Genomic DNA, 72,089 nt, shown 5'->3' with positions numbered 1-72,089 from the left:
AATAGTAAACATATTACTCTGTATATACCATAATAAACAACAAAAATGAAGTTTGGTATATATATATATATATTAGAAAGGAGAAGTGCAATATCTTTCATTGGCGAGACCACACTTGGAGTATTGGCGCTTGGTTTTGGTCACCCTGTTACAGGAAAGATATTGGTAAATTGAAAAGCTGGAAAGGGCGCAGAGACGGTTTACGAGGATGTCGCCAGGACTCGAGGGCCCGAGCTACGGGGAGAGGTTGAGCAGGCTAGGACTTTATTCCTTGGAGCGCAGGAGGATGAGGGGTGATTTTATAGAGGTGTGTAAGGTCATGAAAGGAATAGATTGGGTCTATAGAATCGAGAACCAGAGGACGTAGGTTTAAGGTGATGGGGAACGATTTAATTTAACTGAGGGGCAACTTTTTTTACACAAAGGGGGGTGGGTATGTGGAAAGAGCTACCAGAGTAGGTCTTTGAGGCAGATACTATCATAAAGTTTTAAAATCATTTGGACAGGTACATGGATAGGGTAGGTTGAGAAGTATATGGGCCAAACGCTGGCAGGTGGGACTAGTGTAGAAGGATGTAGACTATGTGTAGTGTTCAAGAAGGAACTGCAGATGCTGGAAAATCGAAGGTACACAAAAATGCTGGAGAAACTCAGCGGGTGCAGCAGCATCTATGGAGCGAAGGAAATAGGTAACGTTTCGGGCCGAAACCCTTCTTCAGACTCGATGTTGGCAAATTGGTCGGTGTGGGCAAATTGGGCCACGCTGTATGACTCCATGATGCTCTGACCCCATGACCTTTCTCTTCCACCCTGGTAACCCGCACCATCTCGATGACAAAGTGAACACAAGAGATCGGTGTCAGTTAACGGGCCCGAGAGAATTAGAGAGCGATTATACCACGGCGAATACGCAACAGTTGTAGTAGGCACAACATCAGTTACCAAAAGCAGGCTATCACTGCGTAGACTGTGCGTGAACGGGCTCATGATCACTGGGACAGTTGCATCAGAGTCGAGGATAATGTAACACAACTCATCGACAAACAAGAAAACAAATTACTGCTATGAATGCAGAACAACCTTACATCAGAAGCACTTCTCTAGACAGTTACAAGGCTCATAGAAATATAGAAACATAGAAACATAGAAACATAGGTGCAGGAGTTAGAGTTCGAGCCAGCACTGCCATTCGATATGGCTGGTCATCCAAAATCAGTACCCTGTTCTTTTGAGACCCTTGTGAGTCTGAAGAAGGGTCTCGACCCAAAGCACCATCTATTCCTATTCCTTTTCTCCAGAGAGGCTGCCCGACCCACTGAGCTACTCCAGCATTTTGTGCCTATCTTTGGTATAAACCAGCATCTGCAGTTCCATCCTACACACATCTGTCTGAAATACAGAACAGATGGAATTCTGTGGCAATCATGGAGCCCCAGGCATGTTGAATACTTCACCGCATTCCTGAAAACATGTGTAAAAACATCCTGAACCGCAGAATTGCATAAAAAAATAACCTGGTTATTAAATGATAAAGTTTGATCTATCATCTTTGCTTTCCACTCAAGCATGCATTTTAAAATGGTGGTAGGAAGCTTAACATTCTTATACAGAAATATTTAAGAAGGAATTGCAGATGCTGGAAAAATCGAAGGTTGTCAAAAAATGCTGGAGAAATTCAGCGGGTGAGGCAGCATCTATGGAGAGAAGGAATAGGCGATGTTTCGGGTCGAGACCCTTTGGGCCTCAAAAGACCCAAACATCACCCCTTCCTTCTTTCCATAGATGCTGCCTCACCCGCTGAGTTTCTCCAGCATTTTGTGTCTACCTTGTTATACAGAAATATAGTAAGCAGAAGGATTATAACTTAATTGTTTCATTTTACTCGAAGCAAGATTCAATTAAATAAATCTCTTGTAAAAGTCAGTATCCATCTTATATTAAACGGCCGAAGGCAACATAGTTCCCGATCCATTCATCCATACACAACCTCACTTGAAGCATTCCGGGAGCTGACCTTGACAAAGGAAAGAAATGGTACTGGATAAACAGTGCCGTTGGCGGAAGTCCCTGTTTGAAATGCTGGTTTGATTTTTCTTATGTGGACACGAGGCAGGCAGTGTGGAAACTAGCTGGCTTAGTCAGACTGTGGCAGGATCGGGAGATCAGGAGGGCAGGATCCCGACAGTCCTGGCTCTGTGCAGTTACAGGGTGAAATGAGCAAATAACTAATCCCAGGGCAGGCAGGCAGGCAGGCAGATTAAAGAGGAGGGATTGGAAATGAATGGGGAGAGAGCAAGGTTATTTTTGCACTGAGATCTCAGTCGACAAGTAATCTGGACATTTTACAGTCCTACTCAGAACAATCGAAATGCACAATGTTTGCAATGTTTGGATATAAAGCCAGCCGCCATGACAGAATGAAACCCTCTATCAAAAAATTAAATAGCTGCCGACCCATTTCCTCTCTGTCCACCCGAGCACCGGCTCCCTCTCCAGCCCCAGTTGCATCCTCAGGCACAGTTGAGAGATACATTATGAAAAGAGGCCCCTTCGGCCAAACGAGTCGACACCAACCATCGATCATCTGTTCACACTGGTACTCTGTTATTCCACTTTCATGGCCACTGGCTTAAGTCCTCCCTCCACCACCTCCAGTTTAAAATCCATTTGGAATATTTTTGGAGGACCAAGAAACCAAGAACCAAGAACTCCCGACATGGCAGAAGCCAATCAACCCGCCAACCAGCACCTCTTTCGGAATGTGGGAGCACCCGGAGGAATCCCGCGCAGTCACTGGGAGCACCCGAGGTCAGGATTGAACCTGGTTCTCTTGCGGTGTGAGGCAGCGGCTGCACCAGCTGCACCAGCTGCACCAGCTGCACCGCTGTGCAAACCTGCTGCCACTGTGCAGCAAACTATTGGACGTCGGTGTCACCACTGCTGTCAGGCTTCCCTTACTCGCCTGGCAGACCGCGGCAACGGACGCCTCCCGGCGGGCCGCGGAGAAGCCGCGACCGACGGAGGCGACGGAGCCTTGGTCTGTGGAGCCCACGGCTGGGGCCTGGGTCGGTGCCACGGAGGCATCTGGAGGGGACCCGGCGGCGATAGTGGAGAGGTCGCGGTCGATAACGGCGCCGACCGACGGACGAGGACGGACCACGTGGGAGTGAGGGCGCCGCTGCCGGGGAAAGGAACGAAGGAGGACCAGGCGTGGGGGGACCACCGTGAGGGAGGGGGAAGGGGAGAACAAGGGTGGACCTGGCGCGGGGTACTCTGCAACTTTGCCAGCGCCCTTTATGTGGCAACTATTTGTATACCTTGGGTACGCAAGCAAAGAATTTCACCGTGACTAGTCACATGTAACAATAAAGTATAAAGTATTCATTCATTCATTCATTCATTCAATAGCCTGCATACCTATGCCCAGCATGAGTTTGGCAGCGTTACCCAACTCCAGAGTTGGTCCAAATACGGAGAAAAGAACTAACTGCAGTTCAGTTCCGTTTATTGTCACGTGTACCTAGGTACAGTGAAAAGCTTTTGTTGCGTGCTAACCAGTCAGTGGAAAGACAATATATGATTACAATCGGGATTACAAAGGAGAGTAACGTGAATGACGTTTAGTGCAAGATAGAGCCAGTAAAGTCCAAGCAAAGATAATCCGAGGGTCTCCAAAGAGGACCGCTCTCTGGTTGTGGTAGGATGGTTCAGTTGCCTGATAATAGCTGGGAACAAACTGCCCCAGAATCTGTAGTTGTGCATTTTCACACATTTTACATGATTAGAATCGAGCCATGTACAGTATATAGATACATGATGAGGGAATAATGTTTAGTGCAAGGTAAAGCCAGTGAGGTCCGATCAAAGATAGTCCGAGGGTCATAGTGAGGTGAGTGCCATTAACATCAACATAATGTTCAATTACATTCGCAACTTCTCAGCAAATGAAGTTGTCTCCATCCAACAAATCCAGGCAACATCCAACATCCATCCAGAGTCTGAAGAAGGGTTTCGGCCCAAAACGTCGCCTATTTCCTTCGCTCCATACTATTTCCTTCGCTGCACCCACTGAGTTTCTCCAGCTATGTTGTGTAACATCCAGACAATGACCATTTCCAGTATAACTACCCATCCTTGATATTTAATGAGATTATATTGTCAAATCTCCCACCACCAGGAACAATGGGAGTGTCACTGTGCCATAACTGGATTAGATGCTTCTTAGTTTGAAAGGCTCAGAACAAACACTACCATCCAAATACCAATGCTTAGTTGGAGCTGGGGGAGGAGTCCCGCAGAGTCTGAGCAAGGGTCCAAATGGAACCGTCACCCATCCATGTCCTCCATAGATGCTGCCTAACCCGCTGAGCAATCTCAGTATTTTGTGGGGGGTTTTCAACCAGTTTACCATTTTTTAAAAACTAATTTAGCAATGGTTCTTGGACCATGCTTGGCATTAATGAAGCACAGGGTTAGAAAATGAGCAATTTGGAAGGAAATCTTCTCATTGGCAGCACCGATTAACCTGCTGTAATTTTAGCAACCTAAATGCATTGACTAAAGATGGAAGCAAAGCGCGTTGCACTGCTTCCTCCAGCTTTCAGCCTCACTGCTGGCACTGAGCGGAGTTTTACACTAAACAAACCCTTGGCACTGAAGATAGGCACAAAAAAGCCGGAGTAACTCAGCGGGTCAGGCAGCATCTGCAGAGAAATCTCTGGAGACCCGCTGTGTTACTCCCACCTTTGGCATAAACCGCCATAAACCTATTATGATTTTTTCAGTTTAGTTTAGAAATACAGGCGGAAACAGGCCCTTCGGCCCACCGGGTCCCCTCCGACCAGCGATCCCCGCACATTAACACCATCCTACACCCACCAGGGACAATTTTTACATTTAACAAGCCAATTAACCTACAAACCTGTACGTCGTTAGAGTGTGGGAGGAAACCGAAGATCTCGGAGAAAGCCCACACAGGACACGGGAAAACGTACAAACTCCGTACAGACAGCACCCGTAGTCAGGATCGAACCTGGGTCTCCGGCGCTGCATTTGCTGTAAGGCAGCAACTCTACCGCTGCGCCACCGTGACCGCTGTGACTCTGGAGAACATGGATTCGACAGGACGAAGATGGGTCCCGACCCGAAACGTTGCTGATCCATGTTCTCCAGAGACGCTGCCTGACCTGCTGAGGTACCCCAGTACTTTGTGTCCTTTTGTGTATTAACCAGAATCGGCAGCGCTCTGGCTCCACAAGAAACTGGTGGCATTGGATTCAGTCTTGAAAGGGAAAGGAGAGAAAAAGGAAGTAGTGCTGCGGTAGAATTGCTGCCTTACCGCACCAGAGACCCCTGTTCGATCCTGACTACGGGTGCTGGCTGTACGGAGTTTGTACGCTCTCCCCGTGACCTTCATGAGAGGGGAGTTCTGCTAGATCCTGGTTAATGTTGAACCTAAATCAATGTTACTGAAGCCGCTGGGCATTAAATATTTGCTGTGTGTGACCTTGTGGTGTGTGTTTGCTGCCACTATTTCCACCAAATAATAGTGGCCACACATTTAAAAAAATGTTACTGGTGCAGTGAGACCAGGCAGGTTGAGCAAAGTGTTTTTTTATTGACAGAAAACAAACAGAAACTGGTAAAACAGCGTCCCTAGTCTAGCTAACGGAAACAGCTCCTGTTGATGGGGAGGAGCGCTAATATCCGACTAAAAACCCACGAACGAACCCCCGCGGTCACGTGACAGTGCCGACCAATGACGAGGGTTCTGACTTCCCAGCCCCACCATTAGGTGCCGCTACACTGGATACAAAACGCTACTTAACATCTTAAGGTCGTGAAAGGAGCTATATAACATAAAGAGTTTTAACATAGGCAACTTTAGGCAACTTTATTTATATAGCACATTTCATACACGAGGCAGACTCAAAGTGCTTCACATAAAAACATGTCATACAATAAATGAAATAATAAAATGAAATAAAATAGAAGAACTAAAAGAAAAGAAAAACAAAATTAAAAATGCATTATAAAAAGTGAAAAAGTTAAAAGTGCAATGTAGTTAAGATTTAGCTGAAAGCTAAAGTAAACATAAAAGTTTTCAGTCTTGTTTTAAAAGTGGTCAAAGTTGAGGCAAGTCTTAAATCTTCAGGAAGTTTATTCCAGCTATTTGTTGCATAGTAACTAAAAACATAGTAAAACTCCGTAGACTATTGCCATCCTACACACTAGGGACAATTTACAATTTTACTAAAGCCAATTAACCTACAAACCTGTACGTCTTTGGAGTGTGGGAGGAAACTGAAGATCTCGGAGAAAACCCACGCAGGGCACGGGGAGAACGTACAAACTCCGTACAGACAGCGCCCAGAGTCGGGATCGAACCCAGGTCTCTGGCGCAATAAGGCAGTAAGGCTGCCCCACCGTGCCACCAGGAAAGAAGTTAATTTAAATTGAGAAAGATAAAACTAGGTTTTCATAGCCTCTGGATGCCATACGTTGCACAGGCAATGAACTGTGTGGAAGTGTAACATTGTGGAGCAGCCATTTTGATTTCTGTATTTAGTTTAGTTTGGAGATGCCGTACGGAAACAGGCCCTTTGGCCCACCAAGTCTGCATCGACCAGCGATCCCCGTACACTGCTACTATCCTACACACCAGGCACAATTTACAATTTTTGCCGAAGCCAATTAACCTACAAACCTGTACGTCTTTGATGTGTGGGAGGAAACTGAAGATCTCGGAGAAATCCCGCACAGGGCACGGGAAGAACGTACAAACTCCGCACAGACAGCACCCATAGTGGGGATCGAACCTGGGTCTCCGGCGCTGTAAGGCAGCAACTCTACTGCTGTGCCATTGTGCTGCCAGGAGAGAAATTAATTTAAATTGAGAAAGAAAGAACTACGTGTGTTTTGAAGTGCTCTGGATGCCATAAGGAGCTGTTCTGGCAATGCAGCCATTTTGATTTCTGTGTGAATGATTTCTTTGAAGTAAATTAACAGGTAGGTTTAACTTGTAAGCAGACAGTGTGATTCTTGCAGCTCCTCTGCCAGTTATAATGACCATGTTCGGGCAGGGATGGCTGTGCTGTTGCATGTGTCGATAAATCTATGGTGTTTAACTGTGCAGTGACTGGGGAAAAGGAAATTGTGAGCAGTAAGATTACAATGCACTGATGCACATAGACAATAGCCCAGACATGGCTCCCCACCTACTGTATCATTCACCACATCTCCTCTCCCTACAAAGTACATAATAGGCAGCCTGCTCAAACAGCAACATAAAATATCTTAATGAATGGCTCATGGATAATCCTAAACAAATCACTTGGACAAATTTTATGTTATGGTGTTGCCAATGGAAACTGCTGTCCCACATCTTAAAACCTGTATCATAATAGATAAAAATTTATATTTTGACGGCAAACATGTGTAATCGATGGGCACTTGGGAATGAGCAACAGGCTAGTGCACGGGTCCAATTGGCACATCTTGAACTTGATAATTACAGCTTTCCACTCATTAACTGCTATGTAGTATCGTTTAGTTTTAGTCTGAAGAAGGGTCTCGCCGCGAAACGTCACTCATTCCTTCTCTCCAGAGATGCTGCCTGTCCCGCTGAGTCACTCCAGCTTTTTGTGTCTACCATCGTCTAGTTTTAGTTTAGTTTGGAGGCACAGTGCAGAAACAGGCCCTTCGGCCCACTGATTCCGTGCCGCACCAGCGATCCCCGCACATTGACACCATCCTGACACGCACTCGGGACAATTTTACATTTACACCGAAGCCAATGAACCTGCAAACCTGTACGTCTTTGGAGTGTGGGAGGAAACCAAAGCGCCCGGAGAAAACCCACACAGGTCACGGGGAGGACGTACAAACTCCCCACAGAGGGCACCCATAGTCAGAATCGAACCTGGGTCTCTGGCGCTATAAGGCAGCAACAGGCTGAAGGGCCTGTTTCAGCTCTGTATCTCTGAACTAAACTAAACTGACAGCTCCCCTTGCACTCCAACAGCCCTCCTCACTCCTTGACGCCCGTCCTCAGTTCCCGCAGTGCTTTGTGTTTTACTCAAGATTCCAGCACCTGCAGTCTCTTGTGTCACCAACGAGGTTATTTGAAAGCAAGCTAGATGTCGTGGGAAATATTTTTCCCCCTCAGCAAACACCACTTTATTGAACTAGTTAGTTTGAAATGTATTACCCTGTGGTTATTGAGGCCTAGATGCGAGTAAACCTGGCTGCCACTGTTCTTTAGAACAGTAATTCCACTTCAAAAGTGCTTTACAGGCTCAGGAGAGCTTTGAGATGCTCTGATGTTGTACAGTTACTTGTCGTTTTGCTTTAAATGGTTTCCTAACAGCTGCTTGTTGTTCCGACTAATGGAGAACGTTGGCAGCACAGTGCCCTAGGGGTAGATATTGTCCACTAAAAGCCCACTGCTGTTCTCTCTTGCTCCTGATTGTTCCCATAATCTTCCCTCCCACTCAAGGTGATTCGGACAAAGAGAAAATGGGCAACAATTGGCAGAGAAAAAAAATAAAACCACTACTGAACAAGTGGGATAAACCACGAGGCAATATGCTAATGGTTGGTGGCAACGCTGAGGAGGTGTTGGAGAGAACTTTAAATGAAGAGTCCTGACTCATGTTCTAGGTGCAGAATTAGGCCATTCGGCCTATCAAGTCCACTCCTCCATTCAATCATGGCTGATCTATCTCTCCCTATCAGCCCCATTCTCCTGCCTTCTCCCCATAACCCCTGACACCCGTACTAATCAAGAATCTTGCACTCTTAGCCGTAAAAATAACCAAATGGCTTGGCCTCCGCAGCCGTCTGTGGCAATAAATTCCACAGATTCACCACCCTCTGACGAAAGAAACATCTCCTCATCTCCTTTCCGGCAGCGGTAGAGTTCCTGCCTTACAGCGCCAGAGACTCAGGTTCGATCCTGACCCCGGGTGCTGCCTGGACGGAGTTTGTACGTTCTTCCCGTGACTGCGTGGGTTTTCTCCGGGTGCTCCGGTTTCCCACCACAGTTCAAACACGTGCAGCTTTGTAGGTTAATTGGCTCCGGTAAAAATTGTAAATTGTCCCTGGTGTGGGATAGTGCGAGTTTGCGGGGATCGCTAGTCGGCGCAGACTCGGTGGGCCGGGAGTTGTATCTCTCAACTAAACTAAACTACACCTGAAATAATAATCTATTTTACTGCTAATTTTGCAGATCTAGATAATTAATGCTACAAAATTAAAAAACAGAGGGCTCAGATACGTGTCAAGGAATAGAAAAAGAGGTTATGTTGCAGGAATGTGTTTATCTAGTATGTAATGCAGCAAATCGTGGCAAAGTGGTTCATTAGAGCATTATAAAACATCATTTGACAATAACTGCAAACACAAATATTGGCCTTGGATTTCCAGGAAGAGGTGAGCTGCCTGCACACACCACACACCTGCTTCCTGAACTAATTATCCTAAATGGATCACCTAGCAAAAATATCCTGAAGGAAACTGATTTTATGTATCAGGCAGCGCAATAATTACCCAAGAGAAACATGGGGGGGTGTAGTGGCGCAGCGGTAGAGTTGCTGCCTTACAGCGCCAGAGACCCGGGTTCCATCCTGACTACGGCTGCTGTCTGTATGGAGTTTGTACGCCCTCCCCGTGACCTGCGTGGGTTTTCTCCGGGTGCTCCGGTTTACTCTCACACTCCAAAGACGTGCAGGTTTGTATGTTAATTGGCTTGGTATAAATGTAAATTGTCCTGAGTGCGTGTAGGACAGTGTTAGTGTGCGGGGCTCACTGGTTGGCGCGTACTCGGTGGGCCGAAGGGCCTGTTTCCGCGCTGTATCTCTAAACTAAACTAAAAGATCGATGAACGAGAAGGTCATTCAGCCCCTCAAGCCTGCTCTACAAGGCCGATGTTCTAACTCATCTTTTTCCACTTTATCATCATAGATTCCTTTATTCCTCTATTATGTAGAAGTCTATCAATCTCATGCAATTTTTAAAAGCAATCATTGACCAAGCCTCCAGAGCTCTCCAGGGTAGAGAATTCTTAGGATTCACTGCATCTTAAGTGAAGAAACTGCTCATTTTCTCAGACCCAAATGGCCTCCCCATTATTACGATTGAGTTTAGTTTAGTTTAGTTTATTGTCACGTGTACTGAGGTACAGTTAAACGTTTTTTGGTGTGTGTTGTCCAGTCAGCAGAAAGATTATACATGATTACACAGTGTGCAATATACAGGAAAATGGGACTAATGATTAATACAATATAAGGTCCATTAAAGTCCAATTAAAAATAGTCCAAGGGTCTCGAATAAGGTAGATGGTAGCTCAGGGTCGCTCTCTGGTTGGTGATAGGATGGTTCAGTTGCCTGATAACAGCTGGGAAGAAACTCCCTGAATCTGGAGGTGTGCATTTTCACACTTCTGTACCTCTTGCCTGATGGGAGAGGGGAGAAGAGGGAGATCCTTGATTATGCTGGTGGCCTTGGCGAGGCAGAGTGAAGTGTAGATGGAGTCAATGGAAGGGAGGTTGGTTTGTGTGATGGTCTGGGCTGCGTCCACATGTAATGCCTTGTTTTAAACTCCTTAGCCAGGGGAAACACCCTCCCCAGATCGACTCTGTTGCATCCTAGAAGAAGTTTCTTCAATAAGATCATTTCTCATTCTTATAAACCATAGAATAGAGGTCGAATCCACTCAATCTCTGCTCACATGGCAGGCTTATCAACCAGAATACCATATAGTGAATCTTCTCTGCACCCCCTCAATAACAACTATATATTTTTAAAGGCTGACGAACAAAAGTGCAGACAATATTTTAGATGTGGACCGTGGACAGATATCTTTAACAATGCAATCAAATCCTCTTACAAAGGCCAGTTTATCTTTTGCTTTCCGAATTAACTACATGTAAACTTTCAGTGACTTATATTCAATGCCCTCTGAACAGGTTTAGAGGGATAGGGGCCAAACAGGGGCAAATGGGACTAGATTAGGCGGGGCATCTTGGTCAGCATGGATGAGTTGGGCTGAAGGGCCTACTTCTGTGCTGTTTGTCTACGACTCTATTAATAAATCCGTATCCTTCACCTCTACGTCCCTGTTTTCCACGACTGAAATGGATAACCTCATATGTTTCCGCACTGTACTCCATCTGCCATGTTGCTGCCCATTCACTGGTCCTGTCTGCATCCACCTTATCGCTATCCACATGTCCACTTAGTTTTAGTTTAGAGATACAACGCAGCAACAGACGCTTCGGCTCACCACGCGGGCCAGCGATCCCCGCGCACAAACACGATTCTACACTCACTAGGGCCAATTTACAATTATACCAAAGCCAATTAACCTCCAAACTTGTACGTCTTTGGAGTTTAGTTTAGTTTAGAGATGCAGCGCGGAAACAGGCCCTTCGGCCCATCGGGACCGCGCCGACCAGCCACCCCCGCACATTAACACCATCCTACACTCACTAGGGACAATTTTTACATTTACCAAGCCAATTAACCTACAAACCTGTACGTCTTTGGAGTGTGGGAGGAAACCAAAGATCTCGGAGAAAACCCACGCAGGTCACGGGGAGAACGTACAAACTCTGTGCAGACAGCACCCGTAGTCAGGATCGAACCCGGGTCTCTGGAGCTGCATTCGCTGTAAGGCAGCAACTCTACCGCTGCGCCACGGTGCCGCCCCTTTCTGTCAGCAGCGAACCTGAAAATATTACCTGTCACACGATCGATAGTTCCAGAGAGTCCCTATAGAGCGTTGGGCCTTTCATTTATAGAGCCCATGCAAACATTTGACAGCTCATTACCCAACTCCCCAAGCTGAGATGGCTGCCAAATCGCTAAACACCTTGAATATTTGTGAAACTCTCTGACATCCAAACTTCCACTTCAGAGAATTATTAAAAGCCATTAAAAATCAACATACTATTAAGAAAATTCAAAAAGTTTTTTTTTTTAAACTAAGAAGTAAATCACTTAAAATCAGCAGTGAATATACTGAAAACGATTCATTACACAGCTGATATCAGGCAACTGAACAAACCTACGAACAACTAGAGAGCAGTCCTGAACTACTATGTGACCTAGTTGGAGACCCTTGGACTATCTTTGATCGGTGGTAGACAAAAATGCTGGAGAAACCCAGCGGGTGCGGCAGCATCTATGGAGCGAAGGAAATAGGCAACGTTTCGGGCCGAGGTTTCGGCCCGAAACATTGCCTATTTCCTTCGCTCCATAGATGCTGCCGCACCTGCTGAGTTTCTCCAGCATTTTTGTCTACCTTCGATTTTCCAGCATCTGCAGTTCCTTCTTGAACATTTGATCAGACCTTACTGGCTTTATCTTGCACTAAACCTTATTCATGTTATTCCTTTAATTCAGTTTAGTTCAGTTTAGATTCATTTACTTTAGAGATGTGACATGGAAACAGACCCCTTCTGCACACCGTGGATGGCTCATTTGCAATCAATTATTATCTTTCCGCTGACTAGTTCGCACGCAACAAAAAGCTTTGGTACAGCTGACAATAAACTAATGACTAATGACCACAGTAATGGAGACATACAAAGAGAAACGGGCCCTGAGGCCCACCCTCCATCAATGACCCATCCAAACTAATCTCATTCCCTAGTCCTCAATGCTTTGGCTATTTGAGAGCACATCTGGATACCGTCTAAATGCTATGGGAACTTCTGCCTCCACTAAACCTGCATTAAAGAGTATTGCAGATTCCAACCACCTTCTGTGTGAAAAGATTCTTCCCCAAATCCCTTCTAAACCTCAAACCCCTTCCCCTCAACGTCTCGTTTTGGACACCTTTGCTGTGGAATAAGCTTCCAACTATCTATTCTACTTATGTTTCTCAATGTCTTTACTTTGTATACTCTACAAGGTTCCCCACAGCCCCCTCTGTGCCAAAGAAACATTTAAATCCAATTCAAGAAAGTTGGTCAATTATTTGAAACTCTCCGCCTCTCCCTCAAAACACATTCCCCTCCATCAATGTGCGTTAAAAATATGTATTTATACATTTTTCAGTTCGTGAGATCAGCGTTGAAGTCCCATCTCTAGTTACCACTAAACATAGTACCTTGGTCTGCTATTTCAGAGGCAGCCACATTATAGGCACAAAACTAAACTAAACTAAACTAAACTAATGTAACTACCATTTCCAGGATGGCCAACAGTCGGTGAGAGCGGTCTAAAGGAGGAAGACGGTGGGAGAGACAGAAAGTCACAAACATAATCTTCATCTCAGATGGGCAAGGAGGTGCCTCATGATGCTGAGCAGGACGGTAGTTGGTGAGGCCATGTGACCTTGCGCTAGTCATGCTGGGCTTCTCCATGCTCCCCATTGATGGGTCAAAGTTCCCAATGCCACCAAAGTGCTGCTTCTCCACTTTGAGAGTCATAGAGTCATCGAGCGGTAGAGTGTGGAAACAGGCCCGGTGGCTCAACTTGTCCCACCTACCTGCATTGGGTCCATATCCCTCTAAACCTTTCCTATCCATGGTACCTGTCTAACTGGTTCCTAAACGTTGCGATTGTACCAGCCCCCAACGACCTCCTTGTTCCACCTACCCACCACCCTATTGAGTGAAAAACACATACAAGATTCATGATTCAAGATACAAGAGAGTTTATTGTCATGTGTCCCAGATAGGACAATGAAATTCTTGCTTTGCTTCAGCACAACAGAATATTGTAGGCATAAGCTCACTGGTCATGCACCAATGATCTCCAAGTCAGTCAGGACGTTGCACTTTCTCAAGGAGGCTTTGACAACCTGGAATCTATTCCTCCGCCCGATAAACCGCTCCCCGTGTGAAAGTTTGGACGAGAGGGTTTGTTTAGAGAACAATGAGGTCATGGGCGGGCACGGTGGTGCAGCCGTGCTGTGTCTCTAAACTAAACCAAACAAACATGCAAATGACATGGTCCAATTCGGCACGTCCTCAGGCAGAGCGTTCTAGATTCCAACCATTCTCTAGACATGAATAAATACTCCTCTCATTAATTAGACAGGCACGTTGCTCTAAACACGAGTAAATCAAGAGTGTAAAACTCGAGATGCTGCATTGTCGTAGTGTATACCAGTCATGGGAGAAGGTTTGTTTGGTTCTGGGGTGCAATCCTTTGAAAGCAGCAACAATGTAGAAGGTCAAAAACACATCTCTGACTTCTATATACGGTAGTTGTTTAGTTTAAAATAAAAGTTAACTTCCCTTGGCAACAAATCATGACTTCTTCTTAAATCTTTATGCTTCTTGGGAAAGAGCAGTTTAGTTTAGTTTAGTTCTGTGATAGGGGTAGAATTGGGCCATTCGGCCCATCAAGTCCACTCCACCATTCAATCATGGCTGATCTGTCTCTCCCTCCTAACCCCATTCTCCTGCCTTCTTCCCATAAACCCCTGACACCCGTACCAATCACAAATCTATCTATCCCTGACTTTAAAATGTCCATTGAACAATGGTTTTTGTTATTATTTCAGATTTCTAATATCTGTAGGTTTTTATTTATCGTTTTTTAAGTATCCTTAACCTGATGGAAAGTTCTGTGTTCACTAAACAGAATTCATTGTCCGGACAGGAACAAGAATGCGCCAACCTGAATTAGTCGTGAGAGATACAATAACAATCACCCAGACAACAATGTAAACTCCAGACAGACAAGTGTTACGAATGCCAAATAAAGGCTCGTGTTTCAGTAGCTTGTAGGACGAAGGCCAAAGGCAAGGTGCAGCCGATGCTCACATTAATCTTCATTGTGTGCGGGGCTGAGAAACCTGGTGCGTTGCCAGTCAGGGTGGAAATGCCCAACACTAGAGGTCGTATTAGTAGCTATAAGGTGAGATTGGAACGTTGAATGGAGATGTGCGGGGCAAGTGTTTTTTTACACAGAGAGTGGTAGGGGTCTGGAACGCATTGCCAGGGGCTGTGGTGGAGGCAGATACGATAGTGGCGTTTAAGAGGCTTTCGGAAATTTACACGGATGTGCAGGGAATAGAGGGAAATGGATCATTTACAGGCAGATGAGGTCGGTTTAACTTGGCATCATGTTCGGCACAAACATTGTGGGCCGAAGGGCCTGTTCCTGTGCTGTACTGTTTCCATGTTCTATTTAGGAAAAATATGCTGTAATAGATAAAATTGGGAACCAGATATTGAAACATTTCAGACACAATTTGAATCATCAACAAGCGTATGTGGATGAATTTTGTCCCTGCTTCTTGTAACTTGGGAAAAATTGAATGTTTAGAGGAAAAATACTGAGCAATCTCATTTGGTGGACCAACTTTAATTGTAAAGGTTAATAGAGCTGGTGCCTCACAGCTCTGGAGACCCGGGTTCAATCCTGACGTTCATTGTGGTTTGTGTGGAGTTTGTGTGTGTTCTCACTGTGTCTGCTGGGCGCTCCTGACTGTCTGTACGGCGTTTGTACCTTCTCCCTGAGGGATTTCTCCGGGTTTCTTCCCACACTCCAAAGACGTACAAGCTAACTGGCGCCGGTAAAATTGTCCATAGTGTGTAGGGGTGATTGTTGGTCGGAGCGGAGTCAGCGGTCCAATGGGCCTGTTTCCACGCTGCATCTCCAAAGTCCAACGTTTAAAATAAATCTATCGAGGATCCAAACAACATCACTGTTCCATAAACAGCAAATAGGCTAGAAATCCTTTCCTAGCCTTCATCTGCACCAGCTGTGATAAGCTGCCGATTGGCAACCCAAACAATAGGCCATTCATCTGCTGGAACAACATACTGGACCTGTTCATAAAGGGAATTGAGTTAGCCAATATTAATCTGTTGCTGTTGGTTTCACACAGCTATTTGGAGGTACAAGCCACATCCATCACTCTCATTCAGCCATCAGTGGACTGGAGGGATCTCAGTGTCTCCACTCAGCAGGGACCATCTGGCGATTTCAAGTGGGTGGTTGGGAGTTCATTCAACGACAGCAATACGCTGAGCACTTATGCTGTAGAGGTACGTCAAATTTCATTAAAGAACAGCTTCATTTTAGGAATCTGGCTTCAACATAGATGGCAACAGCTCAGCCGACTGGTGGGGTACCACTGTCTCCCTGATATCCACTGTCATCTCAGAGTCAATGGGGCGAACTGGACAGAAGATGCAAGTGGTTGGAGGTGTCATCTTCAGGGAGTTGTTGAGATGCAGGAACGATAGAGTCATAGAGCGATACCGTGTGGAACCAGGCCCAACTTGCCCAACATGTCCCAGCTACACTTGTCCCACCTGCCAGCATTTGGTCCATATCCCTCCAAATCTGTCCTATCCATGTACCTGTCTAACTGTTTCTTAAACGTTGGGATAGTCCTTGCCTCAACTACCTCCTCTGGCAGCTTGTTCCACACACCCACCACCCTTTGTGTGAAAAGGTTACTCCTCAGATTCTTATTAAATCTCTTCCCCTTCACCTTGAACCCATGTCCTCTTTTCCCCTTCACCTTAAACCCATGCCATCTATTCCTCTCATGATCTTATACACCTCTATAAGATCACCCCTCATCTTCCTGCGCTTCAACGAATAGAGTCCCAGCCTACTCAACCTCTGCCAATAGCTCAGACCCTCCAGTCCTGGCAGCATCCTCGTAAATCTTCTCTGTACCCTTTCCAGCTTGACAACCCGGGTTCGATCCCAATTATGGAATGCTGTCTGTACGGAGTTTGTACCTTCTCCCTGTGTTCTGCGTGGGGTTTCTCCGAGATCTTTGCTTTCCTCCCACACTCCAAGGACGTACAGGTATGTAGGCAAATTGGCTTGGTGTATGTGTAAATTGTCCTGAGTGTGTGGAGGATAGTGTTAATGTGCGGGGATCGCTGGTCGGTGCGGTCTCGGTAAACAAAACATCTGTGTGCAAAGGGAGGGATTCCTGTCTGAATACTGGGCATAGCAGCCATGGGCTCACCATAGCCAGTGTAGCTCCAGCATTGGGCCAAGGGAGCTGAATGGCCTGAAGCCGTATTGTAAATTTCATGCAAACAAGAAAGGATGCAACATAAGGAAGCTCCATGGCCAACATCATCCTGAAGAAGGGTCTCGACCCGAAACGTCACCTACTCCCTTTCTCCAGAGTTGCTGCCTGACCCGCTGGGTTACTCCAGCATTTTGTGTTGAGCTCCGGAGACAGGTTGGTTCAAGTTGCTAATTGGCCTCATGTAGGTTGATGCAAAACGAAAATATGTAAATATGATAAAGCCTTTGCTGATTTTTTGCAACTTGCAAAGGGATGTTGGTTTCATTTTATTGGAGAAGGAATCACTGAAAACATGACACATGCAGAAGCTGAATTCAGTTTAGACTTCAGAGATACAGCACGGAAGCAGGCCCTTCTGTCCACCAAGTCCGCACTGATTAGTGATCGCCATACACTAACACTATCCTACACACATTAGGGACAATTTTACCAAAGCCAATTAACCTACAAACCCGTATGTCTTTGGAGTGTGGGAGGAAACCGAGGCACCCAGAGAAAACCCACGCAGGTCATGGGGAGAACGTACAATCTCTGTACAGACAGCACCCACAGTCAGGATCGAACCTGGGTCTCTGGCGCTGTGAGGCAGGAGCTCTACTGCTGCGCCACCATGCAGTGAAAGTTCTTCCATATAGCATAGCCAGTCAATAAAGTTTCCTCTGGTTTCCTCCCACACTCCACAGACGTGCTGGTTTGTGGGTTAATTGGCTTTGGTAAGTTGCCCCTGGTGTGTAAGATAGGACTAGTGTAAGGGGCATCGTTGATTGGTGTGGTCTCGGTGGGCCGAAGGCCCTGTTTCCATGCTGTATCTCTAAACGAAAATAAACTAAACTAAACCTATCAATAACCAGTGGTAGACAAAAATGCTGGAGAAACTCAGCGGGTGAGGCAGCATCTATGGAGCAACGGAATGGGCGACATTTCAGGTCGAGACCCTTCTTATCAATAACCAGTGGTCACTGTAACCCCAAGGAACTAAGAGCTGGGGAAAGGAGAGTGCATGGGAATAAAGTCAACATACTGCTTGAGATGCAATCACTGCGGTAAATTGAAATTGTGCATGCCATGAAACCTTTTATTAATATTCATAGACTTTTGGCATCGAAGTAAATTTCTGCTTGCGGTGATATTTTTTTTCTCCCTTGACGGATGTTCATTTGCACTACACTGGAATGCAGCGTGACAAGTAGTCCACTCCTTCATCTTCCCACAGAGCTCAAACACTCTCATAAATCCACAAGCACTGCCAGCAGCCCATAATTTGTCTAAGTACGGATGGCACAGGTGATATATTGACCAGTGAGCTGCTTGTATAAATTGCAGCTTTACCAATGGCCAGTGACAACCAATTGCAATTCAGGGACATCTTTAATACAGGAGAGTTGCAGAAAACTTTCTATGCACTGTAAATATGAAGGGCGGTAAAGGGAGCATAGTCCAATTCTGAGGCTAGATTTTCTGCCCCTCATTGTGCAGGATACCCAGTACAGTGACTGTGGCCGTGACCTGGAGGTCAAAGTCCTGTGGTGTTTATATCAATGAGGGGAATAGATAGGGTGAATGTACAGAGTCTTTTACACAGATTAGTGAAATCACGGACCAGAGGACATGGGTTTAAGGTGAATGGGGCGAGATTTAATAGGAACCTAAGATGGAACTATTTCACCCAGAGATTAGAGAAGTGGTGAAAGGAAAAAGCATCTCCTATAACCGCTCACCTTGCTAGAAATGCCCATCTGCCATGGGCAGGGACTGAGATGAGGAAAACCTTTTTCACCCAGGGAGTCGTGAATCTGTGGAATTCTCTGCCACAGAAGGCAGTGGAGGTCAATTCACTGGATCTTTTCAAGCGAGAGTTAGATATAGGCCTTAGGGCTATCGGAGTCAAGGAATATGGAGAGAAAGCAGGAACGGGGTACTGATTCTGGATGGTCAGCCATGATCATATTGAATGGCGGTGCTGGATCGAAGGGCCGAATGGCCTACTCCTGCACCTATTTTCTATGCTTTTATGAAAGATTTTTCAAGCAGCGAGAAGTTAAGATCTGGAATCCACTCGTTGAATAGGTAATGGAGCGGCAGGTTAATTTGTTAGCAGGCTCGTCCTTCGCTGAGGAATGGTGACTTGCACAGGAAGGCATTTCAACTATACTTAACTAATAGAATCAAAGCTTCCATACGGATTGTGTAAAGAGTTTATAGATTACAGCTCCTCCTGCAGGCAGTTACCATATTTCAAATGGTTGCTAAGTTCCAAATGCAGCATCAACAGCAATAACCTTGATTTATTCATTACAAGTTTACAAGTTCACAAGTTATAGGAGTAGAATTAGGCCATTCATCCCATCAAGTCTACTCCGCCATTCAATCATGGCTGATCTCTGCCTCCTAATCCCATTTTCCTGCCTTCACCCCATAACCCTAGCTACCCATTCTAATCAATGATTTGTCTATCTCTGCCTTAATAATATCCACTGACTTGGCCTCCACAGCCCTCTGTGGCAATGAGTTGCACAGATTAACTACCCTCTGACTAAAGAAGCTCCTCGTCACCTCCTTTCTACAAGAGCATCCTTTAATTCTGAGGCTGTGACCTCTGGTCCTAGACTCTCCCACCAGTGGAAACATGATTTCCACCACCACTCTATCTATGCCTTTCATAGTTGAAAAGGTAATGAAGCAGATTAGTATGTTACCAGGCTCATTCTTGGCTGAGGAATGGTGAGTTGCAGAGGGAGGCTCTGTAGGGATTAATAGCATCAAAGCTTCTATAGGGATTATGTATAGATTTTACAGATTAGAAACATAGAAAATAGGTGTAGGAGTAGGCCATTCGGCCCTTCGAGCCATTCAATATGATCATGGCTGATCATCCAAAATCAGTGCCCCGTTCCTGCTTTCTCCCCATATCCCTTGATCCCGTTAGCCCTAAGAGCTATATCTAACTCTCTCTTGAAAACATCCAGTGAATTGGCCTCCACTGCCTTCTGTGGCAGAGAATTCCACAGATTCACAACTCTCTGGGTGCAGAAGTTTTTACTCAAATTCCTGCAGTTGGGGGAGTCCAGAACCAGGGGCCACCGTTTAAGAATAAGGAGTAAGCCATTTAGAATGGGGACGAGGAAACACTTTTGCTCACAGAGAGTTGTGAGTCTGTGGAATTCTCTGCCTCAGAGGACGGTGGAGGCCGGTTCTCTGGATACTTTCAAGTGAGAGCTAGATAGGGCTCTTAAAGATAGCGGAGTCAGGGGATATGGGGAGAAGGCAGGAATGGGGTACTGATTGGGCATGATCAGCCATGATCACATTGAATGGCGGTGCTGGCTCGAAGGGCCAATGGCCTACTCCTGCACCTATTGTCTATTGTCTATTTCAAATGGCTGCTAAGTTCCAAATGCTGCATCAACAATAGCCTTGATTAATTGTTGGAACTGTTTATACAAAGGAGGAACATTATGAGGAGTTCCCAGCTTCCAGTAATGCAGGGATCATTCCAGACTCACCCCAGACATGGATTGAAGAGCTGGTGTCTCCAGCGCCACCATTTAGAAAAATAAGCAATCTAAGGGCAGCAAAATAAGGTGGCACTAGCTTAGATGGGACATGTTGGTCGACGTGGGCAAGTTTCAAAAAATTAATATGAGGCATGGTGGCGCAGCAGTAGAGCTGGGACGACAGATGGCAGAATGGGCTAAGTGTTCGGCTGGCGACCGGAAGGTAGCCGGTTTGAATCCCGCTTGGAGTGCATACTGTCGTTGTGTCCTTGGGCAAGACACTTCACCCACCTTTGCCTGTGTGTGAATGTGTGTGAGTGATTGGTGGTGGTCGGAGGGGCCGTAGGCGCAGAATGGCAGCCACGCTTCCGTCAGTCTGCCCCAGGGCAGCTGTGGCTACAGAAGTAGCTTACCACCACCGAGTGTGACTGAGGAGTGAATGGTAAAGCGCCTTGAGTATTAGAAAGGCGCTATATAAATCCCATCCATTATTATTATTATTATAGGGTTCGATCCTGACTAAGGGTGCTGTCTGTACGGAGTTTGTATGTTCTCCCCGTGACCTGCGTGGGTTTTCTCCGAGATCTCCGGTTTCCTCCCACACTCCAAAGACATACAGGGTTGTCGGTTAATTGGCTTGGTGTAAATATAAATTGTCCCTAGTGTGTATGGGATAGTGTTGGTGTGCGGGGAGAATGTACAAACTCAGAACAGACAGCACCCGCAGTCGGGATCGAACCCGGGTCTCTGGCGCTGGGATCGCTGTGAGGCTGCAACTCTACCGCTGCGCCATGGTTAGCACAACCGAGATAATGTACAGGTGGATTTATTGCCCATTTTAAATAATAAAATGTAAACATGGTCATAGCCCTGATCAAAATGATTTTGCAGAGTGTCCTGTAAGCAGTAAATGTTGAATCTTCATGACCCTCCTCAGTGTCCAGCAACACTGGTGTCAATAGAGGATGAGTTTGCTAAAATTAGTTCCCAAGATCGCAACATAGAAACATAGACATAGAAAATAGGTGCAGGAGTAGGCCATTCGGCCCTTCAAGCCTGCACTGCCATTCAATATGATCATGGCTGATCATCCAGCTCAGTATCCTGTGCCTGCCTTCTCTCCATACCCCCTGATCCCTTTAGCCACAAGGGCAACGTTTAAGAAACATTTAAACAGGGACATGGATAGGTGAGGTATTGGGAGGGATATGAGCCAAACGCAGGTAGGTAGGGCTAGTTTAGATGGGGCATGTTGGTCAGCGTGGGCAGGTTGGGCCGAAGGGCCTGTTTCTATGCACAGCCATGGGCAAGCAAAACTACTCTGAAGTCTCCCAGCAGCTGGTAATTTAAAATAATAATAATAATAATAATATATCTTTTATTGTCATTGCACGTCAGTGCAACGAGATTTAGTGTGCAGCTCCACTGATGTACCAGAAAGGTAAATAAATACAATACATAAATAAACAAGCTGAATTGATTGACGTGACCATCTGAGGGAGACTGTCCAAAGGGGGTGGGTGGGGGGGCACTCATTAGGGCCGGTTCAGAGCCGCAATTGCTCTTGGGATAAAACTGTTCCTGAGTCTGGAGGTTCGGGCGTAGAAGGCCTTGTAACGTCTGCCGGAGGGAAGTAGTTGAAACAGACCGTGGCAGGGGTGTGATGAGTCCTTATGGATGCTGAGGTCCTTCCTGAGGCACCGCGTGTGGTAGATGCCTTCCAAGGCTGGTAGCTCTGTCCCGATGATCCGCTGCGCTCTGTTGACGACGCGCTGACAAGCTCTCCTCTCCGCCTCCGTGCAGCTGAGATACCACACAGAGATGCCATACGTTAGTATGCTCTCTGTGGTGCAGCGGTAGAACGTTGTCAGCAGCTGTTGGGGCAGACCAGTCTTTTTTAATGTCCTCAGGAAGAACAGTCTTTGTATTTAGAGGCAGGAGAGTTGTCGGACCGCACAGCTCCGTGTGGGAATGCTGTCAAGTGCGCTGGAAGATGCGGCTGTTGTCAAGGCAACTGAGCTCATGGGGGTAGAATGGGGTGAGACAATCCAGTACAGAAGGCCAAGACCTGGTCTTGTCTGTTGGGAGGCCATTAGCATCGAAGAAGTCAGCCAAGCACGGTAAACCATTGCATCAATATTTATATTTTACAGGCAGTGTTGTTGAGCAGAGGGATCTAGGACCAGGATCTAGTCTGAAGAAGGGTCTCGACCCGAAACGTCACCCATTCCTTCACTCCAGAGATGCTGCCTGTCCCGCTGAGTTTCTCCAGCATTTTTTGTCTATCTTAAGATTACAGGTACATAGTTCCTTGAAAGTGGCGTCACATGTATGTAGGGTGGCCAAGAAGGCTTTCGATACATTAACTTCATCAGTCAGGGTGATGAGTGTACAATATGTGGGTGAGGACACATTTGGAGCATTATATTCAATTTTGATCAGCCTGCTATAGGAAAGATGCCATTAAATTGGAAAAAGTGCAGGTAAGATTGACAAGGCTGCTGCCAGAACTCAAGGACCTGGCCTATAGTGAGAGTTTGGGCAGGCTAAGACTGTTCCTTGGAGCACTGGATGCTGTGTGGTGATCTCACCAAAGTGTGTAACAACATGAGGGGAATAGATAGGGTGATTACACAGAGTAGGGAAATCAAGAACCAAAGGACATAGGTTTCTGGTGAGAGGGGAAAGATTTAATAGGAACCTGAAGGGCAACTTTTTCACACAGAGGGTGCTGGGTATATGGAACGTGTTGCCAGATGAGGTAGTTGAGGCAGCTACTATAATAACATTTAACATGCATTTGGGCAGGTATAAGGATACGAAACGTTTAGAGGGATATGGGCAAATGGAACGAATGTAGATGGTGCACCTTGGTCAAAAGATTTGAGCAATAACTCTATCTGACATTCCACTGTAGTACTGAGGATTACAGCACTGTCAGAGGTGCAGTCCCTCAGGAGAAACATTAACTAAGGTCCCATCTGTCCTCTGCGGTGGATGTCAAAGATCCAAGTGTTATTTCACAGAGGAGCAGATGCTCCCCCCTCTTGGTCCTGTCTAACATTTATTCCTCGAGAAACTTCAATAAAACGGATTATCTAGTCCATATCACAGGGCGGCACAATAAGACATACAGGTTTATAGGTTGGTACACAAAAATGCTGGAGTAACTCAGCGGGTGCAGCAGCATTTATGGAGTGAAGGAAATAGGCAACGTTTCGGGCCGAAACCCTTCTTCAGACTGATAGGGGGTGGCGGGGAGAGGGAAGGAAAAAGGTGGAGGAGGAGCCCGAGGGTTGAGGGATGGGAGCAGACAGCAAGGGCTAACAAAATTGGGAGAATTCAATGTTCATGCCCGCAGGATGCAGACTCCCCAAGCGGAATATGAGGTGCTGTTCCTCCAATTTCCGGTGTTGCTCACTCTGGCCATCAAGGAGACCCAGGACAGAGAGGTCGGACGGGGAATGGGAGGGGGAGTTGCTCAGCACTTCAACTCGGGCTGTCTCCTCCCGTCCCTCAACCCTCAACCCTCGGGCTCCTCCTCCTCCTTTTTCCTTCCTTCTCCCCGCCACCCCCTATCAGTCTGAAGAAGGGTTTCGGCCCGAAACGTTGCCTATTTCCTTCGCTCCATTGATGCTGCTGCACCCGCTGAGTTTCTCCAGCATTTTTGTGTACCTTCGATTTTCCAGCATCTGCAGTTCCTTCTTGAACAGGTTTATAGGTTAATTGGCTTTGACACAGATTGTAAATTGCCCCTAGTGTGTAGGATAGTGTCAATGTAGGTGGGGGGGGGGGTCGCTGGTCGGCACGGACTCGGTGGGCCAACGGGCCTGTTTCCGCGCTGGATCTCTAAACTAAACGAATTTCATCAGTCGAAGAGTCTGAAGAAGGGTCTCGACCTGAAACATCACCCGTTCCTTCTCTCCAGAGATGCTGCCTGTCCTGCTGAGTTACTCCAGCATTTTGTGTCTATCTTTGATTTAAACAAGCATCTGCAGTTCTTTCCTGGACACTATAATTTTATCAGTCAGGGAGTGAAATTGCAGTGGATGTGACTGAACTCATGGACCCTGCGTCAAGTTCACTCTGCTTCACAACAGATAGCAGGAAGCAAGCTGAAGGTTAGCTGACGATGGAGAAGGGGTTTTACGTATCAAGGATCAGTGGGCAACAATCTCAAGGATCCTAGCCATCAGCAGCTGCATGACTCACCCATATATCACTCGATATTTGCACCTGCGGAGCGGAAAAACAAATCCATGCAGTCTGAACCTGTGCTAATGCTTGGAGATAAAGATTAGTTCCATCTTCAAGAGCGTATGAAAAGGAAGTGCCTGTGAGCTGTTTATTGTTGAACACTAAACAGCAGTGGATTCTTCACCTTTATCCTGGGGAAATAACTTTTTTTTTCACAGCTGAAGCAGGCTTATATGTAAATTTTGAAAGGTCAATAATACCCCAACAAGGAAGCCTCTCAAAATCAGATTTTCTCCATTGAAGAAACAGTCACTGTCGGTCAGTCATTTTAAGTTTCCCTGTGGTTTTGCTGATTGAGAATCATGTCAGGACCAAAACAGAACCCTTCCCTTCCCACAGTTGATGAGGCCACCCTCTGTTGCCCGCAATGGGATGTGAACAGACTACATCTGTGCAATCAATATGTAGAAGACAGGCAATAAAGGCTGGAGTAACTCAGCGGGACAGGCAGCATCTCTGGAGATAATGCCCCTGTCCCACTTAGGAAACCTGAACGGAAACCTCTGGAGACTTTGCGCCCCACCCAAGGTTTCTGTGCGGTTCCCGAAGGTTTTTGTCAGTCTCCCTACCTTCTTCCACTACCTGCAACCTCCGGCAACCACCTGCAACCTCTGGGAACCGCACGGAAACCTTGGGTGGGGCGCAAAGTCTCCAGAGGTTTCCGTTCAGGTTTCCTAAGTGGGACAGGGGCATAAGGAATAGGTGCTGTTTCGGGTTGAGATCCATCTTCAGACTGAGAGGCAGGGGGAAAGGGAGATGATGAGAGATATAGACCATACTGAGGAGAAATGCATGGAAGATATGAAAAAAGCACAGATTATCAAGGAAATGTGGCGAACACACTGGTCCATTGTTGGTTGTGGGATAGATGATAATGGGTATAGAGACGGAGGAAGTAAACAGGACAATTATGAAACTGGAGAGAGAGGGGATGCAAGGATTACTTGAAGTTAGAGAAGTCAATATTCATACCGCTGGGTTGTAAGCTGCCCGAGCGAAATATGAGATGCTATTCCTCCAATTTGCGTTTGCCCTCACTCTGACAATGGAGGAGGCCCTGGACTGAATTGAATTGGATTGAATACATTTTATTCACCAAATATGTATAATATGTATTTTATTTTATGTGGCTGTGTGTATTGTTGCTTTTCACTTAGTATGGCTGTACGGTAACTCAAATATCACTGTATGTTAATTGGTGCATGTGACAATAAATTCATAGAAACATAGAAAATAGGTGCAGGAGTAGGCCATTCGGCCCTTCGAGCCTTCGATTCAATATGATCATGGCTGATCATCCAACTCAGTATCGAACTTGAATTTGCCTTGGTGCTTTGCTCGCAAGTAACAACACGATATACAGTACACAATTAAGAATAAAACATTATAATTTAAACGTGTGAAGAATTAAATAAAATATCAGGGCAAAATGAGGCTACAGACTTTTGGCTGTTGAGTAGAGCTACTGCTCGTGGGAAAAAGTTGTTTTTATGTCTGGCTGTGGAGGCTTTGACAGTCCGGAGTCGCCTTCCGGAGGGAAGTGCTTCAAAGAGTTTGTGGCCAGGGTGAGAGGGGTCAGAGAGGATCTTACCCGCTCTCTTCCTGGCCCTTGCAGTGTACAGTTCATCGATGGGGGGAAGGTTGCAGCCAACAACCTTCTCGGCTGTTGTTGAGAGAACGTAGATTTGCAAGGAATATACTCGGCAGTGGTGTGCGGAATCCTCGTCGACGGAGTCGGGTGAGTGCTCCAGAGCACTTCCCCCCGGGTCCTTGCCACATAGCCACAGCCCCGCCAACGAGTATAATGGATGGGATTTATATAGCGCCTTTCTAATACTCAAGGCGCTTTACATCGCATTATTCAATCACTCCTCAGTCACACTCGGTGGTGGTAAGCTACTTCTGTAGCCACAGCTGCCCTGGGGCAGACTGACGGAAGCGTGGCTGCCAATCTGCGCCTACGGCCCCTCCGACCACCACCAATCACTCACACACATTCACACACATTCACACACAGGCAAAGGTGGGTGAAGTGTCTTGCCCAAGGACACAACGACAGTATGCACTCCAAGCGGGATTCGAACAGGCTACCTTCCGGTTGCCAGCCGAACACTTAGCCCATTGTGCCATCTGTCGTCCCGAGTATGACCAATTAATCCAGCGAGCGAGAGAAATCTTGAACAATGTTTGGAGGTACTGAATGTCTGATGTTAATGAGTACGTCTCTCATGAAAGTGATCTTTGTGGGACTTTCACATTCGACACAAATGAACAAACACAGACAAAACAGCAGGGAGCGGTGCACCGTGGCAGCCATCGTCGGCGCCAGTCACATCAGTATCGGAATGGGAAGAGGAGTTAAAGTGTTTGCCAACCGGGAGATCACGTAGGCTGAGGCGAACTGAGCAAAGGTGTTCAGTCAATATATATCCTCAAAATCTTTTTACCCAGAACCACGTCATTGGTGGACGGTGACATCGGGAGCCCGCGGGTCCCTGGTGGGAGACCGCTTTTCGGGGCTTCCGCAACGGCGACTTCTCCCGCCCAAGTTGCGCGGTTGAAAATTACCTGGAGCGGGGCCTTACATCGCCCGGCGCGGCTTTAAATGGCCGCGGGACTTGCTAGCGCCCGCCGGGGGCTCCAACACCAAGACCCGGAGCGCGGCTTTGCATCAACCGGCGCGGCTTTAATGGCCGCGGGACACTTACCATCGCCCGCCGGGGGCTTTGACTCTGACATCGGGAGGAGAATGAGGAGTGCAGGGGAGAGATAGGACTTTGCCTTCCATCACAGTGAGGAGGAGATTCACTGTGATGGATGTTTGGGTAAATTGTGTAGTGTCTTGGTTCTTTTTCTTGTGTGTATGACTGCAGAAACCAAATTTCGTTTGAACCTCAATGAGTCGGGATCGCCAGAAGTGGGATCAGGATCCGTGTTGCATTTCTCCATGGTCGCTGCGCCAAATTGGTGGAAGACACCACTGCTCACAGTCACTGCGGCTTGTGTAGGTGCACTACGCAAGATTCCATCGTCTGCAGTTCCTCGTGTCTCTATACTTTAAATGGAACACTCTTGACACTATAGACTGGCGTCACAGGTAGATGGAGTGGTCAAAAAGGCTTTTGCCACGTTGGCCTCCATCATTCAGAGTATTGAATATAGAAGTTGGAAGGTCAAAGCCTGATATTGGTGGTGGGGAAGATGCTGGAGTCAATCATAAAAGATGAAATAACAGCACATTTGGATAGCAGTAACTGGATCGGTCCGTCAGCATGGATTTAGGAATGGGAAATCATGCATGACTAATCATCTGGAATTTTTTGAGGATGTAAATAGGAAAATGGACAAGGGAGAGCCAGTTGATGTAGTGTACCTGGACTTTCAGAAAGCATTTGATATGGTCCCACATAGAAGATTAGTGGGCAAAATCAGGGTACATGGTATTAAGGGCAGAGTGCTGACATGGATAGATAATTGGTTGGCAGACAGGAAACAAAGAGTAGGGATTAACGGGTCCTTTTCAGAATGGCAGGCAGTGACTTGTGGGGTACCGCAAGGCTCGGTGCTGGGACCGCAGCTATTTACAATATACATCAATGATTTAGATGAAAGGATTCAAAGTAACATTAGCAAATTTGCAGATGACACAAAGTTGGGTGGCAGTGTGAACTATGAGGAGGATGCTATGAGAATGCAGGGTGACTTGGATAGGTAGGGTGAGTGGGGAGATGCGTGGCAGATGCAGTTTATTGTGGATAAATGTGAGGTTATCCACTTTGGTAGCAAAATCAGGCAGGCAGATTATTATCTAAATAGTGTCAAGTTTGGAAAAGGGGAAGTACAACGGGATCTGGGGGTCCTTGTTCATCAGCCAATGAAAGTGAGCATGCAGGTACAGCAGTCAGTGAAGAAAGCGAGTTGGCCTTCATAACAAGAGGAATTGGGTATAGGAGCAAAGAGGTCCTTCTGCAGTTGTACAGGGCTCCAGTGAGACCACACCTGGAGTATTGTGTGCAGTTTTGGTCCCCTAATTTGAGGAAGGTCATTCTTGCTATTGAGGGAGTGCAGCGTAGGTTTACAAGGTTAATTCCCGGGATGGCGGTCTGTCATATGCTGAGAAAATGGAGCGGCTAGGCTTGTATACTCTGGAATTTAGAAGGATGAGAGGGCATCTTATTGAAACATATATAAGATTATTAAGGGTTTAGACACGTTAGAGGCAGGAAACATGTTCTCGATGTTGGGAGAGTCCAGAACCAGGGGGCACAGTTTAAGAATAAGGGGTAAGTCGTTTAGAACAGAGATGAGGAAACACCTTTTCACACAGAGTAGTGAGTCTGTGGAATTCTCTGCCTCAGGCCGTTTCTCTGGATACTTTCAAGAGAGAACTTGATAGGGCTCTTAAAGATAGCGGAGTCAGGGGATATGGGGAAAAGGCAGGAACGGGGTACTAATTGTGGATGATCAGCCATGATAGAAACATAGAAACATAGAAAATAGGTGCAGGAGTAGGCCATTCGGCCCTTCGAGCCTGCACCGCCATTCAATATGATCATGGCTGATCATCCAACTCAGTATCCTGTACCTGCCTTCTCTCCATACCCCCTGATCCCTTTAGCCACAAGGGCCACAATGATCACATTGAATGGCAGCGCTGGCTCGAAGGGCCGAATGGCCTACTCCTGCACCTATTGTCTATTAGTATAAATGGGAGCTCAATGGTCGGAATGGACTCGATGAGTCGAAGGGCCTGTTTTCACTCTGTGATAACAGACAGATCTCTTACTTGATGTTCAAGAAGGAACTGCAGATGTTAGAAGATCGAAGGTACACAAAAATGCTGGAGAAACTCAGCGGGTGCAGCAGCATCTATGGAGCGAAGAGAATAGGCGACGTTTCGGCCCGAAACGTCGCCTATTTCCTTCGCTCCATAGATGCTGCTGGATCTCTTACTTGAACTGAGAGTGTGCACATATTTTTGAGCCAGAGTTGATTCCTTTACCTTTTAACCACAAGAGGACGTATCACTCTTTTTTTCTTTCGTGTATTGAAGGGAAATTATTGCCGACCACAGCCTTTTAATGCAAACTTCTTGGCAGGTTAATATAAAATAAAACAGGCGGTTGCTGAAATGGAAATAGGGCTTACAATGCATAATCATCACCCCACAGCATTACATTACAAATAATCATTTATAAAACAGAATCCTTGCAATTTCTTGGTGCAATGAGAATGGACAATTGCTCCACACTCTCATTTGAATCTCCATTGGCAGCTTAATGGCAGTCACTTTAATGGCAGATAAGCTGCTTTAAATGAGCCTTTTACTGCCTCAATTAGAGGGGACAAAGCAAAGGGTTCTTTCATTGCAGCAAGTGACATATCCACCAGTATTCATATGGTTGATTTCAAGTCCTTATTCATGAACCCGTGGCAATAGCTTCACTCAGAAGATATAACTTAATGGAAAAAAACTTTGAGTTTAGTTCAGTTTAGTTTGAGTCACGTGTACCGAGGTACAGTGAAAATCTTTTGTTGCGTGCTTACCAGTCAAAGTAAAGACAATACGTGATTACAATCGAGCCTTTTTACAGTGTAAATACAGTTACAGGAACACGATAAGGGAATAACGTTTAGTGCAAGGTAAAGCCAATAAAGTCCGATCAAAGCTAGCCTGAGGGTCACCAATGAGGTAGATAGTAGTTCAGGACTGCTCTCCAGTTTGTTGGTGGGGTGGTTCAGTTGCCTGATAACAGCTGGGAAGAAACTGTAGGTAGACCAAAGTGCTGGAGAAACTCAGCGGATGCAGCAGCATCTATGGAGCGAAGGAAATAGGCAACGTTTCGGGCCGAAACCCTTCTTCAGACTGAAGAAACTGTCTCTGAATCTGGATGTGTGCATTTTGCCCGATGGGAGAGGGGAGAAGAGGGAGTGGCCGGGGTGCGACTCATCCTTGATTATGTTGCTGGCCTTGCAGAGGTGGCGTGAGGTATAAATGGAATAAATGGAAGGGAGGTTGGTTTGTGTGATGGTCTGGGCTGCGTCTACAATTCGCTGCTTTATGTTCCTCCTTTTCATCACAAGCCATTGTCCACAAATCTGTTACTCAAAAACCCCTTCCTCTTGTAGAAAGACACTTAAAGTGCTGGAGTATCTTGAAGAAATATTCCAATTGATAACCACAGTGTTCACATTATTCAGATGATGAGACACCAAGTAATGTCAAATGGAGGCGTGAGGAACTGCAGATGCTGGTTTACAAAAGAGGACACAAAGTGTTGGAGTAACTCAGCGGGTCAGGCAGCATCTCTGGAGAGAAAGGATGGGTGACGTTTCGGGTCAAGACCGTGCTTCGGACTGGCCCGAGAGCAGTAGGAATCACAGAGGAGGAGCAGTGAGAGAGGGTTTCACAGAACACCCATCAGAGAGTGGAGGAGAACATCTTCAAGGTAAGACATGCCTCGAGGAGATTTTGCAGTGGAGCAGACAAAATGTGTAGGAAGGAACTGCAGGTGCTGGTTTATACTGAAGATAGACACAAAGTGCTGGAGTAACTCAGCATCGCTGGAAAAAACAGTTTAGAGATACAAGGCGGAAACAGGCCCTTCGGCCCACTGAGTCCGCACCGACCAGCGATCCCAGCACATTTGGTCCTCCAAAATATTCCAAATGGAATTTACACTGGAGGTTTAACATTAACACTATCCTACACACACTGGGGACATTTTACACTAGTACCAAGCCAATTAACCTACAAACCTGCACGTCATTGGAGTGTGGGAGGAAACCAAAGATCTCGGAGGAAACCCGCTGAGTTGTTCCAGCACTTTGTGAAACGTCACCTATCCATGTTCTCCAGAGATGCTGCCTGACCCGCCGAGTTACTCCAGCACTTTGTGTTCTATGCAAGATTCTATCACCTGAAATCCTTGCATTTCTATACTTTACATGGAATTTGACCAGGATGAGACAATGTTAAATGACAATCATGTGCTTGTTAGCAATTTTCATAATAGAACTATGAACTCCAGAGCTCCGAAGTGCCACCTTAAGTAACTCAGAGTAATTTTCATTTGGTTTGTTCATGCAATTGCAACCTGTTCCCATTTTCTCTTAAATATCCTTGCACATTTTGTGCCGCATGTTAATCAGAGGTGACGTACGTGAAAGCATTCCTGCAAGAGCTGTAGACGAGAGAACAGAGGTAGGCCATAAGCTGCCCTTCAAGGGTCTGAGCTAATGGGAGAGATTGATTAGGCTGGGACCTTGGAGCACGGGAAAATGAGGGGTGATCTTACAGCGGTGTATAAAATTATGAGAAAAATAGATCGGGTAGATGCACAGAGTCTCTTGCCCAGAGTAGGGGAATCGAGGACCAGAGGACATAGACTTAAGGTGAAGTGGTAAAGATTTAATCGGAATCTGATGGGTAACTTCTTCACACAAAGGGTGGTGGGCAGTGGCGGACTGGCCAGGGTGTCAGCTTGCCCAATGGCAAGTGGGCCCCCTATATCAAGTGGGCCCCTGATGAAGTGGGCCCCCTTCGTCTACTGGCAACCAATATTTTTAGACCCAGTCCGCCACTGGTGGTGGGTGTAAGAGGAGGTAGTTGAGGCTGGGACTTTCCCAATGTTTGAGAAACAGTTAGGCAGATACATGGATAGGACAGGTTTGGAGGGATATGGGCCGAACGCAGGCAGGTGGGACTAGTGTAGCTGCGGAATGTTGGCAGGTGTAGGCAAGTTGGCCCGAAGGGCCTGTTTCCATGCCGTATGGCTCTAGGACTCTATCTAAGTGCCAGCAGCATGATAGATGTACTTAGCTCTCCCTCCCCTTGCTCTGTCCACATCAGTATTTATTAAATTCCTTTCAAAGTTCCTTTTCAATCATTCCAGCTTGCTTTCAGTTCATGAGCAGCTGCCACATCAAATTTACCTCCGCTCTCCCCAATTTTTTTCACAATGATCAAACTATGAATGGCATTTTTTTAACAAATTTTTTTTTTCTGTTCTTAGGATGATTGACCACATCTTCTCTGTGATCCATATATAAATGGCCGCTCATCCCTTGTGCCACTGGAGGTCAAGGGTTATAGGTGAGAGGGGGAAAGTTGAAAGGAGATTTGTGAGGCAGGTTTTTATCACAGTGGGGTGGTTAGATTGCCTGGAAAACACTGCCAGGAGGGATGGTAAAAGTAAATATGACAGCAATGTTCAAGAGGTCGTGCACTGGTAGAGTTGTTGCCTTACAGCACCAGAGGCCCGGGTTCAATCCTGACTACGGGTGCTGTCTGTACGGAGTTTGTACGTTCTCCCCGTGGATTTTCTCCGGGAGTTTCAGTTTCTTCCCACACTCCAAAGACGTACAGGTTTGTAGGTTAATTAGCTTTGTATAATTATAAATTGTCCCTGGTGTGTGTGGGATAGTGCTAGTGTGCAGGGATCGCTGGTTGGCGTGGACTCAGCGGGCCAAAGGGCCTGTTTCCACGCCGTATACCTCTAAACTAAACTAAACAGACACATGACCGAGCAGGGAAGGGAGGGATATGAACTCTCGGTAGGCTGATGGGAGAAGTTGGATTGGCATCATAATTGGCACGGTCATGGTTGGCCAAAAGGCCAGTACCTACACTATTAATGTCTTCCATGTTCATGGGAAATACAGTACAGAAACAGACCATCTGGCATTCATGCTGCACTTCCATTTTACCTCATCAGTGTGACTCTCCCTCCTCCTTTCCCGCCGATGCTTGTCTGTCTTCCCGTTCAAAGGCCATTGAAATTTCACCTCTAAAGTTTCCATTAAAAATAATTTGTACCATCATAAGCGTCAAATCTTCCATAAACCAAATCAATAGTCCATCTTTAATTAAGCAGTACTTGGTGATGTATTTAAGAATGGCAACTCAGATCACCTCATTAATGCCATTGAAAGCAGAGTTATCGTAAGATAAACCAAGGTCTATTTGGGTGTCGAGACGCTCCTCTAGTCAAAAGAGCTATTATAATTAAAATCAATGAAAATTAGTTTTAAAATATTATCAAACTACTTACCGTGTTGAGTGGTGAATACTAACTAGGTTGTTGGTAAGTTGAAAGGCCCATTGTTATGAAAACGACCGTTAGATTTTAGAGATACAACACGATGCTGAGTCCGCACCGACCAACGATCACCGCATACACTGTCACTATCCAACACACTGGGGACAATTTTACTGAAGCCAATTAACCTCCAAGCCTGTACATCTTGGGAGTGTGGGAGGAAACCAGAACGCCGGGAGAATATGCATGCGGTCACAGGGAGATTGTACAAACTCCGTACAGACAGCACCCGTAGTCAGGATCGAACCGCTGCATCACTGTGCCGCCCTAAAGCATTTAAATCATGCTTAGAATCAGAAAAACATTGCAACACAGAAGGCCATTTAGTTTATTATCCATGCCAGTCAAGAAAGGAACATGCGGCCCAATCTCTTCATCAAACACAAGGGCCAAAAGGCTCACAGGTTTTCAAACAAATATCCCAAAACTCCTTAAAAGTGAGCAGAGTTTTTTTCTTCTTACACCCTCACAGGTGAAAACATTTTCCCTCAGATTCCCTGTATTCCTTCCATCCTAAATCTATGCCCGTTGCTTTTTGACCCCTCTCTGCTTGGGGGAATTAGTACCTTTATTCTCAACTGTTTTACAATGGCGCCGTGATAGATTTGTTGCCACTGTTCGATCCTGATAAGGGGTGCTGTTTGTACGTTCTCCCTGTTACCTGCGTGGGTTTTCTCCGGGTGCTCTGGTTTCTTCCCACACTCCAAAGATGTACAGGTCTGTAGGCAAATTAGCTTGGTAAAATTATAAATTGGCCCTTGTGTGTAGGATAGTGTTAGTATGCGGGGATCGCTGGTCGGTACGGTCTTGGTGGGCCAAAGGGCCTGTTTCCGCACTGTAACTCTAAACTAAAGCTGCGGATATATTCATTCAATCCATACCACAGTAACAATATTGCTGGTAGCACTCAATTAACAAGCTGTCAAGTTGAGACATGGCAGAGTTTGTCAATGCCTGCAGGCACCAGACCAATGTCACTTATCTTTGCATAATGAAAAATATGATTTGCCCAGAATGAGGACATGCTTGAACAGTGCAGGAAATAGTGCAGTTGTGCTTAGAATCATTTATAACAGCAAACATATGTTGTGGTAGGTCTGACCGCGACCTCCCCATCTCCTTGTGGCATTGATTCTCAATCATGGTTCTCACCAGGAGGCATGAGGGACAATAAGATCAAGTAGACCACTCCACCCATTTCTGGGAAGCCCCTCAGTCAGATTCCCCGGCACCCTGTGCCAGACTCTAGCCAGCTAATGCAGTCACCTTCGCTCAGTCCGCCTGGGCCTACCTGATCTCCCGGTTGCCAAACACTTTAAGTCTCTCTCCCATTCCCACACTGACCTTTCTGTCCTGGGCCTCCTCCGCTGTCAGAGTGAGGCCAAATGCAAATTTGAAGGAACAGCACCTCATATTTCGCTTGGGCCGTTTACAACCCAGCGGTATGAATCAGGCTTACCCGACCGCTCGATCTTAGCCTCAGTAGAGACGCTGGCTGTCATAAGTTCACGTTCTAGGAGCAGAGTTAGGTCATTCGGCCCATCAAGTCTATTCCGTCATGAGGTGCAATAGTAATTTTAAAAATAAATAAATAAATAAATGGTATCAGGACCTGGCAATGGGAGGTAAAACAACAAAAACAGACTTGGTAGTCCCCTTTCTGCGGAGTTCAATGTTATAATAGAGCGATTGTCCCTACTTTCTTTTTCTTTCTTTTCTAGGGTCTACTTTCTTACTTTACTTCCTTCTCTAACTTATTTTCTAAGGGGCTTTCTTTTCCCAACACTCTCTTGCACTTCACGACTCTTGCGCACTTTCTTTACTTTCCTTACTTCTATCTTTTTCTTAAAGCTCAAAAAAATGAAGCGGTACAAAAAATGTATTAAGACATATGTGTTGTGTATTATTGTAATTTACCGTACTTCTAATAAAAATAATAAAAAATAAAAAAAAAGTCTATTCCGTCATTCAATCATGGTTGATCTATCTCTCTCTCCTAACCCCATTCTTCTGTCTTCTCCCCATAACTCCCAACACCCGTACTAATGAAGAATCTATCTTATATCAATATCCATTGGCTTGGCCTCCACAGCCGTTCTTGGCAATGAATTCGACGGATTCACCATCCTGACAGGTGGAGAGCATTCCATTGTGTCCCTAACATAAATGGAGCATGGACTTTGTACAGTCTGGATAGACACAAAATGCTGGAGTAACTCAGCGGGACAGGCAGCATCTCTGGAGAGAAGGAATGGGTGGCATTTCGGGTTGAGATCTTTCTTCAGGCAGTTCTTTCCAACACATAATTCAATGGTTTGCGGAGTTCTGTATTTGTTGGGTGATCCCAGCTCGGTGCTATCGTATTCCTAATTACCTAGAGGCTGTGATTTGAAACATAATTGTTAAAAAGTAGACACAAAATGCTGGAGTAACTCAGCGGGTCAGACAGCTTCTCTGAGAAGAGGAATAGGTGGTGTTTCGGGTCGAGACCCTTCTACAGATTGAGAGTCAGGGGAAAAGACTTTAAACATGATGCTAATTTCTTTGAGTTCCTCGCTCATTCTAGAAATGTAGTTCTTGACTATTTCCAGGAGCTATCCGATGATGTCAGACGCAAAGTACTTAATTTTTCAGCCATTTCTGCCTCAATCCATGTTAACTTCAGCTTTTTTTCCCAATTCGCCTATCTATAATTGCTCTTACAGTCCACTTTTATGTTTTTAGCCAACTCAAATTCCTCTTTTTCTTTTCTCATCAGTGTCTTGGTCCTCATTTGCTGAGTTCTGAAATTTTCCTTAATCTCAGATTTGTTGCAGTTTTTTTTTTGTTGCAAGAAGCCTTTTTCCCTTGATCTGACATGTTTAGCTTGATAGCCTGCTATGTGTTTTTTTTTTGCCTGAAAGGGATATACAATACTTGAAAAATGATATTAGTTATTCAATAATCAGCCATAGTTGATTTACTGTCAGACCTTTTAAAATAGTTTTCCGATCGGGCACAGCCAATTTACAGTTCATACTTTCATAAATTGCTTTATTCAAGACCCTGGTCTCAGAGAAAACAAAATCATTTTCAAACATTACATTATCCATTACTTATTGGGAGCCTATACACAACGTTTTTACCCCAGTTGCTTCTTAGCTCCACTCACTTTGATTCTCTGAGCCAAGACCCCTCCTCTCTATTGCCTTTATCCCATCCTTTACTCCAGTGGTTCCCAACCTTTTTTTAGCTCATGGCCCCCTTGGGATCTTTTAATTTTTCTGTACCCCCTCCCCCCCCCTGACATTATTAGCGGAAAAAAAGTACTTCAATATTATAATACCTTCCATAAAAATATCAATGTCTATTAATTGCACATATATTCTCTTTTATTCTATTGCACAAACATCAAAAATATTTAAACTACATAGATTTAAATTTATTAGAACTGAAATTTAGGAGGTGGTGGCTCTGTGCCCCTCTTCATTGAACCTGTGGCCCCCTAAATCCCAAAAAATTTCTGTGGCCCCCCTGAAATTTGCCATGGCCCCAGGTTGGGAATCACTGCATTAGATCACCACTAATTCCATTTGTCTATTTATTCCACAGGTTAAGTAGCTGGAATATTAATTTACAACCCTGGTCACTTTACGGTCATGTCTCTGTAAAGGATATGAACTTCTACCTGTTTATTTGATGAATAAATCTGAGACCAAGGGTCTCGACCCGAAACGTCACCCATTCCTACTCTCCAGAGATGTTGCCTGTGCCGCTGAGTTACTCCAGCCTCTTGTGTCCATCTCCTGTATATTTCTTATTGTGCCATTAATTTGCCTGCATTATTATGAATGTTGCATGTATATAGATAAAGATATTACAATTCTGCCTGTGCATCACTTTACCTACATTTACCTTTACATACATTTGGCTCTTGGGGCTAATGGATCAAGGATTATGGGGAGAAAGCAGGAACGGGGCCCTGATTTTAGATGATCGGCCATGATCATATTGAATGGTGGTGCTGGCTCGAAGGGCCGAATGGCCTACTTCCTGCACCTATTTTCTGTGTTTCTACCTTATTCAGCTCTAATTCCAAGTACATGCACCATCCCTTCCCGACAGATTTTGGTTATCATTACCCTTTCTTTGAGCTGGCGTAGACGCAAGGTTGAATGACTGTCTTCTGTCTTGTCTATGAATTAGCCCCCTTGTGCGTCATGAGATCAGTTCTTGCCGCAGCCGTGTGGTCCAGAGCTCACAATAAATCCCAGCGTGTATATCAACATTGGCTCATGCGGTGATTCATTCAAAACACAAGCATTAATGTGCTGAAACGATCAAATTATTTACTAGCAAATGAAAACTCAAATGAAGCGTGGGAAATGGGCAATGCTGAAGCGGCATATTTGATAACAATGACCCAAATCCATTATGATTTCAGTGAATCTTTTGTTTCTGCAGCAATAACGACCTCCTTCAGTTTCAACTAATGTGCTTCATAATTAGGCCTCCCAACTATCCTGCACAAGGCTCTACAGATTAACACTTGCCGTAAAAGGCAGCAGGGAGAAGGTCAGTTCTTATCCCTAGTGTGTGAGATAGTGCTAGTGTACGGGGTGATCGCTGGTCGGCGCAGACTCGATGGGCCGAAGGGCCTGTTTCCACACTGTATCTCTAAATTATACTAAACTATGCTTCTTCAAGTAGGCATACCTAATGCTAATTTTCACTTTAATACAATTAATATAACTTTAGTATTATGATTCGAGTATATTCTGCTTCAATACACTTTCACAGCTCCTAATGGTCAAGGCTTCTTATTTAAGGAAGGATGTTTCCGTGACTCAGAGAGAGTTTACTCGACTGGAATGGCAGATTATCTGATGAGGAGACATTGAACAGGGTAGGTTTGTATTCACTGGAGTTTAGACGAATGAGAGACAATTCAATTGAAAGGTACAAAGTCCTGTGTGGTCTTGCCGGGAAAGAGGTGGCGAGGATCTTTCCTCTTTTGGGAGAAACCTGAATCAGACGTCATTTAAAAAAAAACAAGAATTTTCCCTTTCAGGGCAAAGATTTGGCATGGTTATTTCTTTAGTTTAGTTTAGTTTAGAGACACAGCACAGAACCAGTCCCTCGGCCCACCGAGTCCGCGCCGACCAGCGATCCTCGCACACCAACACTATCCTACACTCTAGGGACAATTTACAATTTACCGAAGCCAATTAACCTACAAATATGTACATCCTTGGAGTGTGGGAGGAAACCCACATAGGTGCCATACAGACAGTACCCGTGGTCAGGATTGAACCCGGGTCTCTGGCGCTGTAAGGCATCAACTCTACCGCTGCCCCACCCTGCCTCTTCGCTCAAAGGATCATGTTTCGTTGTAGCCCTCCAGCTCAAAGGGTGCTGGAAGCAGAATCGTTGATTATTTTAAGGCCGAGAAAGACAGATTGTCAATAAACAAGGTGATGAAAGAAACCAGAGGTAGGCGGGAATGTAGATTTGACTCAGCCACAATCTTATTAAATAGAGGCGCAGCGTTGAGGGGGATGATTGGCCTTTCCCTTTCCCTAATTTCCTTATTTTGTATGCATTTGAATTGTTGCTTTTATAACCTCAGGCAACCTCAGCCAAAGAAATATGTTTGAAATGTATGAATATTGGAAATGCAGCCATCACATTCAGCACTGCAAGGTCACACAAACAACTGCATATCAAAGCTTAGATCATTTGCTTTTGCCTACGGTCGTAGGATGCAATTTCCTAATAGTCTCATCATTACCCTCTGAAAAATAAGCTATAGAAGCTGCAGTGTATCAACTAACATAAATCTTACTGCATTCACAGCACCTACATCCATATCTCCGATCTCTTCGATTCTCCATTATCTCACCATTCCTCCACACATCAATAACACCATTAGTTTCTTCTGCATTCCTCATTCCCCTGAACCGTACCTTTACTTTAATTTCCTTAACCCCTGCTCTACCACTTTTACCACTTGTTTGATCAAAGACGTCGCCCAACCCAGGTGACCATTTGCGTGTGAGCCACAGAAGCAAATCTGCAATCGCATATTACAATCGCTTCACATTTTTAAATCTCTACTCCTACAGTTCTTACTTTAACTATGATCTCCGTAAACTCCTCTCAGATCCCTTATCAATCAATCAATCAATCAATCAATCAATCAATCAACCTTTATTGTACAGCAACAGTTGTACAGTGCAAAATGAAAAGACGTTTCCCAGGGAATACCGGAGCATCGCACATGAAATTTAAAACATTTCACACATAATAACACTAAAAACAATCCAGTCCCTGATGGAACAGTATAAATAGTTAAAAGCAGGTAAAACAACAACGTTAAAATACAGTAAAACCAATCATAAAAAATGTCCAGGGCAGCTGATTTGAGTGGCCAGTGCCAGTTATTAAAGTGTCCGTGCCAAGCCGCAGAATCAGGTGACTGTGAGTACAGAGTGACTGTTTATCAGCCTCACAGCCTGTGGCAGGAAGCTGTTTAGCAGTCTTGTAGTCCGGGCTTTGATGCTGTGATATCTCTTGCCTGATGGCAGGAGATCCAGGTGTATGTGGAGGGGGTTCAGTTTGTCCTTAGCAATTCTCTGAGCTTTTTTCAGACAGCGGCTCTGGAACAGTTCTTGTACCGAGGGTAGGGAGACGCCAATGATCCTCTCTGCTCCCCTCACTACCCTCTGCAGAGCCTTCCTGTCCGAGCAGTTGCAGGTGGAGTACCACGTATTTTCGCCCAATGTGTCTGTACACTGTAAATGGCTCGATTGTAATCATGTATTGTCTTTCTGCTGGCTGGTCGGCACCCAACATAAGCTTTTCACGGACAATAAACTCAACTAAATCAAAGGTGGAACTCTGGAATAGGCCTTTAAATCCTCCCCACCTGAGGAGACTATGCATACATTTACTCAGCCAAACCAGCCAGAAAAATCCTCCTTCTGTTCATAAGTTATAGGAGCAGAATTGGGCGATGTGTCCCATCAAGTCTACTCCACCATTCAATCATGGCTGATCTATCTTTCCCTCCTTTCCAAGTACAAATACCTTGGAGTGTACCTGGACAGTAAACTGGGCTGGTCCAGGAACGCTGAGGCCCTGTACAAGAAGGGACAGAGCCGGCCGTACTGTTTGAGAAGGTTCTGCTCCTTCAAAGTTTTACCAATCGGTGGCAGCCAGTGCTATCTCCCTCGCTGCCGTGTGTTGGGGCAGCAGGGCGAAGGCCGCGGACGCCAATAGGATCAACAAACTCATCAGGAAGGCTGGCTCCGTCCTGGGGGCGGCGTTGGTTTCATGGGAGGTGGTCTTGGAGGGGAGGATGCTCCTCCAACTGTGGAGCATCCTGGACAATACAGCTCATCACCCCCTGCATGACACACTGGTCAACCTGAGGAGCACCTTCAGCAACAGTCTAGTTCCACCAAGATGCAGGACATAAAGCCACAGGAGATCCTTCTTCCCTGTGGCTATCAAACTGTGCAACTCCTCTCCCTTCTGTCGTGGGGTAGACTGACTCCCCTGCCCCCCCCCCCCCATCCCAAATCTTTGCACATCCCCAATCCTTTCCACTCGTCATTTTAATTGAATGTTTCATGTATCTTGTGTTTTATGACTGATGGCAGTTCAATTTCCCTCCTGGGATAAATAAAATGCTATCATATCGTATCTTCTACGGTGCAACATTTATCCCAGAACTATGTCTCTAGAATCCTTCAGACTCAGATCTAACCAAATAGAGCACAACTCGTAAAAACTCCCACCAGAGGTGAAGAGTGTAAATTAAAAACAAAAAGAGCTGCAGTACTGTGAGGTTTATAAATGGCAGACATAAACAATGATAAGGTTGCATTCAGTACTTACCATTGTTCACAATCAGCAGCCAATTACAATGTAAATACTTCTAATTGCACGGCATATAACCTTCCCTGTTAATTACAAAATTAAACTACATTTTGCACTGCAGGCGAACAAGAAAGAAACACTAATGTAATTACCAACCATTTCAGCACTATAATTGCAATTTCTTCTTCTTATTATCTATAAATTGCAAGAAAGTTAACACCACTGTGATGGTGTGGGTTTCGCTGCAATAATCAGCGTGAGGCTGTCACCATTCACCGTTAGTACAGAGTAAATTTGGCAGCAACTTCTGTTGTCCATGCATCAGAAGCTTAATGTGGGAACCTGGAATGTGTAGGAGGGAACTGTATATGCTGGTTTACACCGTAGATAGACACAAAAAGCTGGAGTAACTCAGCGGGACAGGCAACATCTCTGGAGAGAAGGAATGGGTGACGTTTCGGGTCGAGACCCTTCTTCAGACCTTTGCTGTGACCACTCTGAAGGAGGGTCTCGACCCGAAACGTCACCCATTCCTTCTCTCCAGAGATGCTTAACCCGTTGAGTTACTCCAGCTTTTTCTGTCTATCCATGTAAATGTCTAACTGTTTCTTAAATGTTAGGGTAGTCCCTGCCTCAACGATCTCCTCTGGCAGCTTGTTCCATACATCCACCACCCTTTGTGTGAAAACGTTACCCCTCAGAGTCCTATTAAATCTTTTCCTCTTCACCTAAAACCTATGTCCTTTGGTCCTCGATTCACCTACTCTGGGCAGGAATATCCTGTGTGGTCTTGCCAGGAAAGAGGTGGCGAGGATCTGGAGGAACTGTGTACATCCACGCACAGTGCTACAACTAAAAGAAAGGATACAGGGCTGTCACAGTGGTGTAGCGATAGAGTCGCTGCCTTACAGTGAATGCAGCACCGGAGACCCGAGTTGAGATCCCGATTACGGATGCTGTCTGTATGGAGTTTGTACATTCTTCCCGGGACCTGCGTGGGTTTTCTCTGAGATCTTCGGTTTCCTCCCACACTCCAAAGACGTACAGGTTTGTAGGTTAATTGGCTAGGTAAATGTAAAAATTGTCCCTAGTGGGTGTAGGATGGTGTTAATGTGCGGGGATCGCTGGTCGGCGCGGACCCGGTGGGCCGAAGGGCCTGTTCCCACACTGCATCTCTAAACTAAAAAAAAAACGAAGGCAAGGTGACAAGACGGTAGAGTTGCTGCCTCACAGCGCCAGAGACCCGGGTTCGATCCTGGCCACTGGTGCCGTCTGTAGGGAGTTTGCACGTTCCCTCTGTGACTGCGTGGGCTTTCTCCGGGTGCTCTGGTTTCCTCTCACACACCAAAGACCTACAGGTTTGTAGATTAATTGGTTTCGATAAAATTGTAAATTATCCCTAGTGTGTGTAGGACAGTGCTAGTGTATTCGGGGTGATCGCAGGCATGGACTCGGTGGGCCGAAGGGCCTTTCCTAAACTAGCCTGTATCTCTAAACTGAACAAAAAAACTAAACTAAACGAATAGAAGGTGAGCCAGTAATGAAAAATAATGCGTGATTTTATGTGTGATAGGTCTCAATGGTAAGGACTACTAAAGGCTGAAAAAGACATTAAAGGTTCAAAGATCAGTTTATTGTCACATGTACCAATTACAGTGAAACTCGAAAAGCTGCTTTGACTGAGTGGCCTGTTACATGCGGTGCCTGCAGTGATCGTGGGCAGTTTCCTGCCCCTTACTGGTTCTGGTGCACATGATTCATCTCTTCAAATGTCTCTTTTCTCACGACACTGACAGTTGCCGCATCCAAGCTCACCAGGAATGAGTTGGTTGACCTATGATGAGCGTTTGTCGGTACTAGGCATGTACTCGCTGGAGTTCAGAAGAATGAGGGGGGATCTCATTGCAACATACAGAATAGTGAAAGGTTTGGATAGAGTGGACGTGGAGAGGATGTTTCCACTCATGGGAGAGTCTAGGACTAGAGGTCATCATAGCTTCAGAATTAAAGGACTTTCTTTTAGGAAGGAGATGAGGAGAAATTTCTTTAGTCAGAGGGTGGTGAATCTGTGGAATTCTTTGCCACAGAAGGCTGTGGAGGCCAGGTCAGTGGATATATTTAAGTCAGCGATAGATCCTTGATTTAGTACGGGTATCAGAGGTTATGGGGGGAATGCAGTATATTGGGGTTAGGAGGGAGGGATAGATCAGCCATGATTGAATGGCGGAGTAGACTTGATGGGCCGAATGGCCTAATTCTACTCCTATTCCTTATGACCTGATGGCAGCAGTAAATTTATTACATGGCATTACTCTCTCCTCACACCACATGCTGAGGGAACTAGTATAGACCAACAGATTACAGTGGAGATCACTTGCCTGAGATTTTAATAAAACCTTCAAGATTCAATGGATGCAAAAACCGAAAAACAGTGAAACTCACAGCACTCACTACCAGTCTCTGGAACAAACAAGACTGTTTAGGTTTAGGTCATACAGACAGTGGTTGTAATATGGAAACCCAGGCAAGAACAGGTAGATATCAAACATCCTATCTCACTGTTGGAAAAATAGACCAATCATTTATATTAAGTCCTAGGAGCAGAATGAGGTCATTCAGCTCAACGAGTCTACACGGCTATTCGATCAATATTAAAGAATGAGAAGGGATTTGCATTTAAGCGTCACCATTCTAATCCTAACAACATACCTGCATTTCGCACCTCTTGAAGCATTGAAATACCATCACTGCTGTGACTTAGATACAGGTAAATACATTAAAAATGTATTTTAAGAACAAATTGGAGGTTTCAGTGGTGTACAAACGAATAGTGTAGGAAAGAACTGCAGATTTAAATCAAAGATAGACACAAAATGCTGGAGTAACTCAGCGGGACAGGCAGCATCTCTAGAGAGAAGGAACGGGTGACGTTTCGGGACGAGACCCTTCTTCAGTCTGAAACGTCACCCATTCCTTCTCTCCAGAGATGCTGCCTGTCCTGCCTGAGTTACTCCAGCATTTTGTGTCCAAAGGAATAGTATTGGTTTGAATGTTTTTGAAAACGTGAATTCAATATCACCAGTTGTTTCCACATATTGCAGGCTGCCAATGTGAACAAATGTGGATATTTTAATTTACTAATTTCCAAGCAATAACATTCAAGTAGAACAAATCAGTGATTAAAAAGTACTTTAAATAATTTACTCGGGGCCATTCTTTGAAAATTCTTGCTTTAATCCTTCAAACATTCAGTTATTTGAAAATTAACTGTTAAAAGAAAAAGTTCTGTGTGAGCACTAGATTTTAAGTGCTTCTCAGCATCTAAAGTGACTAAGGTACACAAAAATGCTGGAGAAACTCAGCGGGTGCAGCAGCATCTATGGAGCGAAGGAAATAGGTAACGTTTCGGGGTTTCGGCCCGAAACGTTACCTATTTCCTTCGCTCCATAGATGCTGCTGCACCCGCTGAGTTTCTCCAGCATTTTTGTGTACCTTCGATTTTCCAGCATCTGCAGTTCCTTCTTAAACATCTAATGTGACTATCCTGCCAAACGTGCTTGTAAAGCAACTGCAAGTAAGAATTTCGTTGTTCCGTTTGATATCTGATACATATCTATATTACTAAAAGACTGTTCTTGACCAGTTTTGGCCATCTGTGCTGCGATTTCCGAGAGAACGCCGCCACCTACGGCCGTCATTTTTGGCCACCTTGCTCAGAGCCCCCCTCCGCCGCATGTGTGCAGAGGATTTTTCCCGTCGATTAAAAATGACAGAGATATTAATGTTTTTACAAAATTCCCCATTCTCTCTGCTGCCCCCGCTGGCGACAGGGGGGAGGGACTATAAAACCAGGAAGTGGTGTGCCTCAATCAGTGTCTGCAAGCTGGAGGAAGGCAGAGGGTCACGTTTCTCTGAGCTGTGAATAACACTGAACACATGTCTACTCCAATGTAAGTGTCCTTAGTGGTTCTAAAATGCTTGCAGAATGTGTCTATTGGTTCTAAAATGTTTGCAAAAAGTATCTCTTTTGGTTCTACAATGCTTGCAGAATGTGTCTATTGGTTCTAAAACTTGCAAAAAATGTGTCTATTGGTTCTAAAGCTTGCAAAAAAATGTCTATTGGTTCTAAAGTTTGCAAAAAAATGTCTATTGGTTCTAAAGCTTTCAAAAAATGTCTATTGGTTCTAAAGCTTGCAAAAAGTGTCTCTATTGGTTCTAAAGCTTGCAAAAAATGTCTATTGGTTCTAAAGCTTGCAAAAAAAGTCTATTGGTTCTAAAGCTTGCAAAAAGTGTCTCTATTGGTTCCAAAGCTTGCAAAAAGTGTCTCTATTGGTTCTAAAGCTTGCAAAAAAAATGTCTCTATTGGTTCTAAGCTTGCAAAAATGTCTCTATTGGTTCTAAGCTTGCAAAAATATGTCTATTGGTTCTAAAGTTTGCAAAAAAATGTCTATTGGTTCTAAAGCTTTCAAAAAATGTCTATTGGTTCTAAAGCTTGCAAAAAGTGTCTCTATTGGTTCTAAAGCTTGCAAAAAATGTCTATTGGTTCCAAAGCTTGCAAAAAAATGTCTATTGGTCCAAAGCTTGCAAAAAGTGTCTCTATTGGTTCCAAAGCTTGCAAAAGGTGTCTCTATTGGTTCTAAAGCTTGCAAAAAAAATGTCTCTATTGGTTCTAAGCTTGCAAAAATGTCTCTATTAGTTCTAAGCTTGCAAAAATATGTCTATTGGTTCTAAAGCTTGCAAAAATATGTCTATTGGTTCTAAATCTTGCAAAAAATATGTCTATTGGTTCTAAAGCTGGCAAAAAGTGTCTCTATTGGTTCTAAAGCTTGCAAAAATATGTCTATTGGTTCTAAAGCTTGCAAAAATATGTCTATTGGTTCTAAAGCTGGCAAAAATATGTCTATTGGTTCTAAAGCTTGCAAAAAGTGTCTCTATTGGTTCTAAAGCTTGCAAAAAGTGTATCTATTGGTTCTAAAGCTTGCAGAAAAAGTGTCTATTGGTTCTAAAGCTTGCAAAAAATGTCTATTGGTTCTAAAGCTTGCAAAAAGTGTCTCTATTTGTTCTAAAGCTTGCAAAAAAATGACTATTGGTTCTAAAGCTTGGGTGTGGCTTGAAGTTGAAAGGCACTACTTACTGCAGATGGTGGCTTGGGTGCAATGGCTTGAAGTTAAAATGCATTACTTACTGCAAATGGGGGCGTGGGTGCATTGGCTTGAAGTTGAAAGGCACTACTTACTGCAAATGGTGGCATGAAGTTGAAAGGCACTACTTACTGCAAATGGTGGCTTGGGAGCTTTGGCTTGAAGTTGAAAGGCACTATTACTGCAAATGGTGGCTTGGTTGCTTTGGCTTGAAGTTGAAAGGCACTACTTACTGCAAATGGTGGCTTGGGTGTGGCTTGAAGTTGAAAGACACCACTTACTGCAAATGGTGGCATGAAGTTGAAGGGCACTACTTACTGCAAATGGTGGATTGGTTGCTTTGGCTTGAAGTTGAGAGGCACTACTTACTGCAAATGGTGGCTAGGGTGCTTTGGCTTGAAGTTGAAAGCACTGCTTACTGCAAATGGTGGCTTTGGAGCTTTGGCTTGAAGTTGAAAGGCACTAATTGCAAATGGTGGCTTGGGTGTGGCTTGAAGTTGAAAGACACCACTTACTGCAAATGGTGGCATGAAGTTGAAGGGCACTACTTACTGCAAATGGTGGCTTGGGTGCTTTGGCTTGAAGTTGAAAGACACCACACTGCAAATGGTGGCTTGGGAGCTTTGAAGTTGAAAGGCACTACTTACTGCAAATGATGGCTTGGGTGTGGCTTGAAGTTGAAAGACACCACTTACTGCAAATGGTGGCATGAAGTTGAAAGGCACTACTTACTGCAGATGGTGGCTTGGGAGCTTTGGCTTGAAGTTAAAATGCATTACTTACTGCAAATGGGGCCGTGGGTGCATTGGCTTGAGTTGAAATGTACTACTTCCTGCAGATGGTCGCTTGGGTGCTTTGGCTTGAAGTTGGTAGGCACCTCTTACTGCAAATGGTGGCATGAAGTTGAAAGGCACTACTTACTGCAAATGGTGGCTTGGGAGCTTTGGCTTGAAGTTGAAAGGCACTATTACTGCAAATGGTGGCTTGGGTGCTTTGGCTTGAAGTTGAAAGCACTACTTACTGCAAATGGTGGCTTGGGAGCTTTGGTTTGAAGTTGAAAGGCACTACTTACTGCAAATGGTGGCTTGGTTGCTTTGGCTTGAAGTTGAAAGGCACTACTTACTGCAAATGGTGGCTTGGGTGTGGCTTGAAGTTGAAAGACACCACTTACTGCAAATGATGGCTTGGGTGTTTGGCTTGAAGTTGAAAGGCACTACTTGCTGCAAATGGTGGCTTGTATGCTTTGGCTTGAAGTTGAAAGGCACTACTTACTGCAAATGGTGGCTTGGGTGTGGCTTGAAGTTGAAAAACACCACTTACTGCAAATGATGGCTTGGGTGTGGCTTGAAGTTGAAAGGCACCTCTTACTGCAAATGGTGGCTTGGGTGGAATGGCTTGAAGTTAAAATGCATTACTTACTGCAAATGGTGGCATGAAGTTGAAAGGCACTACTTACTGCAAATGGGGGCGTGGGTGCATTGGCTTGAAGTTGAAAGGCACTACTTACTGCAAATGGTGGCTTGGTTGCTTTGGCTTGAAGTTGAAAGGCACTACTTACTGCAAATGGTGGCTTGGATGCAATGGCTTGAAGTTAAAAGGCATTACTTACTGCAAATGGTGACTTGAAGTTGAAAGGCACTACTTACTGCAAATGGTGGCTTGGGTGCATTGGCTTGAAGTTGAAAGGCACCACTTACTGCAAATGGTGGCATGAAGTTGAAAGGTACTACTTACTGCAAATGGTGGCTTGAAGTTGAAAGGCACTACTTACTGCAAATGGTGGCTTGGGTGCATTGGCTTGAAGTTGAAAGGCACTACTTACTGCAAATGGTGGCTTGGTTGCTTTGACTTGAAGTTGAAAGGCACCTCTTACTGCTAATGGTGGCTTGGGTGTGTCTTGGGTGTGGTTTGAAGTTGAAAGCCACTACTTACTGCAAATGGTGGCGTGGGTGAATTGGCTTGAAGTTGAAAGGCACTACTTACTGCAAATGGTGGCTTGGGTGGTTTGGCTTGAAGTTAAAAGGCACTACTGTAAATGCACTTACTTCCTGTTTGCACTGTATATTGATTTTAGATAAAACGCTACCACTTACGGCTGTGATTTTTGGCCATCTTACTCAGTCCCCCTCTGCTGAGCAGGTGCAGAGAATTCTTCCCATCAATTAAAAATAAAAGTGTTATTAGGTTTTTAAAAAATGTTGAAAATCTCTCTCCTGTCAATCACTCCATGAAAGCCACACCTTTTCCGGTGGGGGGGGTTATAAAACCCGGAAATATGGGTGTGGCTCAGTCTCTGCAAAATGGAGGAGGGAGAGGTCACGACTCGCTGTCTTTAGTGGCTTTGCACCCTACTTCAAATGGTATGAAACTGCACTTGAATTTGGTGGCCTTGCACCCTGCTAGATGTGGTAAGAAACTGCACTTGAATTTGGTGGCCTTATACCCTGCTTGAAATAGAATTTCGAGGATTAGCCGTGAGTCAACTATCAGCCCACCAGCCGTGAGTGAGTGAGTTGCCAGCACAACAGGCTTGATTGACTGAGACGCCAGCCCAAGAATCCATTTGGCGCACAATTTGCATACTAGCCCTCTGCAAACCAGTCCCTTCAGCCCACAACACCCATACTAGCGCTCCAGAAAGCCCCCCCCCCCCCAACTGGCCACCAATATTAGAATTGGTGGAGAGGTGGAATATTGCGTTGGATGACCAGCCCTCCTGTGTGATGCTGGGACCCAACGGGTCCCACTTAGTCTAGTAACAAATAAAAATTCTTTACACTCTTATTGGTGGTCAGTTAGTATATTATGAAAAGCTGCATCTTTTTATTATTATATTATAAATATTGAGTATTTCAGCACTGAATGCATTCCTATTTTCATCAAATTGATACTTTTAACATATTGCCTATGCATATTTATCAATTGCTTTAAAAAAAATTTTACTGGTTTCAATTTGCATATGTATGCTTTGTGGCGAATGAAATTGAAAGTCAATTTTAATTATGCCCTTTGGCTAAATTTCATGCTTCATGTAAATCGCAGCATTATTAAAGCCGTCAGCTCTGGAACCAGCATGTGTGCAAAGGTCTTGCATCAACGTGAGTTTATACAAGTGGAATGTGAATTCTAGAGCAACAAATACTTCAAAAGAAGATTGAGATAAAATAAACCCTTGAAACATTCAAGGTACAGGTTAAGGGAAAAACAGACCAATAAATGAAAAATTCTAAAGCAGATATGGGAAAAGCTAATTTAAAAAATGGAGACATTCAGAGATGAAATTAGAAAATATTACCATGAAGAATAGTGAATTACTGGATATATATATATGCCCAACTGAGATAAACAGATTTTTTAATATGAGAGTCTCAAGTTACATGGAAATGCAGTAAAGTGAAAATTTAATTAAAATCTGCATATTCTGGAGATAAATAAAAGCAAAAAAAAGCTGCAAGAACTCACTAGGTTACGCAGTGTCTGTGGGCAGTGAGAAACAGTTATTATTTCAGGTTGAAGATCCTTCATGCAAGAAAGTGGAGGTGAGGCCAATGTCAGATCGGTGGCCATCTTGTCGAATGGCAGGGCGGGCTGGAGGCATCGCGTGTCCTTTTTCTGATGATCGTATATCTTGTGTTCAAACGAGAGGGCCAACAAAGTCCGTTGGTACATCGGTCTGAAGAAGGGTCTCGACCCTGAAACGTCACCCATTCTTTCTCTCCAGAGATGCTGCCTGTCCCGCTGTGTTACTCCAGTATTTTGTGTCTATCTTAGAGGACCAACAAAATCAGGAGTATCCCAAACGACCACTGCCATTCAGTGTTTAGACTCAATAAGCACCTTGAGGTCCATTTGTCACCCAATTCCCCGAAATCTGTAATTTGCTTACTGTCCAAGTAGTTCTGTGAAATTCTCTGCCACAGAAGGCAGTGGAGGCTAATTCACTGGATGCTTTCAAGAGAGAGTTAGATTTAGCTCTTAGGACTAAAGGAATCAAGGGATATGAGGAAAAATCAGGAACGGGGTACTGGTTTTAGATGATCAGCCATGATTATATTGAATGGCTCTAATGGCCGAATGGCCTACTCCTGCACCTATTTTTCTTTGTTTCTAAATACAATGGAAAAATAAAGGACGAACAAGGAATGAAGGAGGTATTGAAAGAAAGGAACTAAGGAACAAAACAATTTACTGCAACCGGTAGGCAAATGGAGAGAGATTTGTAAACTTACAGAGGATAATGCATGTCATTCTCTGCTGAAGGTGGTATTAGTTGCAGAGGCACAACCTCCTCACAGGCGATGTTCATCTGACCCTTTAAGGAGGGCTTGAAGAGGTTCGCATGTTGTACAAACACTCATTTAATATTTAAACACAGTTTAATATTAGTACAAAAGCGATGCCTGCCAAGTGAAGTCTAGCTCTGTGTACCAAAGATGCTCCTCTGGTATCTTTGCTGTCATCTGCTGCACCCCGCCACCTGACCACCCAGATCGGCGTTGGTTGGTTGGCCCAGATCACGCCAGTTCATGCGAGGTCTCGAGCTCGACAAACGAAGGTTCGAGACCAAAGTGGCTCAGCCACAGGCTACCCAATATTCTTTTCTCTCACTGCATTAATCACATTGTTGATCAGTTGACTACTGAAAGCCATTAAACCGCCCCTGCCACCTCACAGTTGAATCACCCGCAACCCTAATGGGTGGTTTCCTGTCACAAATCTTTCTTATTCAAGTAACTCAATTACAATCACTTGTACTCACAACAGTGTCACAGCTAGAAAGGGAGATTGCCAAAAAACACTACTATTTCTTTGTTCAAGAAGGAACTGCAGATGCTGGAAAATCGAAGGCACACAAAAATGCTGGAGAAACTCAGCGGGTGCAGCAGCATCTATGGAGTGAAGGAAATAGGCAAAGTTTCGGGCCGAACCGTCTGAAGAAGGGTTTCGGCCTGAAACGTTGCCTATTTCCTTCGCTCCATAAATGCTGCTGCACCCGCTGAGTTTCTCCAGCATTTTTGTGTAACTACTATTTCTTTGATTACTTTATTGAGAAATCCATCAGTACAGCAAATTTATAGACCATAAAACATGAAAAGGTTCAGCAAAGGAATAGGCCCATCGGCCCAGTATATCTGTGCAGACCATGATGCCAAGTTAAACCAATCTCATGATCCATACCCTCCATTCCCTGCGTATCCATGTGCCTATGTAAAATTCTCTTAAAAACATCACTATTTGCATTGGAAATAGAAATATTGGGTACAGTACAATATAAAAATTACTTGACATGATGCAGAGATACAGCAGCTGAGAAATTTAATATCAAGCAATTAAACGAATCCTAGAATAAATGCTGGTATTAGTAATAGTTATCACAATTAGTAATTAGTAATAATTAGTAATCACAAAGCTACTAGGTTGTGGTAAAGACTTCTCCGGTTTACACTCAGGTTCTTTAGTGAAGGGAATCTGTCAGACTGGTCTACATAACTCCAGGTACACAAAATTGCTGGAGGAACTCAGCGGGTGCAGCAGCATCTATGGAGCGAAGGAAATAGGCGACGTTTCGGGCCGAAACCCTTCTTCAGACTGATGGGGGGTGGGGAAAGAAAGAAGGAAAAAGGGGAAGAGGAGGAGCCCGAGGGCGGGCGGATGGGAGGGTGGGAGGAGACAGCTAGAGGGTGAAGGAAGGGGAGGGGACAGCACAGGCTAGCCAAATTGGGGGAATTCAATGTTGATGCCATAGGGGCGCAAGGACCCCAGACGGAATATGAGGTGCTGTTCCTCCAATTTCCGCTGTTGCTCACTCTGGCAATGGAGGAGACCCAGGACAGAGAGGTCGGATTGGGAATGGGAGGGGGAGTTGAAGTGCTGAGCCACCGGGAGGTCATGTAGGTTAAGGCGGACCGAGCGGAGGTGTTCGGCGAAACGGTCGCCCAACCTACGCTTGGTCTCACCGATGTAAATTAGCTGACATCTAGAGCAGCGGATGCAGTAGATGAGGTTGGAGGAGATACAGGTGAACCTTTGTCGCACCTGGAACGACTGCTTGGGACCTTGAATGGAGTCGAGGGGGGAGGTGAAGGGACAGGTGTTGCATTTCTTGCGGTTGCAACGGAAAGTGCCCGGGGCGGGGGTGGTGCGGGAGGGAAGGGAAGAATTGACGAGGGAGTTGCGGAGGGAGCGGTCTTTGCGGAAGGCAGACATGGGGGGAGATGGGAAGATGTGGCGAGTGGTGGGGTCACGTTGGAGGTGGCGGAAATGGCAGAGGATTATGTGTTGTATTTGCCGGCTGGTGGGGTGAAAGGTGAGGACCAGAGGGACTCTGCCCTTGTTGCGTGTGCGGGGATGGGGAGAGAGAGCAGTGTTGCGGGGTATGGATGAGACCCTGGTGTGAGCCTCATCTATGGTGGCGGAGGGGAATCCCCGTTCCCTGAAGAACGAGGACATTTCCGATGCCCTGGTATGAAATGTCTCATCCTGGGAACAGATGCGGCGTAGGCGGAGGAATTGGGAGTAAGGGATGGAGTCTTTACAGGGGGCAGGGTGGGAAGACGTGTAGTCCAGATAGCCATGTGAGTCAGTGGGTTTATAATGTATGTCGGTCAGGAGTCTGTCCCCTGCGATGGAGATGGTGAGGTCAAGGAATGGTAGGGAAGTGTCGGAAATCGTCCAGGTGTATTGGAGTGCCGGATGGAAGTTGGTGGTGAAGTGGATGAAGTCAGTCAGTTGTGTGTGGGTGCAGGAGGTGGCACCAAAGCAGTCGTCAATGTAGCGGAGGTAGAGGTCGGGGGTGGGGCCCTGGTATGCATTGAACAAGGATTGTTCAACGTACCCGACAAAGAGGCAGGCGTAGCTGGGGCCCATGCGTGTGCCCATAGCTACGCCTTGTGTTTGGAGGAAATGGGAGGAGTCAAATGTAAAGTTATTGAGGGTGAGGACCAACTCCGCTAAGCGGAGGAGGGTGTCAGTGGCTGGGTAAAGGTTGCTCCTCTGGTCGAGGAAGAACCGGAGGGCTTTGAGGCCATCCTGGTGGGGGATGGAGGTGTAGAGTGACCGGACATCCATGGTGAAGATGAGGGGGTGAGGGCCCAGAGAGTGGAATGCGTGGAGGCGGCGGAGAGTGTCTGAGGTGTCTAGAACATAGGTGGGGAGGGATTTGACCAAGGGGGATAGGATGGTGTCAAGGTATGTGGAGATGAGTTCGGTGGGGCACGAACACGCAGAGACAATGGGTCTGCCGGGAGAGCCGGGTTTGTGGATTTTAGGGAGAAGGTAAAAACGGGCCGTGCGGGGCTGGGGAACGATGAGTTTGGAGGCTTGGTCAGGTAGGGCGTGGGAATTGATGAAGTCGGTGATGGTGCTAGAAATGGTGGCCTGGTGCTCGTCAGTGGGGTCATGGTCCAAGGGTAAGTAGGAGGAGGTGTCCGAGAGTTGGCGCGTGGCCTCAGCTTTGTAGAGATCGACGCGCCAGACTACCACGGCACCTCCCTTGTCGGCTGGTTTGATGACCCAGTCTGGGTTTTTGCGGAGAGATTCGATGGCAGTGCGTTCAGAGGGGGAAAGATTGGAGTGAGACAGGGGAGTGGAGAAGTTGAGGCGGTTGACGTCGCGGCGGCAGTTCTGAATGAAGAGTTCCAGAGCCGGGACTTTCTGAGGGGGGTTCCACGAGGAGGGGGTGCGTTGGAGACGGGAAAAGGGGTCATCATTAGGGGGCGAGGACTCCTTCCCATGGAAGTGCGCTGTGAGGCGGAGACGACGGTAGAAGCTCTCCAAGTCATGGTGGGCGCGGAACTCATTGAGATGGGGACGGAGGGGGACAAAGGTGAGACCTCTGCTGAGGACAGACCGTTGGGTGGGGGAGAGGGGGAGGTCGGGGGGGATGGTGAACACCCGGCAGGGGTGGGAGTTGGGGCCAGAGGAAGGCAGGTGGGTAGACTGGGTCCGGGGTTGTGGGTGTTGGAGGGGTGGTGGGTGGTCAGGGGGTGGGGGGGAGAGAGGGCTGTGAGGTGGGTGGGGAAGAGCGGGTGTGACATGGTTGGGGGGGGATGGGGGAGGGTCAGTGGAGCAGCCACTGAGGTTAGCACGGCTGGGCAGACGGGCGCTAGGACCCGGTGGAATTAAATCGAGGAGAGTGGGAGTAAGCAGCGTGAAGGCTGCAGGCCCAGTGCAGAGTCCAGGCTCCAGGTAAGGCGACGGCTGTGGGTTGCTGGAGGGGGGTGGAGTGGCGCGGGTCAACGGACCCGATGGTCGGAGTCCAGCGGCGCGGGTCACCGGACCCGATGGTCGGAGTCCAGTGGTGGTTGAGTCGGGGTCCGCGGGCGATGCGTGGGTGGTCCCGGTGGGCGGATGGTCGGCGGGTCGGCGGCGAGATGAATCGGGTGCGTAGCGCCGGCCATGTTGGGATAGCCCCGGTCCGGCATCAACTTGCGCCCCTATGGCATCAACATTGAATTCCCCCAATTTGGCTAGCCTGTGCTGTCCCCTCCCCTTCCTTCACCCTCTAGCTGTCTCCTCCCACCCTCCCATCCGCCCGCCCTCGGGCTCCTCCTCTTCCCCTTTTTCCTTCTTTCTTTCCCCACCCCCCATCAGTCTGAAGAAGGGTTTCGGCCCGAAACGTCGCCTATTTCCTTCGCTCCATAGATGCTGCTGCACCCGCTGAGTTCCTCCAGCAATTTTGTGTACCTTCGATATTCCAGCATCTGCAGTTCCCTTTTGAATACATAACTCCAGGCCTGGTTAGCTCTTATAACTAAGGACAATCATTAACTGCAATATACAGTGGATTCTCCTGAATTCACATAAAGCTGAGCATTCATTTGTCACTGAGCACCCAGTAAAATACAATTACTTATCGAGGAATCAGTCTTTCAACTAAACTGCAAGTCTGGTTCAACATATTTCAATAATCAACCATTGCCACAGCCCTTAACGTTGAGCATTTGACGGCACCAGATAGTGAAAGGTTTGGATAGAGTGGATGTGGAGAGGATGTTTCCACTAGAGGTCATAGCCTCAGAACTAAAAGACATCCATTTAGGAAGGAGATGAGAAGGAATTTCTTTAGTCAGAGAGTGGTGAATCTGTGGAATTCATTGCCACAGAAAGCTGTGGAGGCCATCAATGGATATGTTTTAAGGCAGAGATGTATTCTTGATCAGTACAGGTGTTATGGGCAGAAGGTAGGAGAATGTGGGTAAGGAGAGATAGATCAGCTATGATTGAATGGCAGAGCAAATTTGATGGGCCGAATGGCCTAATTCTGCTCTTATCTCACATTTCCTTAACGTGATTGCAACCTCACCAACCTTACATGAACCATTCTCCTTACCATTGGTATCCCAGTGACCACACCAATGATGCCTGCAACCTGTGAATTAATAAACAAAAGATATCATCTGCAAATTAACTTACTTCTCAAAGCTCGCTTCTTGAATTGCAAAAGAATTATTGAAGTTTCCATTTCTCAAAGTGTCGGGGTCTGCTTTATAACATCAGGAATCACTTTATAATATCCTCTCAGACCAGAAGGGTCTGTTTCTGCGGGGTATCTCTAAAACTAAAGACATCTTTATGTCTTTGAATCTGTATATCTGTGCACATGTGTGTGTGTGTGTGTGTTTGTGCGTGTGTGCATGTGGTACATGTGTATCTTTGGCCACGCAGATGTGCCCATGGCTCTGTGTGTGTCTTTGGATGTCATTGGGTGCATGCATGTGCATGATTACTGTGCAAATGTGCCTTTGGGTATGATCATGCGTTTCTCCCTGTGTGCACTTGCCTCTGAGACCTGCACAGTATTTACCAAAGATTTTGCTCTATAATCTTTGGTATTTACTGTAGGCGCTTCTTCCTGCTGCAGCGCCATCTTATGGTTGTCATCGTCTCATTCAGGATTACTGGAGCCATCGAGTGTCATCGCTGGATAAGTCAGTGTGGTTTAAAGTGAGGAAATCTTCACTATTCAAACACACACACACCCACATACCCACTCTCAATATTGTTTAAGAAAGAACTGCAGGTGCTGGTAAAATCGAAGGTAGGCACAAAATGCTGGAGTAACTCAGCGGGTGAGGCAGCATCTATGGAGAGAGGGAATGGGTGACGTTTCGGGTCGAGACCCAAGGGTCTCAAAGGCCCATCGAGACCCAAACATCACCCATTCCTTCTCTCCAAAAAATGCTGCCTCACCCGCTGAGTTACTCCAGCATTTTGTGTCTGCACACTCTCGATATTGTCAGCTTGTGAAGAAAAAAAGTCTCCTCATTCCTAATACAATATATATAAATGTAGGGGCTGAACGCTAGCACGGTGGCGCAGCGGTAGAGTTCCTGCCTTAAAGCGTCAGTGACCAGGGTTCGATGCTGACTGCGGGTACTGCCTGTACGGAGTTTGTACGTTCTACTTGTGACCACGTGGGTTTTCTCCAGGTGCTCTGGTTTCCTCCCATGCTCCAAAGATGCACAGGTTTGTTGGTTAAATGTCTTTGCTAAAAATTGTAAATTGTCCCTAGTGTGTAGGAAATTGCTAGTTTACAGGGATCGCTGGTCGGCATGGACCCGGTGAGCCGAAGGGCCTGTTTCCGTGCTCTGTCTCTAAAACAAATAGATTCAAATTGAGAAGTGCAGGAACTGACATGCAACCCTACACACATGTTCACAACATACCTAGAGACCATTCGGTCCAATGTGTCCATGCCAGCCAATGAAAGGGTAACTCCATGCCATTTCTCTGTAGATTTACAGCAATTGATCATTCAAGTACTTCTTAAACATGATAATGGTTCCTGCCTCTATCGCGCCTATATGCAGTGAGCTTTATGTCCGCACAACTCACCTTTATTCTTTCTACCAAACACATTTAAGATAAAAGAACAGATTTTTGATAATAAGGAATGAAAGGGATATGGAGGCAATGCAAAAAAAAAGTAGAGTTTGTCAGTTCATGAGTGAGTTCACAAGTTCTAGGAGCAGAATTAGGCCATTCGGCCCATCAAGTCTACTCTGCCATTCAATCATGGCTGATCTATCTTTTCCTCTCCTGCTTCTCCCCACAGCTCCGACACCCGCTAAATGTCCTCCGCCTGCTTCTATTATCTCCAGTAACCAAACACATCAACTATTGTTCATGAGGTTTCAAATCTTTAATGACTGTTCCTGAGCCTGAGGGAAATTAGATACAGCTCAATAATTATGAAAAATAACAATAATGTAAAATGTTATTAAACTATAATTTTTACTGACTGAAATCTGCAATAAAAGTTTCATTATTTCCTGTGCTATGTATGAATACATTTAACACAATAATATTGGGACTTAATGTAACATTAAATTATTTCAAACTCTTACATTATAATTAGGGTTGCCAAGTAACATTAAAAAAAAATCAAAATCAATCATGCAGTAATAGAACGCCATTACATTTGAACAGTGGATGGAGACTGGGGGAGTGTGTCAAGAGTCACTTGAGAGAGCTGGCAATGCATCAAACCAAACCAATGCTTTTAGATGCAGGAAAAATGTTCCTGATGTTTGGGGGAGTCCAGAGCCTTGTTTGGGGGATATCCAGAATTTTGCCTGCTCAAAGGGCCGAATAGCCTACTCCTGCACCTATTTTCTATGTTTCTATGAATGAATGGCGTCACGGCCAGACTCCAGACCCATGTGAGCTGGAACTTTCCCTGTCTCCGCTTGGGCAGGAGTCTTCCCCTCTCTTTCCAAGTGTCATGACATGTGGCCCTTGTGGCTAAAGGGATCAGGGGGTATGGAGAGAAGGCAGGTACGGGATACTGAGTTGGATGATCAGCCATGATCGTATTGAATGGCGGTGCAGGCTCGAAGGGCCGAATGGCCTACTCCTGCACCTAATTTCTATGTTTCTATCTCTAAACTATGAACCTTGTGCTGGCATTGGTTGAACTAAGAACTCCAGTGTTGTGGTTATTAATTTATCGATTTTGTTTCTCCATTTATTATATATTCATGTGTTTACAGGCATGTAATGCTGCAGAAAGTAAGAATTCCATTTGAGGGCACCAGCGGTCGAGGCTGTCGGTTGTTGAGAATGCCGGCGGTCGCAGACGTCAAATGAAGGACGGGCTGCCAAGAACAGAGGAAGACCTTTGTGGAGGGTGAATGGGAGAACAAAGGATGGCCTGACGCGGGATACTTTATAACTTTGTTGGCGCCCTTTATTTGGCAGCTCTTTGTATACCTTGGATATGCAAAACAAAGATTTTCACTGTGACAATAAAGTATCATTCATTCATTGTTTTGTTGTAGATGCAGATGACAATTGAACACTATTGATTCTTCATATCTGACACACGGAGCTAGATGAAATGTGCAGGAGGAAGGAGCTGCAGATGTTGATTTACACCAGGGGTCTCCAAACTACGGCCCGCGGGCCACATCACGCCCACCACGAGATTTTATCCGGCCCGCAGCAAGCTCGTAACACGTTCCGTGCGGCGGGCTATTTAGCGGGTTCTGTGGTGGCGCGTGAACTTACACGTCCGTTTGCCGTAGGCTATCAAGTTGAGGGCAAAGATACTCTATAATCTTTGGTTGACGGTTTGTGTGCAGCTGCTGACAGCTTACCGTCGATGGCACCGGGGAGATTGTGAAGATTGGCGACAGCCGCCCTAGTGAATGAGTGGGTAGGTGTGTGAGTGAATGTGTGTGTGAGTGGGTGTGGGAGTGTGTGGGTTGGTGTGTGAGTGGGTGGGTGTGGGAGTGTGTGTGGGCGTGGGCGTGTGTGGAAGTGTGTGTACGGCCCGCAAAAAATGTGCCAAATATATAATGTGGTCCTCATGCTGAAAAGTTAGCATAAACTCAGCAGGTTACTCCAGCATTTTGTATCTATCTTACATGGAGTCAGCGTTTGGAGAGCTCCCTACCCAAGTTGTGCAAGACCAGGAATATTCCAGTTTGGTGGCGAAACTAGAGGTGCACTGAACAATTCCAAATGGCATTTAATGAATAGTTACGAGTTGTTAATTGTGGCCACCAAACAATAAAAGGCCACGAAACGAAGGACGAAGGGAACTCACCGTTCCCTAGCAACGGCCGCCGCCGCCACTTCCGCCACACCCGGAAGCAACGGCCGCCGCCACACCCGGAAATAACGTCACAGGTCTGGACTCCAACAACCAAAGATCCTTTCGCAAGGTCCGCTATAGGATCTTTGCCAGCAACGGCCGCCGCCACACCCGGAAGTAACGTCACAGGTCGAAGGGAACTCACCGCCGCCAGTTCCGCCACACCCGGAAGTAACGTCAGAGGTCCCGTCCCCGCCGCAAGTCCATTGGCGCAAAGACCCAAGGCGGGGCTGAGACGGTCGTTATGATTGGTCGGCTGCGCTGTCGGTCAGCGAGGGTGGTCGCGGCGAGGGTGGAGCGAGAGAGCGAGGAATGGTCCGCTTCAAGTCCAGGTAACATAGACAATAGGTGCAGGAGTAGGCATTCGGCCCTTCGAACCTGCACCGCCATTCAATATGATCATGGCTGATCATCCAACTCAGTATCCTGTACCTGCCTTCTCTCCATACCCCCTGATCCCTTTAGCCACAAGGGCCACATCTAACTCCCTCTTAAATATAGCCAATGAACTGGCCTCAACTACCTTCTGTGGCAGAGAATTCCACAGATTCACCACTCTCTGTGTGAAAAATGTTTTCCTCATTTCGGTCCTAAAAGATTTCCCCCTTATCCTTAAACTGTGACCCCTAGTTCTGGACTTCCCCAACATCGGGAGCAATCTTCCTGCATCTAGCCTGTCCAACCCCTTAAGAATTTTGTAAGTTCCTATAAGATCCCCCCTCAATCTTCTAAATTCTAGCGAGTACAAGCCGAGTCTATCCAGTCTTTCTTCATATGAAAGTCCTGACATCCCAGGAATCAGTCTGGTGAACCTTCTCTGTACTCCCTCTATGGCAAGAATGTGTTTCCTCAGATTAGGAGACCAAAGCTATACGCAATAACCGCCGCACCTCTCCCTCAGCGCCTTAACCCGAACCGCAGATGCTGCTTTACACCGGAGATAGACACACAACGCTGGAGTAACTCAGTGGCTCGGGCGGCATCTGCGGAGAGAAGGAACGGGTGACGATTCGGGTCAAGATCCTTCGTCGGAAGAAGGGTCTCGACCTGAAACGTCACCCATTCCTTCTCTCCACAGATGCTGCCTGTCCCGCTGAGTTACTCCAACATTATGTGTCTACCTTCGGTTTAAACCAGCATCTGCAGTTCTTTCCTACACAGATTCTACATTCAATATGTGTGTTGGAAGGAACTGCAAACCAAACATAGATACAAGAAGCTGGAGTCAGACAGCATCTCTGGAGGAAAGAAATAGGTGACGTTTTGGGTCGACACAGTAAGATCTCGACCCAAAACATCACCTATAGGGTGATTTCACGAAAGGTCACTGGAGCGTAAATCCCCACTCACGTGACCGAAAATTTTAACTGAGGGACAAGCGTCACTTCCGGTACATGTTAGTGGATGGGAAAACACGCACTTTCACACCCGTTAAAAACATCGAAAACGGCCAGTTTTTGAGCTGCAATTAAGTGAGCCGGTCGGGGTGACCGTGAGGAACAGCTACCTAAATTTACAGTCCAAAAAAAAGATAGAAACTAAGGTAAATACAAGAGGGAGCTGAAGGTGTAAATACAGCGGAAGTTGATTGCCGACATTTTTCGTGGACATTTAAAGATCCAAAATATCGGGAATTATCGCGTTTGCTCGCTGCATTTCATCAAAAGTGGCATTATTGACTTTGTTATCTTTATTCATTTGTTATATGAAAAGTATTAAAAGTTAGAAACCCGTCAGTAAAATGCAAAATCGCCCATGGTTCTCGGGTGGGTTTTAACATGCAAAATGAAAACGCTTCTGAAGCTCCATTTACCATTTAAATAATCGTAAACTTGCATCTCAGTAAAATTTATTTCCAAACGCATTGAGAGTTTACGATTATTTAAATGGTAAATGTAGCTTCAGAAGCGTTTTCATTTTGCATGTTAAAACCCACCCGAAAACCATGGGCGATTTTGCAATTTTACTGACGGGTTTCTAACTTTTAATACTTTTCATATAACAAATGAATAAAGATAACAAAGTCAATAATGCCACTTTTGATGAAATGCAGCGAGCAAACGCGATAATTCCCGATATTTTGGATCTTTAAATCTCCACGAAAAATGTCGGCAATCAACTTCCGCTGTATTTACACCTTCAGCTCCCTCTTGTATTTACCTTAGTTTCTATCTTTTTTTTGGACTGTAAATTTAGGTAGCTGTTCCTCACGGTCACCCCGACCGGCTCACTTAATTGCAGCTCAAAAACTGGCCGTTTTCGATGTTTTTAACGGGTGTGAAAGTGCGTGTTTTCCCATCCACTAACATGTACCGGAAGTGACGCTTGTCCCCCAGTTAAAATTTTCGGTCACGTGAGTGGGGATTTACGCTCCAGTGACCTTTCGTGAAATCACCCTATTGCTTCAATGCTCTCTCATCTCGAGATGCTGCCTGTCCCGCTGAGTTACTTCAACCTGTGTGTCTACCTTGACTGTTAAATGTACCGATTATACCTGACTCCACCACTCTTCTAATAGCCAATTCCACACATCAATGTGTGTTTGTATAAAACAAATACTTTCCACCCAACCCTTTTTAAAACTTCTTACTCACTTTAAACCTATGCCCTCTTGTTTTTGATTCCACTATTGTGGGGGAGAAAATGTTGACCATCCCCTAGCCTATCTTTGTCTCTTATAACAGCAGCCTTTATTCACAAATGCTATCATGTGTAGTTAAGGCTACACTGAGTTTCATGGAATGAAAGTGCACCTTGGTTGCCTTCATTATCTGCCATGGATGGCAGGCATGATAATAAGTATATTTCCTTAATAATAGTGAGTTCAACAGATTGAATGAAAGGGTTTCCTCCAGATTTTGCAATATCCAGGACAAGTTGCAATGTAGCACTGTGGCCTGCATTGACTGGTTGCAGGGGAATCAATCTGCCTCATGCCATCAGCCTTATTTGAGCATCTGGATTAAGCAGTTACTTCATGGAAAATCTGCTATGTGTTTGCCAGTCAGAGGCCTAATTTCAGTGAAAGTTGTTGGGAAATCTTTAACACTTTAATAATTTAGTGAATAATAATCATTGCTTGATTAACAAATTATACAAGTAATCATGTCACTGTGGGTTCAACATCTCAAAATATTTGTAGTTGGGATGAGCAATGATTGTTAGATAAGACGTTCTTTCTATACCAGTGGTGAGACAATTTAATCTGGGGGCACAGATTGAACTGGTAATGCCAAGCATGAAGGTTGTGTCATTATGGTACAGAGAAAATACTAATCACATCTGTGCAATTTCTTCATGTTCAGGTACCTTCTGTGCGAGATAGTGTTTGAGAAACCACAATATCGGCAGCATATCGATGTCGGAAGCGTCAATCGAAATGTCAGGAATGCAATCAGTCAAATGCATGGTGACTTTGGGATCGGCTGTTGCTCTTTACGTTTAGAAGGTTGGTAATGGAAGTGTTAAATAAACCAGAGACTGGACTAGGTTTATGTTAATGGTTATCATGTGTACTGATGTACAGTGAAAAGCTTGCTAGCTTATCAAATCAGATAATACTATGCATTGATACAATCGAGCTGAAGTTCAGTACTATGGGTAGAGTTAAAGAAATGATACAGAATGCAGAATATAGTTCTCAGCATTATCGCGCAAAAGTTCCAGGGATAAAGTCCAATGTCCGCAACGGGGTAGCGTGAATTGGACAGCACCCCAGCTTAAGGACCCTTCTGACGCCTGATAACAGAGGGGAAGAAGCTGTTCCTGAGTCTGGTGGTGTGCGATTAAAAGCTTCTGTGCTTTCTGTTGAATGGGAGCAGAGAGGAGGAATGACCAGGGTGGGACAAGTCTTTAATTGTTGCTTTTGTTTTCCAAGGCTATGGGTCAAATGGGAAGCTTTCTCCATATTGCCATCTTGGCTGAATAGCTTCCCGTCTGATCTCATGTACAACTTGCTAATTTAGATTATTACATTATTGTTATTCAACTTTAAAACAAATTAATTGTAAGCATTTTACAATGGATTATTGATGATAATTATACTTCCTTGAACCCTAGAGAAAGAAAATATATGATTGTCAGATTTCCATTGTTGTTGTACACTGATGATTTAATGTTTTATTTCTCTCCTACTCCCAGTCACATACCTAAATGCCTACACGGGGATCGTCTTAATAAGGTGCCAAAAAGACTTCTACAGGATTCTATCGACAACGCTGCTGTTCATCACCTTCCTTGAAACCAAGAACCAAAAGTTCCCATGCTTTTTCAACACTTTACACGTGGCAGGTAAAAATGCTGTAAATTCTGATACAGAATTGGTTAATCAAGCCTGAGGAGATGCACATCAGTTGCTAACTTCTGCATCTTCTGTAGCGATTCTCGTCTTGTCTCTCATCCTGACTTTGCATAATTTCCCCATTGTTACCATTTGTGTAATTGTTACCATTGGCTTCAATGGCCTTTTGCTGCCAGGTGTTCTAACATCCTAACGTGCAGTTTGTTTCAGGGATGATTGGGAAAACTGTCTTGTCAACTCCATTTTGGTCTTGGTTCAGTGTAGCACTCCTGCCTCCGGGATAAGAAAATTGCACGTTGGAGTTTTTCTAAAACTCAAAGTAGGCCCCATTAGTAAGGGAGAGTGATGTTGCTTGTGAAGAGGGAGGGGGAAGGGAAAAAGCAGAGTTAGAACAATGTTGTGTCCCCTCGGGTAGGCAACAAAAAATCATAACGTATCTTCGAAGGAGAGTTTGAGAGTTCAAGAGAGTTTATTGTCATGTGTCCCAGATATTGTCATGTGTCCCAGTCCCAGCCAATGGTTATTCCACCACCAGTAGCTTTTATTTACTATTTGTAGTAGTTTTCTGGTCTCTAATTTCTCAAACTGTAGTCGCTAACAGGATTGATTGGTAAAATGCTTAAAGGCAAACTTTTGTGGGCTTTAACTGTTGATGTTTCCAGCTGTAATATGAAATTTAAGCCCTCATCATTTCCATGCTGACCAGCACATTAATTTTAGTTCCATGTTATCCCACTTTCACATCCACTCCCTGCACACTTTACAATTTACAGAGACCTGTTAATCTAGAAATCCACAAGTTCCTGGGATGTGGGAGGAAGCCAGAGCACTCGGCGAAAACTCGTGCAGTCACAGGGAGAACGTGCAAACTCCGTTCAGACAGCATCAGAGGTCGGGATCGAACCCGGGTCTCTGGCGCTGTGAGGCAGCAGCTCTACCAGCTATGCTACTGGGCTGTAGAGATAAAGATGAAGTAAACTGACCCTTGCAACTTTCAATGCTCATTGAGCAGGCATATTCAAGCCCCATTTAGAGCCCATGAGATAGTAACCATTTGTGCTGACTGCTGTATTGTGCCCTGTCCAGCCTAAGTGTGTCAAACATGAATCGATTTTTCAACAAATGTATTTGGTTACGCAAATATGTACGCAATTCCACCCGTGGGTTTAGTGCATTGACTTATAACACAACAATAATAACCATGAGTTTTTTTCTCCTTCCCTGAGGTACAATTCGAAGCTGCCAGAAGTTCCTGATCCAGTATAACCGCAGGCAATTGGTACTGCTGCTGAGGGACTGCAAAACCAAAAGTGAGGACATTTTGCTCTTGCATTCCTTTTAGTTTCAAAGTAGCTGCTAAATTACTCCAGTTTTTAAACTGCTGTTGAATGCCCGCGATCTCTTTATGGGTTTTCCACTGATGGGTTATGCCTGAACAGCATAAAGACAAAGTAAATTAAATAACTTGCTATCATTTAGTTCAATGCGAGCATTAGGGCTAAGAAATTGGTTGGGTCCCTTAAGCATTGAGTGAAGTTAACATTAGGTTTTGCGCTGATAACTCCAAAGATGTGTTGGAGGTTACGGGGAGAAGGAAGGAGAATGGGGTTGAGAGGGAAAGATAGATCAGCCATGATTGGATGGCAGAATAGACTTGATGGGCCGAATGGAAGAATTTTGCTCTTGGAACTTATGACGGTCAAAATTGCTGTATTGTTACAGGCATGTTGGCAGAAAGGCTATACTCCAGTGCAGCAGAAAACAAGGCTAGGCAGGAAGATTTAATCATATCACTCGAACGGATAGTTAATGTATGAAAGTACACCTTTGGTCTTTCAAACGGGCGTTTTAATTATTTTTATACTTTATTTCAGAGGAGAGAGAATCTGTTCAAATGTCTCTTCTGCAGTGCTCACTAAAAGTATGGAATGAAGATCAATCGTATCATGGATATGAAGAGATGGAAGGAGCAGACACTGATTAAATGGGTTTTGAAATCCTATCACTGGGTAAAAATGAAGAACTGCATTGAGGGAATGCTTGCGTGCAGATCCCCTGCATGATCAAGGTGTACGGCTATGTTGCCAGCCGAACCAATGAAGTTGCACACTGATGTTTTATGAATGGTTTGAAAAGCAGCTTCCCAACTTTGCTATCATGCCATCTCATGAATTAGTCAATGTAAGTGCTAAATGCTGCATTAGCTAAACGGGACAAACAATTCTTCAGCAATATTTTTGCAATGTAAATTGACGTCAATAAACAGTATTACATACATGTTCATGCTTGCCTTTTGTTGCCATTTGTCACAAACTGAACCATCCTACCAACAGTCCTGAGCTACTGTCTACCTCATTGGAGACCCTTGGACTATCTGTGATCGGACTTTACCTTGTACTAAACGTTATTCACGTTATTCCCTTTACATTGTATTTGTACACATCCATGTCTTGATTGTAATCAGGTATTGTCTTTCTACTGACTGGTCAGCAAGCAACAAAAGCTTTTCACTGTACCTCGGTACGCGTGACAAACTAAACTCAGTTCAAATACTTAGCCTTATCCAAGAACATGTAAAGCTAGCTTTGACTTTCTATTGCTGATGGAAGAACACAGGAGTGTAATGATTTCTTAATCTTTCCTGCAATGGAAAAGTTACTGTCGAATGGCAGAGTAATTAGCTGCTGAGGCCACAGCATGAAACCTACACATTGTAGGATTTTGTGGTGAGTTTGCCATCTCTGATTATTTTTAAATGGATATAAATGACTGCTGATATTATACTGCCTTCTCATGAACTTGCTAATGCTGGAGTTTTCACTGTAAGGATATAAATTGTGAAATTGAAGAGCTGTTGCTAATTTTTCTGATAGTCCACTTAGTATACTGGACTAGTATACTAGTTTACTGATAGTCCACTTGGTATACTGGACTAACATGGAGAATGTGTACACTCATGTCCTTTCTCTTTAATGCTCTTCGTCATAACTGAACTCAAACTGATTTTCTGTTATGAATTTGTAGATTATTCATCTTAATCTTTAAGACATTGCTACACCTCTTAAACATATTACAAGTGTAAATATCAATTTAGTTTACAAATGATAGTGATGTAATTCCAAAATAAAACTTATTAAATAAAAATGGAAGTGCCAAATTCAGCCAATTAGTACATATAAATTACTTTGTCTCCACTGCTCATAAACTATAAATGTTGTATTTCTTGTTAAATTTACCCCATATTTTCTCTTCCACAACGGTTTCCTGTCTGGCCTTTTTGACAATTGTCCCGCTTTGCACCTATCTCAATCCATTGGCCAGGACAGTAATCTTTCACCACTCAATTGTCCAAATTGAATGCTCTCATACCAGTTTCCTGTCTTTTAAAGCACAAATCCTACAGCCATCACCTGTTAAGCTGCATTAGATCATGTGTTGTCTCCAAGTTTAGAATTCTTATCCATGTAAGTTTAGTCACTTTTATGGCAATACTCCTTACCTGTGCCTCCTTGAGCAGATTATGAATTCCCTTAACCCATAGTCATTTTTGACTATTGTGTGTCTATTCATGTTTTTGGTTTGTATTTCATGTTTTTTTTTTTTGCATGAATATTAGAACTACACGCAGTGGTGCAGTGCAAGAGTTGGATTTTAGATACCTTGCTGTCAGAGGTTTGTAGATAAAGGTTCTTCCACAATCCAAGAACAATTTGGATTGGCAATCGAGGACTCTAGTATCAAAGGTGCTATTCTGGGCAAGCTGCTAAATTGAGATCATATTTTAACTTGCTCTTGTTGATATTTCCACAACTACCACTAGGTGGTTAATTTTTTTCCCCGTGTTCATTGTAAGTTATAAAGGATACAAGACACACTCTTCCTCAAAAAAGGCCGATTATGTAAATCTTGGTCAAAAATCAGATTCCTACATGATTTCTGGATGATTGAAAACTGGTTACAGATTCAGATTTTTATGCTGATTAGTTTACTGTCACGTACTGCAGGGTACAATGAAATTCTTTGTTCCCGTGGTGCTCACAGTGCAGCATATATATGATGAGACAAGCATCAAATACAGAAAATGAATGTAAAACAACAATGGTGCAAGATTATGGTGCAATCGGAAGTAGTGCAGGAAAAAAAAAGTGCAATGAGTATGTGGCAGCCCCTCTGGAAATGTGGTGTGAAAGAGATTATTAGTTCAGGAGTTTGATAGCAGTGATGAAGAAACTTAAGTCTGCTCATCCAGACTTTAAAGCTCCTGTATCTTCGCCCAGAAGGTGGAGAGTCATCCTTGATGGTACGTCTAGCCTTTGTGAGTCAATGCACTGAAGATGGACTGGGTTGTGTTCACTACTTTGCAGATTCAGGCAGTCAAGAGCAGCAGTTGTTATACCCGACTGTGATACATCCCATCAATATTACTCTCTATAGCACATCGGCAAAAGTTTGAGGGAATCCTCATGGTTTGTAGGTTAATTGGCCATTGTAATAAAAAAACACCAAATCTGTTAGGAGTGTGGAACTGTGTAGGAAGGAACTGCAGATGCTGGTTTAAACCGAAGATAGACGCAAAATGCTGGAGTATCCTTATCTCTGGAGAGGAGGGAGTGTAGAACTAGTGTGTGAACATGTGATTGATGATCAGTGTGGACTCAGTGGGCCAAGGGCATTTTTCCCCACTATCGCTAAACTAAAAAATACATGCCAAATCTTTTCAGATACATTGATGTCCTTTCTTAATCATTGCAGTGTGAAAGGATCAGGTTAAGTTACTAGTGGTACTGAAATGTAAAGATGTTAACCATCTTTCTATTTGCTCCATTGACAAGGACATGTTTGTGTTCATCCCACCCAACACCCCCGCTCCCTTAAGTCAACAACCAACAGCTACCTTGCTATCCTGACACAAGGATTCTGATCTCTTCCTTGTATGCTGTCTCACCTTTGATGTTGAACTAGTCAATTAACTTAAAGAAAGAGGTGGCACTATACTTGACCACCTATACTTGTTTTCCCCTATGGGTGTACAGGTAGTAAACCTGAGCACACAACCTTGTAGAACACAAGGGTCAGGATGGAGGAAATGTATGACCAATTCTAACTCTGGTACTTGGTCTGCTAGACTTGAAGTCCAGAGACCAGTTCCAGTTGGAGGCCCCAAGGTCAAGTTGAGATGAGCTTATGCAATATTTTTTAGTTTTAGCGATAAGGCATGAAAACAGGCTCTTTATCCAACCGAGTCCACGCTGACCGTCTATCATCCGTTCACACTAGTTCTGTTATTCCACTTTCATACTAGGGGCAATTTACAGGGGCCAATTAACCTACAAACCCACATATCATTGGGATGTGGAAGAAAACTGGAGCCCCTCAAGGAAACCCAGAGTCCCAGGGAGAACGTGCAAACTGCACGCAGACAACAGCCGAGCTCAGGATCAAACTGAGACAGCAGTTCTACCAGCTGCACCACGTTGAAGGCCAAGCCGAGTCAACGATTAGCATTTGAGCATGGGAGCTCTTAGTGTCAAAGGTGATCAATGGTGAATGGAAGGCAAAGGAGATGGCATTCTCTGGAGATCTATATGTTGTAGACAAATTAAAAGGTTGTCTAGATTGCCTGTTAAAGTGGTGCAGATTGTGACCAGTTAGCGATCTTACAAAGCACTTCCTCGATGTTGGAACTACTGGATGGTAGCCATTGAGACGTCACTTTTGTTGGAAACTGGATTGATAGATGTTTCCTTGAAGTAGATGACGACAGTAGGCTGTGGAAACGAGAGGTTGAAGATGTTGGCCAAGACTGCAGCCCGTCTGAAGGATTCCAACCCAAAATGTCACCCATCTTTTTTTCTCCAGAGATGCTGCCTGACCGCTGAGTTATTCCAGCACATTGTGTCCAACTGCTGAGTTATTCCAGCACTTTGTGTCTAACCGCAACCAATTGATTGGCACATCATTTCTAAATGCATCCAGGAACTGTCGCAAGGCTGGCCACTCAGTTTCCCCTCATGAAAGCAAACCTGAGTTCTGAAACAGTTGTGTGGGACAGAGCCAATGAGGGGAATGGGAAAAACCTAGCTGGAACTTTATTTCCTTGTTCAAAATGGGCTAAAAAGCACTGAGCACTGGTAAAGACAGGTTGATGCCACTTTTGGCTTGTTGTCTGCAATTGTATGCAGGCCCTGCCACAGTTGCCTGGCATCCATTTGACTGGTATTAACTTGCAAGTACATCCCAGTCTGTTGCTAGAGTCAGCTGAGGAACTGTTTATCTAAGCCCAGCTGTGCAAAAGAATGACTTGACAAGATGTTCTGCCAAGTCATCATTACAATGCAGGGTTGCAATGTTGCTGTATCAGTCAACAATAATGATGCATGTTTTTTTCATTTAGTTCTTCAGCTTTACTGCAGCAGCATGAGGAAACTGATAACATGCTTGGGCAATTTCATAGGACAGGCAAAAGTCAACTACATTGCTATCGATCTGTAGCCATTCGAAAGATCACAAGTTTTCTTTCCCTGAAGGAAAAAAGTGAACCAGATGGGTGCATAATATGCATCATCGCTTAGACTCAATATTTCATTTCTCAGCTGTTAACCTCCAAATTTAATCCAAAAATTTTAATCGCTCCGTTGCCATCTCCACTTTCTTTAATCTCTGGCTCTCAGACCAGTCGTGACATCTTCTCCTTTTTAAAACACTCTAGTATAAAAGGTTCCTCTTCTGATAGCACCCTCTCTGGCTTGACATTCTGAAGGCTTCATGGCTTCCCTACGATTCTTCACGCAACCCTAAAGCTGTTTTTGCTACTTAGTGTAACCATTGGAGCCAAGCTTTCCCCACATACTTCCCATTTCATGCACCTCTCCCAACATTAACTGTGGACCTAAAGTCTAAATGGCTAGAATCACCTCAACATCACCCTCCAAAATGTCAATTAATTGGTGAACGGTACCTTGCCATCTCTGTGCTTCAGGAATGATTCCTTACATGAATTTACATGAAAGTCCAAATTCTGAACTTTCCACTCGTCACTTTAATTTCATGTATCTTGTTGTGTTTTATGACTGTCAGCAGACCAATTTCCCTCCTGGGGTACATAAAGTTCTATCGGATCGTAAGCAAAGTGAGGCAGCAGTAGAATTACTGCCGTACAGCTTCAGAGACCAGTGTTCGAACTGTCCCCAGTGTACGGGTGAACGTAGGTCAGCGCGGACTTTATCTCTAAACTAAATAATAACATCACACCTTTGGAGAAACCCTTCCAGTATCTCCCACAACTTGTTCTGCCAAGTCATCATTACAATGCTACAGTTCTTGACGACAAGAGCTTGTCCTCTTAACCTCCCTGGGTTTCAGTTGGTCTATTGCATGTACAAGGATAAACTCATGTCCATATACACTTAACTATCTATATTACTAAAAGTCTGTTCTTGACCGGTTTTGGCCATCTGTGCTGCGATTTCCGAGAGAACGCCGCCACCTATGGCCGTCATTTTTGGCCACCTTGCTCAGAGCCCCCCTCCTCCGCATGTGTGCCGAGGATTTTTCCCGTCGATTAAAAATGACAGAGATAATAATGTTTTTACAAAATTCCCCATTCTCTCTGCTGCCCCCGCTGGCGGCAGGCGGGTGGGACTATAAAACCAGGAAGTGGTGTGCCTCAATCAGTGTCTGCAAGCTGGAGGAAGGCAGAGGGTCACGTTTCTCTGAGCTGTGAATAACACTGAACACATGTCTACTCAAATGTAAGTGTCCTTAGTGGTTCTAAAATGCTTGCAGAATGTGTCTATTGGTTCTAAAATGTT

General features: G+C 45.0%; 1 protein-coding gene and 1 long non-coding RNA gene across 2 annotated transcripts; one reads left to right on the top strand and one right to left on the bottom strand.

The window, feature by feature from the left end:
• Nucleotides 1-44,680: 44,680 nt before the first annotated feature.
• LOC116987549 lies at nt 44,681-59,370 on the bottom strand. Its single transcript, XR_004415736.1, has 3 exons — nt 59,258-59,370; nt 55,681-55,686; nt 44,681-44,693 (listed from the first exon to the last, which is right to left on the bottom strand). It is a non-coding gene; the product is annotated as an uncharacterized LOC116987549 (long non-coding RNA).
• An 840-nt stretch (nt 59,371-60,210) lies between these two features.
• On the top strand, nt 60,211-67,662 carry pop5 (POP5 homolog, ribonuclease P/MRP subunit). Its single transcript, XM_033043664.1, has 5 exons — nt 60,211-60,310; nt 63,284-63,426; nt 64,119-64,268; nt 65,505-65,588; nt 66,153-67,662. Exons 1-5 carry the CDS (start codon nt 60,291-60,293, stop codon nt 66,260-66,262), a joined length of 507 nt encoding a protein of 168 aa, XP_032899555.1. The 5' UTR covers nt 60,211-60,290; the 3' UTR covers nt 66,263-67,662.
• Nucleotides 67,663-72,089: the final 4,427 nt, after the last annotated feature.

Source organism: Amblyraja radiata, chromosome 25 (assembly GCF_010909765.2).
Source record: "Amblyraja radiata isolate CabotCenter1 chromosome 25, sAmbRad1.1.pri, whole genome shotgun sequence".
Classification (NCBI taxonomy): domain Eukaryota; kingdom Metazoa; phylum Chordata; class Chondrichthyes; order Rajiformes; family Rajidae; genus Amblyraja; species Amblyraja radiata.
This window is presented reverse-complemented; position numbering and strand designations above follow the sequence as displayed.

Bases quoted from the DNA above. Each gene is read 5' to 3' on its own strand.
- pop5 (XM_033043664.1), top strand. From the start codon at position 60,291: ATGGTCCGCTTCAAGTCCAG. The intron at 60,311-63,283 runs GTAACATAGACA...CTTCATGTTCAG, and splicing joins ATGGTCCGCTTCAAGTCCAG to GTACCTTCTGTGCGAGATAG. The intron at 63,427-64,118 runs GTTGGTAATGGA...TCCTACTCCCAG, and splicing joins TTGCTCTTTACGTTTAGAAG to TCACATACCTAAATGCCTAC.